The sequence below is a fragment of the Sycon ciliatum genome, chromosome 7, assembly GCF_964019385.1.
Source record: "Sycon ciliatum chromosome 7, ocSycCili1.1, whole genome shotgun sequence".
NCBI classification, from domain to species: Eukaryota; Metazoa; Porifera; class Calcarea; order Leucosolenida; family Sycettidae; genus Sycon; species Sycon ciliatum.
The window spans coordinates 17,189,941-17,260,288 of NC_088649.1; the positions used below are offsets into that span (position 1 = coordinate 17,189,941).

A 70,348-nucleotide genomic window follows, 5' to 3' on the forward strand; every position below is an offset into this window, starting at 1 on the left:
GTGTGAGCTTGATTTATACTTCATTGGACTTAGTGAAATACACTGGGTATGTGGTCAAGATTTGAGCAAAATTCATCAATTATTATGGAAGTTACGGCTGTGTTCATGCGGTCGGGCCGCGAACCCAGACTGCCACCTTTCAATGTATTTTATTGAACAATTCAAGATTAGACTTTGTTCTAAGCTCGTTCCACCGCACTCTCCCTGTACTGTCACATCCCTGCTGGATCAGAACCTACTGAAGCTGCCAATCCCTACCGAAGCTGCCAATCCCTACCGAAGTTGAACCCCTATGTAACAGGGGGAGCCAAGTGGAGAATGTCCTTTGAAGCCACAACGTTTCAAGCAATGGCTATCATGGTCGGCGCCTAAAAAAACTGCTTACACAATCTTCAGATCTGCTGATCATTTAACTGCATACTTTAAAGGGGAAGTTAAGGCAAAAATTAAAATTTCACCAGTTGTAGTCTTCGGGGTGCTGAGTCGAATGGTCTTGGTCCGAGGAAGCTGAGACGCTCCCTTCCTACTTGAATCCCAATCGAACTCGCGCACTTCCACCGGAACTGGGTGACTGCGCCCTACGAGATGGGGATTTGTATGCAAAATGTCACTAAAAGCGCCATTTCGTTCTTATAAAAGCACGGATGACCGCGATTGGCCCATATGTTGTAGTCTTTTGGACGCTGAGTCGACTGGTTTTGGTCCGAAAAGGCTGCGATGCAGCGTTCCTCCTTTATTCCCAATCGAACATGGTTGAACAAGTGGTCACGTGCTCCTGGGTGCCCAAATCACCTGGTCACCACGCCAGCAGGTGACAACTTTCACACCAAGGTTCAACTCGAGTTCAACTCGAGTGACAGGACTGCACCCAAAAAAGGTCAAACAGGCTAGTAAGTTGTACCCTGCAGGCACGGTGACCAGGTGACTGGCGTACGCAGGAGCACGTGACCGCTTGTTCAACCATGTTCGATTGGGAATAAAGGCGGAACGCTGCATCGCAGCCTTTTCGGACCAAAACCAGTCGACTCAGCGTCCAAAAGACTACAACATATGGGCCAATCGCGGTCATCCGTGCTTTTATAAGAACGAAATGGCGCTTTTAGTGACATTTTGCATACAAATCCCCATCTCGTAGGGCGCAGTCACCCAGTTTCGGTGGAAGTGCGCGAGTTCGATTGGGATTCAAGTAGGAAGGGAGCGTCTCAGCTTCCTCGGACCAGGACCATTCGACTCAGCACCCCGAAGACTACAACTGGTGAAATTTTAATTTTTGCCTTAACTTCCCCTTTAAACCTCACCTCATGACTAATGATACTTTTTGCAACGGCGGGTGAGAAACTAATAATTGTAATGCTAGAACTGTGTAGTGAGACAAACAATCATGATGTGCACCTACGAAAACAATCTTAACGCAACTACATATTTCTTCTGCTTACAAAGATCAGGCTTATGCAAACGAATACAAACAGCCGCGGTCAGGTACTTTCAACTGACTAGCATACCTGATCAGGAGAATGACACGGAGGACGACACTGAGGACGAGTTGGAAGATGAGACGGAGGACGAGATTGCGGTTGTTGGAGACGCGGAATCGGATGGTGACTGTGATCTTAAGAAGTCTGCCATTTTTCTTCATTTGTTGTGTCACCCTCAGTGTCTACCAGGTGTGTGATGATTTTAGTTTTTCTGTTTTTTTTGTCGTGCACAGTATGCTAGTTCGTTGAAAGTACTTGAGGCCGTTTGTATTCGTTTGCATAAGCCTGATCTTTGTAAGCAGAAGAAACATGTAGTTGCGTTAAGATTGTTTTCGTAGGTGCACATGATGATTGTTTGTCTCACTACACAGTTCTAGCGTTACAATGACACTTTTCGCATTATTTTGCAAAGTTGACTATATTAAAAATTATGCTGAGAGTGTTGACTTGAGAGTGTCATTCATGCATTAATAATAGGGACACAGCTCTTCGTTTGCAACAGGGCGAAGAACGGCAAAATGTTCTGGCATGCAGAAGATATCAGTCCATATGGATTGAAGCACAGCTTAAGTGGGCTTTTTGAACATGTTGTATTTGGCGTAGATTGGCAGTATCCGTCACTGCCTTGTCAGTCCCTGTGACTCCATGAGCCACGGGCCACTTAAATACACGCTAAGCCAATCAGGATTGCATTCATAGTGTTGAGTGGACAGATGCTAACGACTTCACAAAGTAGAGTGAGTTGAAGTGACAGGAGATGACAACAGCCAATCATTGCTAGCGTGGCGTAGCCCTTGATGGAAAAACTCTCAAATTCGTCACACAATCAGCAGAATTTGATACTTTTTCTGTCACGTTTCATGTACATACTTCAGTAGACATTTACATTGTATATTCGGTGCAAGGATGAAGAAGACGAGGAGCAGAATCTCAGACACTGCTCGCCATATGCTTTGTATGGTTACGCCAATTATTGCACTGCCGTTCGGCCATCATCTGCCATTTCTTAGAGCATTATCCACTAAGGCTTAATGTGAGGCCAGACTCGAAATGCTTGAGGTGTCTTTCGGCTCTTTTCAGTCTTTTCGTAAATCCATCATCATACTCCATATCATAAAATTCCCCGCAAGTCAAGAATTACACTCTTCCTTTTTCCTTCCAAGGCCGGCCTGGTCCCATACATGTAGCTCAACGGTTTAAATCATTGCTCATGACAAGCGAGGTCTCAGGTTCTAGTCTGGGTGGGGTTATTCTTTCCTATGTTCAGGCAGTTCACTTACCCCGACCGATCCTTTGAATTCCTGTTCCCCTTTTAAAGTTTTTGTTCATAGAGGCACATTTCTTTATTTATTTACTGTCTGCACTTCATGGCACATAATGAAAATAGCCAATACAAGGAAGTGAGGGTGAAACCAACCACGGACTGAAACCAACCACGGACTGAAACCAACCACGGACTGAAACCAACCACGGACTGAAACCAACCACGGACACACATACACATGGAAAGGCATACATATGTACCCATGGCTGTCCGTTTGTGATGCAGCACAGTGCCGCAACAGCAGCAACTATAACCAGGCCCTCTGGCATAAACGTGTGCTTGACAGGTGCACAGTAGGCACAAGGCTGTTCATAACTAACTTCATACCCTTCATGAATGCAGTACAAGAGAAGCACTCTTTGATTTGATCAGCATTTTAAGGACAGGCACAGAATAGTACCGTGTGTCCTGTGGAATCAGCCAAAACAGATGTTTCAACAAGATGAAAGAAAGGGCCACGGAATGATCAGTTTTTGTCATCACCATACTAGACAATCGTAAGCCTGTGGTATCACAGATGTGTCGCTGCGAACTGTACTTTTTACACACACGCACACACACACACACACACACACACACACACACACATACACACATACATGTACACACACACACACACACACCAAGCATCAAGCGCTGTGGAATAGGTTTCAGGCTGACACCAGGACAAATGCAGTACAATACGGATTCGTGCAGTCCCTTCGGGCAAAGTGGCAAAATGCTGCTTTTCAGTACTGACCCTGCTGACCAGTGCCCCACAAGACGAAGTGAATACAATAGTGGTCATACTGGTTTTAAAAGTTTAAAAAGAAAAGTAAACAAAGGTTTAAATTGCAACACCAGCTACTCTTCCTGCCCACCACTATCTGCTTCACTCCTAGCATACCTGTCTTACTATCGGTATCTTTACACCAAGAGGAGGATGAATGTTGTGTTGTCCCTCGCCTCGTTCGTGAAACTCGGAGTCACAATGCAGTCTTCAGCCTCTTCTTCTGCTAAAAGCACCCGAGCTGAGCACCCTTTTGAACAGTCTGGAGCCTTTCTGCTTCATCTTTGTTCTCACTCCTTTTCCTTCTTGTGTTAAACGTTATCGATATCCTATAATTAGGCAAATATACGTAATGTGTTTGTTCAACGACTCTACATATACATGTACATGTACATCCCTGATGAGGTCCTGCTGGGTAAAAATTAGGAAAATCGCCACGAGTGGTGTAGCCGAGGACTTCGTGTGCTGCGAGTTGTAGGTGTAGGGAAGAGATGACAAGGCTACAATGGTTCTCCGAATTTCTGGACAAACCTCTAATTACTAAATATAGCAAACAAATCTCGCAGGACACATTCTACTCATGTGTGAGATCTGTAGGAACTGATTCAAATATTTCTTCACACATCTGGAGTGTCAAACGCACTGAAACTCTTTGTCTTACAATGTACGATAAGGAGCATTGTAGCTCCATACAATGCAGGAGGTTTACAGCACGAGTAGATCTACTGGGAGTAATGTAGTCTATTAGTATTACTGCAATGCTGGCAACTGAAATCCGACCCCTGAGCGGGGTTCACACTCTAGCGGTCTCTATTTCGTAGTCTTACAATCCTGTGTTGGGTCTTTGCGATGTGAGCGCACCGCTCAGTGGTCGGATTTCAGTTGTCTACTTCGAGTACCTACCTAGTTGATACAGCGCCCACATGATGGAATACGCTGTGGTCTCGTGGCCCGCCGACAGCATGAGTATCGCCTCGTCGCAGATCTCCTCCTCGGTGAACGCCTGCGTGCCGTCCTCCGTAATCTCCAGCATCATGTCGAGCGCGTCCGCCGGCACGTCACCACCTTCGCACGTCTCCGCTCTGCGATGTCGTATGGCGGGCAGGATTATCTCGTTGCGCAGGTAATCCTGCGTACAGCGCAGCTTGTAGTTCCTGCGGACGTCAAGATACGCCAGAAAGTCGAATGGTCCCACTTTGGCTATTCGCTCGGAGAACACCGTAAAGAGGAAGTCGATGCTGCTGTGAATCCGTTGGCGACGCTCAATGTCCGTCGGGTCAGTTGCGGCAAGGGATACATTGGCGCCGAAGCCGAAATTGGCGAAGGCGTCCACCACCATCGCGCCTATATCGTTGCTCGTAATGAGCTCAAGATCAAAGCACGTCGGGCTATCATCGCTTCTTCCAGGGTTGGGTAGCGTTCCAAAGTAGGTCTTTGTCACGTCACCCATGATGTTCACGAACCTGGAGAGTGCCTTGCGGGACAGGATGCTTGCTGTGAGGAGTTTGCGATGGCGCTTCAGCTCCTCGCCGCGCAAGGCCGTCAGGGATTTTCTACCGAGGACGCTGGTAGAGGCGGCTTGCAGGCTAGCGAACCTGGCCGTTTTGCTGGACGTCGTGGCAGTGGCGATCAACTGCGGATCGTTGATACTGTACACGGGTTTGGTCAGCCATCTGGGACCGAGAGCATAAATCGCCATTACCGGCTCCGGAGCTTCTCGAGCTAGGTCGTGCAGGTTGAATCGAAACTGCTCAACGCCACGATTCTTATTCTTGATGATGTATCCGACATGACCCGTCCACCAACTGTACCATGTTTTCAGTATTTTGGGAGTCTTCCCTCGACTTTCGGAAGTAGGTTTGCCTGAAGACGTTTCTTTCCGAGATATCAGCCATGCTAACAGCAACAGTGGGACACAGGTCAGCAGGAACAACTGTATAGCCTCCATCGTCTTTGTTGCACCAGTTGAACAAACGACCCTGAACTAACTGGGCTCGTAGACTCTATGTGTTTTGAGCGCACAGATCTGCGACGGTAGCAGCAGCACTCTGGTCAAAACGTAGACTCTACCACCTAGCACCTCCTGAAAACCGGGTGGGTCTGCGCGCGACGATCAAGTGCGATTCGTTCCGCTTTGTGTGTAGATCTACAGAAGCACAGTGCTGGCAAATTTTAAAAATCCGACCTCTGAGCGGTGCGTTCACATTCCAGTGGTCTGTATTTCGTAGTTTTACAATCCCGTGTTGGGTCTTTGCGATGTGAGCGCACCACTCAGGGGTCGGATTTCAGTTACCAGCAGTGTACATGTACATGTACATGTAGTTTTTAAAGTGGGAGACACCAGTGCACGCGCAAAGCACGTGATAAACCAATTCCAATGTGAAGAGATAATTATCCTCAGGTCTTCACTAGTTATTCAATTATGGTACATATTGGCGCCATGGCGTGGCCTCTATTACTTGCGCGGAATTCGAGTCGAATGGTCTTGGGTCTCTTGGTCCGACGTCTCTACGACAAAGCGTTCTTGAGATATTTCAATTTTAGCCACGTCACGCCCGTACAGCAGTAATTTTCTAATGCCCCCCCCCCCCCCCCCCAATCCCCCTGTATAGATTAAGAGGGCTGTAAAGCATTTAGGCGCTGCATCTCCCGCTAGGGTTTACCGGGTGTTAGCGGCCGTCGTGAGTTCCCTTCGGGAACGGACACGATAATTTACTTTTACTTAAAGCATGCGATATCAAAGTTTCCAATTATCATATCATATCACTATTATCACTACTAGTGTCAGAAACACGGTGCCGCTGCGGACATCTCTGCCTCTTCGGCTAATCGTCAGCCAGAGGCACGCCTGGACATAAGGGCTCGTGGTTTCGGCAGCAAGACGCCTGTTTTATGTAAGGGTCGCTGACCTTGGGCCGTCCTTGCTGTCTCGTCCCGAAATCCTTAGCCACCTGAGAACACAGGAGAGAATGAAGAAGGCGGCGTATGGTGCCAGAGTCAGCCAGGTGGATTGAGCATCATTCACCCCGCTGCCCGCAGGTGTTTTCGACCTCGGGTGTGACGGGCAAGGAAACCACTATATTTCTGAAGTCGCTAGCTCCTTTGGTTGCAGACAAAAACAAAGACTTGGTATTATTATTCCGTGATGGGTGAGTTACGAACCCGGGTTTCGTTTTGCCGGCTGTGATGGGCAGTCACGTGCTTTTGGGGCTGCAGGGCCTCTTACATTCGCCGCAAGGTCGGAAGCCCCTTTGCAGCATATTTCCGCCGGCTGTGCTGACACGGACAGAGGCGTGACTTCGCCTTTGCAGGCCAGTAGGCAATCTTGTTAGGTAACGATTTCTTGTGAAGCTTTTGTTTTCAATCTTACATTTCAATTGAGTGTTCTATTTATTTCCAAATTTGGGTTGTCTTTTGCTTTGACCCTTACTTCATGGTTTCACGCGATTGGCCCAATTGGTGTAGTGAACTTGTGAATGAACCCTTTCTCAAGCAAAGATGCTGAGAGTCTCGTGTATGGCCAGTTACAGGCAAAGGGAATTGTGTGTCACCCATACTGGTCAAAACGGATCTATTCAAACAATACGACAAGGAAAGAAAGAAGAAAACCAAGGGATGAAACTCGACGATGACATCAAACCCATGCTAGTACATAATATTTCACTTCTGCTCTTGTAGCAGTTGAGCACTCTCATTTAAGTATATGCGGATAATGCCGGCAGAAAAATTGGCAGAATTCGGTACTTTTTCTGGTAAGTTTCATGCATGTTTGATATGTGGATCAAGAAATGGAGCAGAATTCGAGGAATTGCCCGCCATAAGGTTTTGTATGGTTCTGCCAATTTCACTACTTTTCGAGCAGAATCTGCCACCTTTTCGAGCATTATCCGCACACCCCTACTCTCATGTGGGGTAGTGCCTTTGCTGTTTGCGTTATATAGAGTTCACTGACTTGTCAGCTTGAGCACTCTGGCAAGGTACTTTCGTGCCTGCTTTAAATCTGGCTTTGGAAATTTATTTTTCATTGCTATCAGGTTCGGCCTCACTTTCTGTGCTGCGCTGATGAGTCCACAAAGAATGAACCAGTTCTGTCCGCCGATTGAGCATGTTGTTCAACAAAACAAGGTTCATCTAGACTAATACGGTATACTACACTGGTATAAGGATGGCAATAAACAGAATCAGCTGAAGCATCATTTCATGAAGGTTTTTTTTACCTTAAACATTTGTCACCTCGCTGCCTGTTCAAATACTACTACTGTACTGTAGTAGTATTTTCAAAGTTTTTTTATGAAAGCGCACATGCCCACATAGAACGGAAGAGAACAACAACAACAACAGCAAGAGAACATCGGGGACTCTGCAGAGGTCTGTACGGTTGTTGAGCGACCTTCCGATACTCGTCAGATCATTGTGTAGGACGGTTGGCAGTTCTGTTCTTGGTCGGCCTCTGTAGCCGGTCGTCAGGTCCCACACACTAAAGTAGGCCTGCATTGCTGCATGCGCTGGGACGTCTCCGTCCAACCGCAGGACATGGCCGAATATCCCCATCTTGCTTTTGCGATTGAGATGGATACCCGTTCGGTGTTGCACCTCGCGTACAGGTCAGCGTTTGAGATGACTTGAGGCCAATGGATTCCAACAACACTTCTCAGTTGCTTCCAGTGGAAAGCGTGGCAGCTACTGAGTCTGTCATCTTCCATGCACCAGCACTGTAGCATAGGAGGGCAAGGATCATAATGTTGTATACTAGTATGCGTATATGGAGAGCTTCTCTGACAAGATTGGGTCTGACCCATAGCACCCAGAGTTTCTTCAGGACTGCTGTTGCAAGGCTTTGTCGTTTTCGGATGTCTTCATTGGTTCCTAGCAGGGATCCCAGCTTTTTTTGTGTTTCTCCATTGTTCAGAGGTACGGTCTGTCTGGCGGTCAATGGTCGTAAGGACGGTTTTTGATACATTGACGTTGAGGCACCAGTACTTGAGGGTGTCTGTGATGACTGGCAGACAATCCTATAACGATAGATGCTGCATGGACGCACTCAGAAAGTCGATATCATCCGCATACTCGGTATCTGTGGGAATAGAGAATCTGATGTCATCTGCTGGTCTGGCAGGAAGCTTCTCTCGTAGCTCTTCGTTCCTCAGCCTCAGGGCTGCCTCGACGTAGATCTACAGTGTGAAGAGGACTGGTGACCTGGTAACCTTGCGGCGTTCCGATGTTGGTCTTGAATGGCGTATGCCTTGCACCGGGCATGCGTGTACACAGGGATATGTCCGCCAGTTGCAGGTATATAAGCCGTAGCTCATCCTCTCCAACGATTACCTGCAGCACTCGCATCAGCCTGTCCTGATCCACCGTGTCAAATGCCTTTCACATGTCTATTCCTGGAATGCTGATATTCCACTTACAAGTAGTATGGTGTTGACACGCTGCACTCGTCCACCTGTAACCCCATACAATGTCTGCTGTGCTCCTGCGCTGTAGGAAGCCACTTAAATAATTTTTTTTAACCTGGTGAGAGGAAATTCTCAACATCATCGCGAATTCTCCCTAGCACAACCAGCGACAACATCTTACGGAGTGTTGCGATCGGACGGAGGTGTGCCGGTGGGCCTGGTGGCTTGCCTGGCTTGGGAATAGGTATAAGAACTCCATCCCCTCGGTTGTTCGGTTGGGGAAGTGACCCTCTCCTCTTACCTCCCACTCCTAGTGAGCTAAGCTAGTCTAATCACCCGAATGCCTTTGCTCTTTCCCGTATTAGTCTTTATCATTATGGTCACTAATAGCCGTCTCATTTCAGTCGGAACATTCAATGTTCGAGGCCTGCCGTCGTCGAGTAAAGATCAGCAGCTCGCCGCCGACTTGAAAAAGATAGTCAGTAGACGTATGCTGTCTTCAAGAAACGAAGTCACCAGCCACAGGAGACCTCTGTCTAAGTGACTTCAGATGAATTCTACCGCCGTCGGAATCTCGGCACTACGGCCTAGGGTTCGCTATATCCCAGCACCTCGTTAAGAGAGTTTTTCGATACTGGAGCATGTCGGATAGAGTCGCCGTTTTGCAAATAATTGTTCTGTCGGAAAAAGGAGCTCGGAGCGGCAGTGGGCATCTCATTAGTATCACCAACGTCTATGCTCCTACGTTTACCCTAGTCGCAAAGGACGCGGACTACCTGGATTCGTTCTACAAGACCCTGAGCGACGCTGTTTCCGCTGTGCGACCATTTGCCTTGTTTAATTTAACTCGGACGGTGAGCCAATTAAATTATGGTGAAAAAGGAGGACAACATGTTACGAGTTCTGACTAAGGAGAATTGTTGGAGCTAGGTGTCAGGTCACCGAATGTCTCAGTACTCCTTGTCAGTTTTGTGCCATTTTGTCGCACTCGCTGACTGTATAAGATCTGGTTACGTTGGCGGACAGTTAGTCATAACTCGTAACATTTAGTCCTCCTTTTTTACACCATAATTTGCCTTGTTGTTCGTGACAGGTGACTTCAATGCAAGGCTTAGCAATGAAGCACCATGTGGCAGTTACGGCTGTACTGGTCGTTATGGTCGTGGCAAGCGATTCCAGTGATGAGCTGACGTCATTCTATCAACTGTAGATCTACCAGCTGTATGCCGCAAATACTGCGTTTCAACACTCGGCCAGGCACTTTGCGACATGGACTGGACACCGACGAGATGTGGTATGTATCTGGAAACATTCTTCCTATCTTCAAACAAATGTATGTGCGTATTGCTTTTATTTATATCGCAAGTCATACGGGCAATCATGCCCAATGTTATGATGACGATGGAAAGGGAGAAAAGATTAAGAACAAGATTAGTTATCCTGGATTATGGGAGTGAAGAAAACAGTGAGTCTAGGAATCTCAAAATAATTGATTACAATTATCATTGTGTAAGTTCCAGCAGAAGTCTATGCTCAGGGATGCAAGGTCACACCCAGCGACGCTGCTACATACATGTAGTGACCATCGGCTGGTGGTTGCTAGGTGCCGTATCGGTGATGTAAACAGAGTGTGGAACCACAGAGCGTCCTGGGATCGACCACGTGGAATTGCTGTGGAGAACTTGGTGACCAATGCACAGTCCACACATACATGTACATGAACAGACTCAGAGACACACACACACGCAAGGGACTGTTCACATGGCATTCATGACCAATTACATGACTGCACATGTACATGAGTGTACATAATTGTTAGATTGACAGCATGACACAAGGAGGAGGACACTGTGTTCGAAAACGGTGACCTTACTACCACCTTCCGCGGTTGGCAGAGCTCCGGTCCCTGCGGACCATTTGAACCATATGGGTATCGCACCCGGCTCTGACCCTCGTTATGCTAGGGGGTTAGGAGACTACTCCTGATGTCGTCTTGTTGTCTTCGCTCTTTTTTAACTTGTATAAAACTTATTTTTCTTTTTCTTTTCAACTTCTGCCCATGGCATCCTTCTCTCAGCTCGTCAACTGTAAACAGTTTTTTGTCATAACCATGACAACCGCGGAAGGTTGTAGTAAGGTCACTGTTTTCGAACACAGTGTCCTCCACCTTGTTTCATGCTGTCAATCTAACAATTGCGTGAACTACAACAAGGTTTATCTAATACTGGTTTACCAGTTTTGGATTACATGTATATCATGAGTGTACATGTATAGCCCTTGGCGGATTATGCCGGCAAAATATTTGGCATAATCTTGGGATTTCGTAAAAAAACTATGCTCCGGCATAACATACGGATTCCAACGTGTAAGGTCGGCATAATCTTTCGGTTTAGACAAAAATGATGCTTAGGGCATAATACAGCTTTGTCAAAAATTATGCTCCGACATAATATACGGATTCCAACGTGTAAGGTCGGCATAATCTTTCGGTTTAGACAACAAATATGCTGAGGGCATAATACAGCTTTGTAAGAAAGCCCTGGGGCCGCGTGTGTGTATGCGTGGTTTCTCAATCCTCTATGTACAGCGTGAATACATAGTGGAACGGAGCATAATTCAGCATATCTGTTGGCATAATTGTGGCATAATCAAAAGCATAATTTGACGATTGACCGAGCATAGTCCGCCAATGGCTATACATGTACTTCGAAGTACATGTACCTGTAACAGTCATACTGCGGTTCAAATTCTGCATATTCGTGTACATGTACATTGTACATGGAGTGGTACTACATGTGCAAGTACATTACACACAGTGTTAATTAATCACACACTTTTCTCCTTTTCTTTTGGGTTACATTTTTTTCCTTTTCTGGTTTTCTGGGTTTGCATTAAATGTGTATTGCATTTTCATCCATTGTGTTTCTTTTGCCCGTAAAAGAGGCTTCGCATTATGGTTGCTTGCCAAAATCAAAAAATAACATGTATTAGACGAGAGAGGGATCTGACTCACAGAGATAATAACGAATAATATTTACTTCAGGATGAGACACTAGTAAAGCAACTGAACTACACGAGAGGAATAACTGCAAGCTGTAACTGACTGAAACAACGAAAGAACACGACTGTAGTCTCCAGACTCCAGTCCAAAAACAACAAGACACCGACTCAACTAATTATGCACAGAAACTACAAGCCGCGAAGTCCGTTTCACGGTTTCACGCGCGCGCGCGGGAAACGGCACATGCGACATGCATAACAACACAACACGATGCACTACTACTACTACTACATGCATCTTGAATAGCATGAAAGAACAGCCAGGAATAATAATATTATTATGATTAGACTGGTCCACACAGGAACAATAAATGTATCACCTCTACGCGTGCACGCAGCATACTAATTATAGCAATAAAAACTGCTTTATGGCAGTTTTCTAAAAAAGGTTATTGTGTTCTAGCCCATGGACCCCGTCTAAAAAGTAAGAAATTAACGAAATGTGATAGCCGAAAATTAAAATTTCACACAAAACCTCACAATAATCACAACACTTGAAATGCTGCTTTCCACACTAAACTTGTACTGCACCAACAATTGGCAACATGCAGTCATGCATGCATAGGAAAGAGGATCACGAGGGGAAAAGGTCTTCTACATGTAGCCTTTCATTCTGTGTGTGATTATTGTGAGGTTTTGTGTGAAATTTTAATTTTCGGCTATCACATTTCGTTAATTTCTTACTTTTTAGACGGGGTCCATGGACTAGAACACAATAACCTTTTTTAGAAAACTGCCATAAAGCAGTTTTTATTGCTATAATTTCTTTTGTTTTTTTCTGTCACCAATCAATGGAATGCCCTATATGCTATATCAAGAGTGCATAAACAAGAGTATGCAACTGAGGTTATGGGTCAGTGCGCGGCGCGCTGCCTTCATTACGTAACTTGCCTTCATCACGCTCTGAAAGCATGCATTCAAACTCCCAATTTCTCATACGAGCCCAACTGTTTTTGCTCGATTCGTTCCAGTACCTACGCTAATAACGGATACAATTACACTAGATACTCTAGATACTAGATACTCGGTACTCTAGATACTAGATACTCGGTACTCTAGATACTAGATACTCGGTACTCTAGATACTAGATACTCGGTACTCTAGATACTAGATACTCTAACAATTTTATCAAACATTATGATAATTACCACATCAAATGCTGCGGAGACCTATCCAGAATCGGCAATATGCTGGCCCTGGCCTGGAGATCTGCAACTATAATCAGCTTCTACTTTGCAACACTAACGGATTAGTCCCCTTTGTCGATTGATGGATCAATCGGTAGATTCGGCTCTGTTTTTCTTTCCTTTCTTTCTTGTTTTGAATTGTACGTTGAACTCATTGGATTTCTTTGTATTCTGTATCTCGTTATCGTTATATTTCCCTCTAGCCCTCTCGCTTAGGATGAGCTTTCTTTTTTATGGCAGCTTAAGCGAAGGCTATATACCTGCTTTATGCAGGTTGATGCCAACGCGAACAAGCAAAATAATAATAATAAACCTACGCGATCTCTAAATTCTGGCGCGTGAACTCCAGTTCCGTACGAAAGTTCATTTCAAACCAGAGGAAAAGTGCGGTGTTTGATTTTCCGCAGTGCGCGGACTGCAGCTGAATGATGTAATGAAGGCAGCGCGCCGCGCATCTGGCCCATAGAAAAGAGATCACAGTTGCATACTCTTGTTTATGGACTCTTGGCTATATCAATATGTAAATGATGGCCTTCACATCATATCAATACCGTATTATACGCATTGATGTGCAAGCCTTTTCTTGTAGAAAATGGCACTAGACTAGTGTACATACATGTAATTATGTTCTTCTGCGAGGAAACATGTGAGTAGTGGTGGACCGTGGTGATACTTTTTTATTATTATTATACGGAGGTCATTCTGTGCATGTTGCTGTGGCAGAATTTCATGACTCTGTCATAAAATTGTCTTGCCTTTCAGATATTTCAGATTTATTTGAGAAATGTAACCAGGTACTAGGTGCGTGTCGCAGATGTTTTTGTTGATTCTGTGTTTATAATGGTTTATAATCATGGGTTATCGTGATAAGGTCATCCTGCATCATATTGCACTGAAATCGTAATCCTGTTGATGTCGATACAACTTTTGGAAGTAGTTCAATGACTTCAAACTGTTAGTCCACGATTTTCTAAAACAACACAGCAAAGGAGGAACAATAAACATGTATTAAAATGTAAACAAATACATTGCGGAGTCCGACACCTCGTTCCAACAACTACACTGATCCTGAGGATAAAAGGGGCAAGGCTATGGTTGGAGGTACTGAGAGATAAACAAGGCACTCCATAATAATAAAATCTTACACATCTTTTGGTGAGTATGAATGATATCCAGTCAAACCTCTTTAGGACGAACACCAAGGGACCGATGGTATTTATTCTGTGAGTTTGTCTTAACCAATTTTATAACCAGTGAATACAATTATTTCTCCAATAGACATACATGTACGAATGGATTTCTTCTACAGCGAAAGATTCTAAGCCACAACAACTCATTGACTAGTCTCGTTTGAAACAAATGAGTCACTAGAGAGATTCTGCAAAAAACGAAAATGCGTACAAACTTTCGTTCGATGTCATGAACTTCAGAAATGCGAAACTTCGCACGAAGTTTCGCAACTTTGGACGCGAAACTTGCAGGGAACGCGAAAGGAACTGTCGTAGACCCGGGTGCTCGAATGAGACACAGGGTACCAAAACAGAAACACCCTGAAATTGTACCTAAACTTGTTCCGATTTCGTTTAGTTTTCACAAATACCATCAACATACGGCCCGCTAACGGTATGCCAAATTTCAGCGCTGCCCGGTAAACGCTTTTTGAAATACTCGCGACCCACTTTTTGCTGGGTCCTTGATTCGAGGATATGGGTCTCCTGCACGGTGCTGCCAAAGACCTGCTGAATCTGCGGCTCCACTGACCATCTTGCTCTCAAAAATGAAGTAGTAAGTTACTACTCCCTGCCCTCAACTGCCACACCAAGCGTAGACGATGGTAGACCCGTGTGCTTGAATCGGAGACGATCTGACGAGTTCGCTGTTTCTGATTCGAGCACCCAATTTTCAAATAAAAAATCCGAAAGAAATACGACAATTTTACTGCGTCCTGTAGCTTGTGTTGTAGCGCACCCAGGTTCTGAATTCCTGCTGGGTGGGTCAAGCCAGACTCTCTTCCTTGTTCCATCGCCTCTCCAAAAGTATATTCTGACATTATTCAGAGTAACAGATGAGAATTTTCACACCTGTCAAATCGTTTCTGATTCGAGCACCCGGGTCTACACACTTTCGTGAGATCGGGTCATGGCGTACGTGCACTTGGCCCGCGCAAACTACGAAAATGTGCAGAACGCAAAGTTTATGCAAAAATTCGTACACTTTCGCAAGGACTGTCGCGAAACTTCGTTCGAATTTTCGTTTTGCAGAACCTCTCTACTGAACGTTTCTTTAGCAACATGACGGCAACTGAAACAGCAACAGAGAAAGTACGATATATGTACAGAACATTCTTGCAGGTACTAGGGAGGTTCCGGAGTACGATTTTTCGTGCCAAAATCCGTGGAGGCTCTACGGATTTTTTATAGTCGTTTTCGAGCAGTGAAAAGTTCCGGGGTACGGAACTTATGTGTTTGCCGTCATTGCCTAGGTTACGATCGCAAACACGTCACGTTCCCGCGCTATGCCTTTTTATTTTGAAAATTTGTACCGAAATCAAAACTTCCCGCGAAAAATCGATGTTTCTCGTACCAAATTTGTACGCGAAAAATCTTTCTGCACCCGATGACGCAAAATCTCCATACGAAGCATGGTTCGTATGAAAGCCAGTCCACACGGATTCTCGTGCCGAAAAATCGTATGGAGCACGCCTGGAAAAAATCCGTAGCGCCCATACGGATTTTGGCACGGAAAATCGTACCCCGGAACCTCTCTACTACAAACAGATTGCAGATCGTAATTCTTGCTTTGGCGGCACGAAACTTTATTTTGGGCAGTGCAATCTCGGCGGTACTCACAAATAATAAATCAAACAGCCCAGACTCGAGTAAACAAATCCAATCTTACAAGTACGAGATCTTCACGAGACGAGACTGCACCCATTGGCTTGTTTCGGATGAAGCAAACAAGTTTACTGAACCTCTCCACAATGGAGATTTTCCCTGATATGCGAATTTATTTTGCAAACTCGGTCAATGGGTCCTTGAACCTTTCCAGATTGGGAACTGCCAACGATAGTATGCCACTGACCAATGCCTTACTTGTAACGTACCAATGATTATGTACATGTACAATAATAAATATTATTAATGTGAGTATTTCGACAACACATCTAACATAAGCCTTACCGCCAAGAAGGTGAACTGGCGTTCTTCGCACACTGTAGACAAGGGCAAGACCATAGGTCTGTGGGAAACACCCTAGTAAAATAAAAGTTAATAATAATAATAAGAAGATAAAAATGGATCTAAATCCGAATAAAATCAGCACACGTTTCCGTAAATGAAAGGGTGAGCATAAGCAAATGAATCGAAGGAAACCGGTCAACTCAGAGATCACCGGTCATCGAGTATTCCGTAAAAGGAGGCCTCGGCAGCGGAAAAGCTAAATTTAGAAAAGAGATCCTGTCAGCTTTTCCATTATTTATTGCATTCCGCCCAAAATCAGCACACTTTCCGTAAATGAAAGAGTCAACACAAGCAAATGAATCAAAGGGAACTGGTCAACTCACCTGTCATTGAGTAATATTCCGCGAAAAGGAGGTCTCAGCAGCGCCGAAAAGAAATAAGCCAGGCCAGGAGACGAAATATCCGAAACAGCTCATACAAGAAGCAGTTCCAAAGGAGGAAGTTCCTCGCGCATGCACATCCCAACACGGACTGCAACACAATGTCTGCCGTGCACGTGCACAGCACGCGGCTACCACCCGTTGGTAGACCTAATACCGAGCACCTTACGTAGAGACTTACGTAGCCTAAGTGAAATACCGAGCACCTTACGTAGAAACTTACCTAGCATAGCGGTGTCGTTTTTCTTGCCATGTGAACACAATAATAGAAAAGCTGACAGGATCGCTTTTCTAAATAAACTAACACCAAAGAAGGGCACGTTGATTCGTGCATGCATTGGAATTACCATGAACGTACTGACACCCAAAGGCTAGCAGCAGTGATTTGCCATAACACCATACTTAGACTACTGAAAGAGGTTCACCTTCTATTATCATATAAAATGTATTGAAGTTGATTGTTCCAACTAGGAACACACGCTTCTTGCTGAACTTGACACTTGCGTTATCTTTATGGAACGAAAAGAAACTTGTCAGGAGTAATACTAATTGCTTTCGTGGAGTGTGTCTGGTGAACTGTTCGTGCTGTGGTCTGCAAGCGTCGTGTGGTCTCGTCGGGTCAAATGAAAAACCTATTACTAGACACTTGAATGACTCACGACTGCCATCCGGAGCACACGAGGAGCACGTCGCACCTTCCTCTCGGCAAACCTGCAAGAAAGCACCACTCCCTGCTCATTACACAGTGTTTCGGGGAATTCACCCCTCATCAGTTGAGCTTGAGTAGGCTGAGGAAGATTGTGCCTGAAGAGCACCACTTATACAGTGCTCTCCAGGCCAAACCATCACCAGGGATGCAAACTTACAGAGACGCTTTGTTTCCAGCGCGACAAACACCTCGTGAAGCCCCAGGTAGCAGCGTGAGTCAGAGTCGCCCATGGAGTTGTGCTAAACAGACGCTTCAAATTCGCTCTATTGACACTGCAAAATCGCTCTGTTGACGCTGCAAAATTGCTTATCATCTCCCTCCCTCCCCCCCCCCCCTCTCTCTCTCTCTCTCTCTCTCTCTCTCTCCCCGTAGCTCTCTCCCTTTTGAAATTCGCTTCCATAGAATTGGGCACCATTGCCCGTTTGGCCTTGCGCAGCAAAATAAAAATCAACAACAACAACAGACGTTGAGAGCCAATATATCTATTCACAACGCTGTCACCTCCAGCAACGAGGTGTTTGTCGCGCTGGAAACAAAGCGTCTCTGTAAGTTTGTATCCCTGGTGATGGTTTGGCCTGGAGAGCAGTATATAAGTGGTGCTTTTCAGGCACGATCTTCCTCAGCCTACTACTCAAGCTCAACTGATGAGGGGTGAATTTCCCGAAACACTGAGTATTGAGCAGGGAGTGGTGCTTTCTTGCAGGTTTGCCGAGAGGAAGGTGCGACATGCTCCTCGTGTGCTCCGGATGGCAGTCGTGAGTCAATCAATTGTCTAGTTCGACAAGGAGCGTGTGTTTCTAGTTGGAACAATCAACTTCATGACTATTACCGCCGAAGTCGCAACTTCTAAGTTCAAAAATGTAGACTAATAAAATGGCTTTTTATTTTATTTTTTTTCAAAAAGCCATGTGGTGCAAGCAATGGGAACATGCAGCAGCCATGGTGGTGGGGGGCCGGCTATCATTACCTCCTATGACGCCTCACAGGACTGGAGCCTGAAGGCAAGTAGCCATGGCAATGGCGTGTCGAATCTTCTGCCCACATAGTCATTGGTCAGGGAATGCGAGGTGCAGAGGACGTCTGTGAGCTTTTGGAAGGCTTGGATACAGGATGTCCAGGTGAGAAATCGCACACTGCCGCACACTGAGTGGGCTGTGTCACTGGCACCATCACAAGACTTGTGTGATGGTGCTGATGATGGTATTATTCACACATGCATGCTGTTAATAGCTGCTGAAACTGTCCCCCGCTGAATACAATGTATCTAGCGGGGGACAGGATAATCATCTTTTTGTTTCTCTCTTCTTCCTCTTTATTTTCACTTTTATCTGTCCATATAAGATATGTCCCCATTCCATTGTTTACGTAGATTCACTGATGAATGTAACAAGAAAACAGTTCTGAACAAGTCCTCTTTCCTTTTCGTTGTGTGCCTGGCAATCATCGTTTCACATGTTATTCATGCATGTCGACCGACATTATAGGAACTGCTTTGCAAACAAGGCCGGCCTAGGCAGCTCGCGGTAGAGTGCTCAATGCACGGATGTGCAGAGCAGTATACACACACAACAGAGGCGAATGGCTGTGTTAGCTGTATCTTTTTAAAGTTTCACGCATTTCAGTGAACATCAGACAGCAGCATTTGCTATCGAATCCTCGTTGGACCTTTCCTAACCTGAGCCTTTCAAGTTGGAAGGGTGTTGGTTCGCGCTTCGTACATGCACATGTGTTGGAGCTACATGTACTGTACATGTACATGTATAATGTAAGTGTAAAGTAAAAAAATAAAAATAAAGTAACTTTAATATCGTGTCCGTTCCCGAAGGGAACTTGTAGCGACCTGACTCACTGAGTATTACGTCATTCTACAAACGCATGCACAAGAAATAAAGTCATTCTCTTTGGTCTCAACTTCTTTGTTGTCCGGTTGGCCAACGTAGCAGTCGTCTAGGGCCCGACGTAAAACCCTAAAAAACTCACGACGGCCGCTAACACCCGATAAACCCTAGCGGCAGATGCAGCGCCTAACGGTGGGGGTGAGTGGATAAGTCTCACAACCACTGACACAAGTGCCGCGAACGACCCCATTAGCTGCATCCATGTACCCCTTGTGCCTGGCCACAAGTTCCCAGTTGACTGTGGGTAGCAGCACGGCTGGAAAAACCGCTCCCAGGCAGGACTTCAACCAGGTAAGTGTCAGGGCGACGGTGAATGTCTCGATATCCCGGTCAGTGTTGTGCCTTGTTGTCGCACTATCTGATTGTACAATCATCTCGTTACCTTGGTGTACTGTTCGTCAAAACTCGTAACTTATTGGTCCTTTCTAAATATTATAATCATCAATTCCGTTTCTCAGCAATCAGAGGGAGGACAACATGCATGTAGGATAGAAAGGCAATACTGTTAGCACAGGGGAAAGAATGAGGGGAGAGGAAGAGAGATTCTCAAACATCGCTACTTGTCAACTGATATGGCCCAATGTTTGTGTGTGTGTGTGTGTGTGTGTGTGTGTGTGTGTGTGTGTGTGTGTGTGTGTGTGTGTGTGTGTGTGTGTGTGTGTGTGTGTGTGTGTGAGCGTAAGTCCAGAATTTCGCTGCGCATGCGGGAAGACCTGCCGTGAACCCAAGCTTACTGCCGGTTTCGGCTGAATTACTTCTGAATTAGTCCTTTCGCTATCATTGCCTTCGGCACTGGGCAAGTCCAAGGTCAAAAAGTGTGTATGCATCGGTCTGTCCGTCCTTCGGTCTGTTTGTCTATCTGTCTGTCTTTACCTGTGAGGCAATGTCCCTATAATCTATGTTTGTTTGCCTCTACCCCACACAGCCAGTACTATGTAAGCAAAAGAAAGTGTTGAACTTGTGCATATAATCTCTAAGCTATTTTACTACCATCCCGTTGGTGTTCGTCTTCGTGCAGTGCAATAACCCCTTGTCAGGCTTGTGTCTTGTGTCTTGTGTCTCACTTTTGACCAACATGACTGTGATCACGTGCATGATGAGCTAGGTAAAAAAGCATAGCGTAGGGCTCTGAGCTTTCAGGCTCTGTCGAATAATATATTTTTCACCTTATCATGTCCCTTCCTCCCTCACTCATAACAGCCACCTTCACTTCCTTTCCCCCAGGAGACTCCCTTTGATAGTCACCGATTTTCCTCTGGAAAATCCTTGAAAATAGAATACCTATATTTTCCTCTTTCTCTCTCCCCTTGTGTGTGGTATTTCTTTGCACACTTGATCACTTAGTTGTGACGATTGCCACGCTTGTGAGGGCCTTGATCGTCATGTTTCATTGGTTCTGGCTGGCAAGGCAACATCTCTAAACTGCATTGCAGCTCCCAGGCCTAGTGTCGCTCTCTATAAGTGATTTCTCCTTTTCGTTCTAGGCACCGGCGGATTATGCCGGCTGAAAAATTGACAGAATTCGGTACTTTTTCTGGTAAGTTTCATGCATGTTTGGTATGTGGATAAAGAAATGGAGCAGAATTCGAGGAATTGCCCGCCATAAGGTTTGTATGGTTCTGCCAATTTCACTGCTTTTCGAGCAGAATCTGCCACCTTTTTTTGTCCGCCAATGCCTACAATGGAGTTCGTTCCCGCACACCCGTACAATGTATTGAAGTAGAAAGGAAGAGACGGGAAAGAGTGGGGTACTAAGTTGGACAGCCTCTGGGCTATCTATCCCCCAGCAACGCTGAATTGCGCACTTTCAGAGTACTCCAGCCTTCCAGGTCTGGTCACAGTGCACTGTTCAGATCATTAGTAGTACATTACAACTCTGCCCCATTGTTTCCTACGTGTACTACAGCGCTGGCAACTGAAATCCGACCCCCTCCTGGGCCCTAGCGGTACGCTAGCCGCGTTAGCGATCCGTACGAGACGCTAGGGGGGTCGGATTTCAGCTGCCAGCACTGTAGTTCGTCTGGCGCACTGCAAAAGGTTTTCTGAACTTTACTTTCCAGCACGCACCAAGCACTGTCGGCCGCGCGCAACACTGACAACGCAGTGCCCATGGTGCCCTGAGGTCCCGCTTTGCGGCTGTGTGACAGTCAGCAGGTCTACTCGTGTCAGGACATAATCAATAGACCTACAACTAACACAAGACATTAGTGACCATACACTACTACTACTACTAGACAACCCGGCCTACAACTTACAAGTACAAGACTGGCTAATCAAGTCAAGAGCGACGAGTAGACTTCTACGATCGTAGATCTACGAGTACGAGTGCAACGCTCGCTGCCTTCAACAACACGAATGAACGAACGTGGTGAATTTTTGAAGTACAATTTTAGGCGTAGTTCGTGATCCAGAACGAAGTCCGATTGCTTGGTTGGGTTTCGTGTTTCTTGTCGCTGTGGTGGTTCTGCGGTAGTTTGTTGTCATTCTCTGAACGTAGGCCCCTGTTGGTGACGAGGCACGATGCTTGATGTCGCTCAGGTGCTGCTGTATTGCGGCGTGCCGCTCCTGTTTGCTGTGTGGTATCTGAAGCGGCAGCGGCAAAGTGCGTCCCAGACCGGAACGGGAAAACTTCCCAAGCTGCTGGAACTGGGCTACAGCAATTGGACGGGGCATATCGGTTACGTGGTTGGGAAGATCAATGCCGGCCCAGGCCTGTATATGTTCAACCTGCTCGAGTTGATCCAGAAAGCTCCAGAGCCCGTTGTAGCCCTATCCTTGTTCGGTCCCTTATGGGTAGCGAATCCCGTCTATGCTGTCAATGATCCAGTCCTCATCAATGTAGTGACATCAAGCAGCAAAACGACCCGCTTCGCATCCTTCGAGTCCAGCTCGCAGAGCGTCATGGGCAAGAAGTCCATGAGCGCTCTGCGCGGCGAGGAGCTGAAGCGACATCGCAAGCTGCTCGCTTCCAGCATTCTCAGCAGAAAGGCGCTGGGAAGGTTGGTGGAACTGATGGGTAACGTCACGGACGCATTCCTGCAAACTCTCCCGCAGCCCAAGGCTGGCGAATCGTCGTTCGCACTTGATCTAGTTGATGGTGATCCTATAGGACTCATGCTCCTGGATGTATTCTCCTTGTTTGGATTTGGAACACAATCAACGACAACACCAGAGGGTCTGGCTCAACGAGAGAAGGTGAAGATTGCAATGAACTTCATCTTCGACGTGTTTGCGGATCGAATGTCCGCTGCTGGCCTGGCCAAGTACATCTCATACCTCAACATCAGCAAGAGCCGGCAATTGGCAAACCACAACAAGTTCATTCGTCAGGAGATCATCATCCCGGCTATCCGCCGCCGTCAATCGGACATCAACGAGGGCGTGGAAGTGCCCAATGATGCACTGACAGTCATGTTGGAGGCTGGTGATGACGACTCGCCAGCTTTCACCGAAGAGGAGATCTGTGACGAAGCCCTACTCATTATGGTGGCATCGTATGAAACAACGGCAAACACAATCCTGTGGCTGTTCTATCACCTTGGTAAGAACATGCGGGGTTACTTGGTTGCAAAACTGGTTAAGGCATTGACCTTCAAAATGATCATTTTGCTGGTTTGATTGTTGTTATTAGAGAGGTTGAGATGCATGTTATTTCTGACGTGACGTGAAAGTAACTTAGTTCAGCTCACGTTATTTAGCTCGCGCTTCGAAAAACAAAGCGAGTGACCTGCAGCTCGCGTGGGAATTTGGAGTTTTATGCCAAATTTGACGTGAAATTGCACGTCACGTCGGAAATAACGTGCATCTTAACCTCTGTATTGTCGCCGTCGACTTCGTCGCTGTTGTTATTTATAATTGGGTAATCCAAGCGACTATTGTCGCCATACAGAGTGGCCAAGGAATTCAGTGATTGATGTACATGTACGAGCAGATATGGGGTAGCATATTCCAGGAATCTGCACCTGGCAGAGATAAAAACAGGAAGATTCCAGACTGTCCAAGAGAGTGCTCAATACCGAGAGGCAGAGCTAGTTCAAACAAGAGGACGGAAAAAGTGTTTTAACTCTGAGTTAAAACACTTTTCCGTCCTCTTATTGTTTGAAAAAAGTGATACATCAAACTGATACTCAAAATGGCACTACATGGTAGTTGGCGGGGGGGGGGGGGAATCAACTGCCTCTGTGGGGGGGGAGTCAACTGCCTCTGTGGGGGGTCAACTGCCTCTGTGGGGGGGGGGGGGGGGTCAACTGCCTCTGTGGGGGGGGGGGATCAACTGCCTCTGTGGGGGGGTCAACTGCCTCTGTGGGGGTCAACTGCCTCTGTGGGGGGGGGGGTCAACTGCCTCTGTGGGGGGGGTCAACTGCCTCTGTGGGGGGGGGGGTCAACTGCCTCTGTGGGGGGAGGGGAGTCAACTGCCTCTGGGGGGGGGGGGGGAGAGGGGGATCAACTGCCTCTGTGGGGGGGGGGGTCAACTGCCTCTGTGGGGGGGGGGTCAACTGCCTCTGTGGGGGGGGGGGGGTCAACTGCCTCTGTGGGGGGGGGGGGTCAACTGCCTCTGTGGGGGGGGGGGGTCAACTGCCTCTGTGGGGGGGGATCAACTGCCACTGTGGGGGGGGGGGTCAACTGCCTCTGTGGGGGGGTCAACTGCCTCTGTGGGGGGAATCAACTGCCTCTGTGGGGGGGTCAACTGCCTCTGTGGGGGGGGGGGGTCAACTGCCTCTGTGGGGGGGGGGGTCAACTGCCTCTGTGGGGGGTCAACTGCCTCTGTGGGGGGGGGGGGGGTCAACTGCCTCTGTGGGGGGAGGGGAGGGGAGTCAACTACCTCTGTGGGGGGGGGGGGGAGGGGGTCAACTGCCTCTGTGGGGGGAGGGAGGGGGGTCAACTGCCTCTGTGATACTCTGCGTGTGCTGTGGATGGTGTTTAACGTCGAGCTCTGACTTGGAAGAGAGAACATGGCATATCAAGAGCTTTATTATGCATACTCCAAATCAAAGTGATCTGTTGTCTATCTCCGCGTCTCCCATTCCCTCATTCTTCTCCCATCCCCCTTATTTGCTTCTCTTGCTGTCCTTCCCAGCCATGCATCCGGAGTGTCAGCAGCGTTGCTACGAGGAAGTGTGTCAGGTGATGTCATCGCACCCACCCGGAACCCAGCCAAGCATCACCGATATCGACCAGATGACCTACCTGAACGCCACTCTGCAGGAGTCCAACAGGCTCAGGCCCATTGCACAGGCCATCACCCGCGAGACCGTGGAAGACCTCGCGGTTGGCGGTGAGCTTACGAAATCCACTTACGCGTACCTAAATCTTATGGTTGTGTACAGTGTATGTGCTAGAGCACACGAAGAACATCAGTTTCCCTTCATTGATCTTGCAAATACAGTAAAACCTGTCAAGTCGACCGCTCAAGGGACCTTCAAAGTGTGGTCTCTGTTACCAGGTGGTCTCCTTGTCCAGGGTCATTTGACTGGAAATCACATGTAGAGTAAAAAGCAAGACTAGGTAAACAACAGTGTGCACCTCCGCATCTCTTCTGCACAATCTGTAGATACCCCTGCCTGCGACGGGCAGGGGTATTCTGTGTGTCTGAGTGTTCATTCTGAAGACGACCAATACGTTCTTTTTTCTTTTTCTATTTTTCTCTTTAATTTGCATTTGTGCCCTCAGTCCGTGGTTGGTTTCACTCACACCTCCTTGTATTGGCTATTTGCATTATGTGCCATGAAGTGCAGACAGAAAATAAAATAATATAAATAAATATGGTTGAAATGTTGGTCATTATCAAGTCTTGCTTCTGTTGTGTGATTCCGTTACTTACTGTTGTCTGTCTGTTTGTCTGTCTGTCTGTCTGCCCATCTGTCTGTCTGTCTGTCTGTCTGTCTGTCTGTCTGTCTGTCTGCCCATCTGTCTGTCTGTCTGTCTGTCTGTCTGTCTGTCTGTCTGTCTGCCCATCTGTCTGTCCGACCATCTGTCTATCTGTCTCCTCAACCCTGCAGACTACGTCATACCGAAGGGGAACACGGTCATGTGTTACTTTCAAGGATCGGCCCTCAGCGAGGAAGTCTTCACTGACGCCAAGAAGTTCATTCCCCAAAGGTGGCTAAACGATCCTAATGGCGGGGCCAAGAAACCCGGTACTCATTCGCTGCCGTTCGGCAACGGGCCGTTCCGCTGCTTCGGCAAAGCGATGGCAGTGCAAGCGATACACACACTGTTCTCACAGTGGATCCAGCGCTACCGCTTTGAGATGATCACGGAGGACGTGAAACCACGCATCCGCTTAGCCTACTACCCATCAGAGCTCACCATCAGAATGTTTCCACGGCAACAAGAAGGCCAATGATCAAGCAGTCCCGTGAACTCAGTCAGTTCTGCACTTTTGATGTTTTGGAGAAAGTTTTTACTTCTTGTTCCTAGCTCAGGAACTTTAGGTATGGACTATATGGATGTGAAGACCCACATATAGCACTTCGTGAAGTCTCGCTTGGACTTGTACTGCCACGAGTCTCCTCTCGGTTTGGTTATTCCTCTCTTTCTTATTTAGCCGCTGACCGCTGGAACTCAGTTCCGGCATCGGTCCGCCTTGCTGCTTCACCAAGTCAATTTCGTATTGCAATCCTAGATTGGCTAGGGTACCCCGTAAGGAGACCATACATGTAGGTCTGTGTGGACTGCCCTAGAGAAATACGAATAAATACTATAGTATACTACTTGACTAAGTCTCTACTGTATTCTGTCGTATTGACATTGTGTTCCATTTCAAATTTTCAATAGAAACGTATCATGGATTTGGATTTTGATTATTATTTTGTCTGTCTCACAAGCATATTGACAGACTAGTACACTCACACATGTACACACAGGGTCATACACAGACAGAAGAACGAGCAGTTGCGGTTTCGCAACTCTGAGCTCCACGAACTGAATCGATCGACAGCGAAAATTGGTACTGACCCAGCCCTGAGAGTACTGCTATAATTATACTATGAATGTGGCAAGCCCAGCGTAACAATTACCATGCCTGTGATACGTAGCGCCGTAAAGAGTGCGTGAGAAAGCGTTAGTTATCTGTGCATTGGTACGTGATGTTCTCGTGGGATCGGATAAAGAGAAATCAAAGTTTATCTGCAAGCAGAAATAGTAGTGATGGTTATAAAGAGTTTATCACGCAGACTGGGAACAATGGGAATATAGATATGCTGAGCAATGTGTGCAGGTACATACTGAAGAGACAACTAGAGGTTAGGATTGTTACTTTGAAATCTCGTCTGGGGTTGAATTGCCGGAGGCTGAGTGGGATATTATTGAAGAGGTCAAGGGAAGAATAAAGTGAGGGAATCTCTTAGCCGGGTTGTGCGTGCTGTGGGTAGCTCGAAGCTGTTGTTGCTGTTGTTGTTGTTGTTGTTGTTGTTGTTGTTGCTGTTGTTGTTGTTGCTGTTGCTGTTGCTGTTGCTGTTGCTGCTGTTGCTGCTGCTGTTGTTGTTGTTGTTGTTGTTGTTGTTGTTGTTGTTGTTGTTGTTGTTGTTGTTGTTGTTGTTGTTGTTGTTGTTGTTGTTGTTGTTGTTGTTGTTGTTGTTGTTGTTGTTGTTGTTGTTGTTGTTGTTGTTGTTGTTGTTGTTGTTGTTGTTGTTGTTGTTGTTGTTGTTGTTGTTGTTGTTGTTGTTGTTGTTGTTGTTGTTGTTGTTGTTGTTGTTGTTGTTGTTGTTGTTGTTGTTGTTGTTGTTGTTGTTGTTGTTGTTGTTATTGTTGTTGTTTCAAATCTTTATTCTCACGTTGTTGTTGTTGTTGTTGTTGTTGTTGTTGTTGTTGTTGTTGTTGTTGTTGTTGTTGCCTAGATTCTGGGTGCACGAGCTCTATTCAGCCTGAAACCTCGAAATTGAGTTGCCAGCTGTAGAGGATGTTATCTATAATGTTGTCCACTGGCGGCGACTGAATCTGCATGGTGTCATGAAGGCAGCATGACGCACATCTGGTTCCGAAGAAAACACTTTCTTTTTAAAGTTTAACGTCAGCCCTATAGCTGATCGCTGCAATGGCCAACCCGACAACAACGTAGTTGAGGCCAGAGAGAAAGGTTTATTTTCTTTGTGCATGCTTTTATACATGTATGAGGAGTGAACGACGTAATGGCCAGGTAATGGCTACAAACGAGATCAATTATTATGCATTCACTTGGATCTTGCTTCTGGTAAGTGGTGACTCAACATCCGATTCCAATTTTTTAAAAAATGATAATTATTATAACTTGATGCTAGAAAAGTACTTGTAAACATATCCGGAAAATTTATCCGCGTAACACTTAACAATGCAGCTCAACTGGATTGGAAAGATTAGTCAGTAAAGGGATAATGACAACACCGCTGCCTGAAAATCAATGTCGGCACGGGAATAGGGATTACTGTGAGTGGAAATCAATGGAAAATAAATGAATCGGAAAAAGTAAATCACTGTCTCTGTTCACCAGGGGGGGGGGGGGGGGGGAGGGGGGAGGGGGGAGGGGGGGGGGGAAGCACCGAATGTATCTGTCTGTGAGGGGGTATCCCTAAAATCAATACCTAATGCTCCTTCGGCAAGAGCAAGATAAGGACGAGATGTAATAGGGGGAAATTTTCTATAAAAGCAAAAAAATGAACAAGTATTTGAACAGGCAAGAAGTTTTAGGATGGCAATAAACAGAATCAGCTGAAGCGTCATGTTACGAAGGTTTAATTGAGATGTCACGAACAAATTCTAGAGAAAGTGGTGATTGGACAAAGAAATAACTATGACGGAAATGTAATGTGAAGAACAATAATAAGAGCAGTAATAGGAACGATGAAAAATATAAAAATGCATCGAACTAGCTTTCGCACAACGCTCATCAGGAAGCATTGTTGTACTAATTTAACAAATTGCAACACAGATTACTATAAAGGATCAATAGTGATATAAAATAGCACGTAAACAATGCCAAAAAAATATCACAAGGTATTCTTGCAAGATTCAAGTGACCACATTCATGGCAATTCTCCATCACTGGTCTTCTTGCTGCCGTGGAAACATACGGATGGTGAGCTGGGACGGATAGTAGGCTATGCGGAAGCGCGGTTTTATGTCCTCCGTGATCATCTCAAAGCGGTAGCGCTGGATCCACGATGAGAACAGCGTGCGTATGGCCTGCACTGCCATCGCTTTGCCAAAGCAGCGGAACGGCCCGTTGCCGAACGGCAGCGAATGAGCGCCGGGTTTCTTGGCCCCGCCATTGGGATGATCGAGCCACCTTTGGGGAACGAATTTCTTGGCGTCAGTGAAGACTTCCTCGCTGACGGCCGATCCTTGAAAGTAACACATGACCGTGTTCCCCTTCGGTATGACGTAGTCTGCAGGGTTGAGGAGACAGATAGATAGACAGACAAGCAGATGAACGGATGGATGGACAGACGGACATACGGATGGATGGACAGGTGGACATACATACATACATACATACATACATACATACATACATACAGACAGACAGACAGACAGACAGAAAGAAAGACAGACAGACAGACAGACAGACAGACAGACAGACAGACAGACAGACAGACAGACAGACAGACAGACAGACATACAGACACTGACAGACAGACAGACGAGGTTTACGGGGCTGCTCGCAAGTTGTGCATGAAGTGTTGTCTGATGACTGCCCCTCGGTGTAAAACTCACACCTACATGTTCAAGAAAATATCTACTTCTTGAAGTAGTTCTGTTTTGTTCACAGTTTCCTCTTTAGGGCCTGGTCAGGCTGCGGCGAAGTCGAAATAATCCTCTGATTGTAATCCAAATCTCCATAGTAACGTGACGCCAGAGCGGCAAAAGCGAGAGTTGACGCTCCAAACAAAAAGCAAGAACGGACCACGCTTTTCCGCGCCAAACAGGAGTTTGACGCTGATACGCCATTGACGCTGATATTCAGTGTAATTATTCACTGATTTTTTTCATCTCGATCTCGAAGAGCTAGTTGGCCACGGACAATAACAAAACTCATAAGGATGGTTGCAAGGATTGCACTGAAGGTGTTGACGATCCCCAAGGTGAAGGAATTTGACGTCGTTCGTGGAGATTACCACTTGACGCTCGAAATCAAGTTTGAATTTTCATTCCCCCCACATGTGTAGTGTGACCGCGATTCAAATTCTTGACGCTTTACTTTTTTCGTCAGGCACCGAAAATTTGCCGCAGTCTGACCAGGCCCTTACCAAATAGATGTGTAGACATTGAAAGTGCTGATACATTTGGGTTAACTGAGGTCTTCGTTCGTCATGGATTTACCTGCTCGCGAGGGAGGCCTCACATTCCCAGAGCTGCGAAGATTCTGTGAAGTATGTAACTATCATATTACTAGTATGCTTCGTTCCACTCATCTCGCAGATCCAACGACTGTTTTGACTCTAGACCGAAAAGAACCAAATGAGAGCAGACTTTGCTGGGGTGCCCCGTTATTCGAGAGTGATGTTGAAGCGGTAACAATGCTTCTGCCGGATTTCGAAGGTAATCCGAGGCGTGAATTCCTGCCGGTTTGCCGAGCAGGACGCAAAGAAGCTGTACGTGCTCTTGTCAAGTTTTTCTTTCATTTCAAGTACTACGAAAAGTCTCTGCATCCCGAGCGTTCTACTCTCTGTTTAGTGCAATCAAGTATTGGTAAGAACAGACCGCCAGTGTACGGCTTGTACAGCATCCTGAACATTCTCAACAGGTGTGGCCTGGTCCTCCTTCGTGTTACCAGGATCTCACTCAATTTGAACGTACGTATCGTATCCCAGCGAAAACAAATATCCATACAAAATGTGTCCATTTCATCCCAGCATAACGCGTTCTGCACTGAACCTGTCATTGGCGTCCAGGCACAGAAGGTTCGTAAAGAGGAAGTGTAGTATCCCTGCCTGGCTAATATAGAAGTATTACGGAACTAATGCGGAACTTTACCTGATGTATATTTAGTGTTTCTCCATATGTAAGCGTACGGCATCTGTTGCATAAAAGCTGCTGCGCATTTCTGTTTTCTTTACATTTTATAGCAACGACAAAGCCGAGAAGAAGAAGTATTCAACCTCCAGGTGTGCACCGGAGAGAAAGTTCTATTTATTTGCCGCTTCTTCTTTTACTTATAATATATCCCAGGTGTGTACCTGAGAGAAGAAGAATGAAAGCTAACTCGTGTTGATTGCACCGCGCCTCCACTAGGCTACCATTACAGGAGTTCGCGAATTGCGGCAGGTTGTGGAAAATGGGTTTCTGGAACTGCAGAGGATATGGGTTGGGGACGAGGTCTTCCGGTGTGCTCTTATCCGGCAGGTTTGCCATAAAATAGTGGCAGTCTTGATTGCTCATGTTGGAGACTCTCCAGGGCAGCTTGAACTTCCTGATCAGCACTTTCAAAGACATCACACCGAACTGCCACATGTCCACGAAGGGACCCAGATTCAGTTCGGCACCCCTCGGTAGGTGGGCCACCTCGAGACAATGGAACTGCAGCATGTCAGCGAACAGGCGCGCTATCTAGACACTCGCAAACAGCCAGTTTGACTGAGACCTGGTTTGACAGATTTGACGACAAGGATCTCTGTCTTAGCTCGCTTGACCAGTAGCGTGTCTACACTATGCAACTCTTGAATGCTCGATGCACTGCACTATCGGCCTGCATGCATTCCCCCGATACACTTCCCATATAGACTCATTCTCTTAATGGTACGGTACTCTTGGTGGTACGGGACAGGTACGGGATAGCGCCAGACGGATGGCACAAACGAACAAACACCAAATTATAGCTGTGTGGACCCGTAACGTCTTCCGCATAGCTACGGGAATAATAGCAAGTGCTTACGGCCGTGGCCGGGGCCAATTTTCTATGATTTTTTCGGAGTTTTGCATATCTCGTTTTTTAAATTCATTATTTTGACTGATTATGAGTGTAATTTGGAAAAACCCGATACTGTAAAACTTTTCCAGCAACAGAGTTCACTTGTGAAGCCTACGAAATAAAGGGGAAGTATACCCTAAAATCAAATTTTCACCAGTTGTTGTCCCCGGGGTGCTGAGTCGAATGGTCTTGGTCCGAGGAAGCTGAGATGCTCCCTTCCTCCTTTATTCCCCATCGAACTCGCCACTTCCACCGAAACTGGGTGACTGCGCCCTGGTAGATGGGGATTTGTATGAGGATTTGTATGCAAAATGTCACTGAAAGCGCCATCACGTTCTTATAAAAGCACAGACGACCGCGATTGGCCCATATGTTGTAGTCTTTTGGATGCTGAGTCGACTGGTTTCGGTCCGAAAAGGCTGCGATGCAGCGTTCGGCCGTTTCCCAATCGAACACGGTTGAGTAAGCGGTCACATGCTCATGCGCACACCAGTTGCCTGGTCACCGTGCCTGCAGGCAAAAACTTTCACACCAAGGTTCAACTCAAAGGTTCAAAGGTTCAACTTGAGTGACAGGAACGCAACCAAACAGGCTGCAAGTTGTAGCCTGCGGGCACGGTGACTAGGTGACTGGCGTACGTATGAACTTACTCAACCGTAGCGTCCTTTCAGATGACAATGCCGGTACAACAGACTTCGACAACCATAATTGCAACACCCATGATGGAAAACTGCTAGATTTGCGCATGCATATTATTGTTATGGCTTTCTTGCGAACCGTGAAATTTTTTCTTTTTTTCTTGCAATTCGTTATTTTGCCGACGGGCTGTCGCCAAGGTAGGTCACCCGCTGAATTTCGCCGCCACCTTAAAACACATCTAGGGTTCCCTGGCAGTAGGCATTTCCGCCTGTTGGGAGTCCCGAAATCAAATATATAGGATTCAATTTAAAAGAAAAGGGAAAAAATATAAAAAGGATTCTCATTGGCTTAAGGGGAAGTCGCAAACGGGAAAACTCTGAAGAAAAAGTTGACTGTCACCACCAGGACTCGAACCGGGGACCCTCGCTTGTAGCCAGCGATGCTCTAACCACTGAGCTATGGTGTAGTCGGCATCCCAGCAGAGACCGTAAAAAAAGAACTCAATACTACATGTAAGTATACCTTCCCCTTCCTTACGTTATTTCATAACTTAGAACCTTCCAAGTTGGAGGCTGTTGGTTTGCGCATTCTAGACGTGATGCAGCAAATCCCTTAGTCACACACCAAGTTTCCCTAAATTTTCACTCACTCCCCTTTATTTGCTGGGTTTCGCAAATTCCGGCTATTTTCTCGTTTGGCGCTTTTCTTGACCATTTTTGCCTATTTTGCGGCAGAAACCGGAGTTTAACATCAGATCGCCCCTACATGTGTAATTCTGTGAATGATTCGGTGGCCGCATGCGCCCTTGTCACACCACAAATTTACCTTTTTTTGAACACTCATGGTTCAGTGCCAATTCAGGTAGTTTTTCGATCAATGTCAAAAATCCCCGGTACAGTATTCCGATGTAGTTAACCTAGTATCCCGGTAGTATACCGGGAAAGCCGGTATGGTTGGCAAGTAAGGGTATCTTGCTCATATCGGTTAGTGTTGGGCACACACAACTGATAACTTGTTAACCTTTGGTCCTCTCTTAAAAAAATTAATATGCAATATTGATAACGCTCACCGCCAAGCACCAGGTCTTCCACGGTCTCGCGAGTGATGCCGTGTGCAATTGGCGTGAGCCTGTTGGACTCCTGCAGAGTGGCGTTCAGGTAGGTCATTTGGTCGATATCGGTGATGCTTGGCTGGGTTCCGGGTGGGTGCGATGACATCACCTGGCACACTTCCTCGTAGCAACGCTGCTGACACTCCGGATGCATGGCTGGGAAGGACAGCAAAAGAAGGAAATAAGGGGGGGGGTGGGTGGGAGAAGAGTGAGGGAGTGAGAGACGAAGAGATAGACAAAAGGTCTTCTTTTTATTTTGCTATAAAAATAGAAAAGCTAGTAACTTGCCGTGTTCTCTCTTCCAAGTCAGAGGTGAAGTCAGCCTAGCCCACAAAATGTGCAAAGTAAGACATAAGCAGCTGATTCTACCTAATCCTCTTCGATTCCCCTCCATCCTCCCTGAGAAACGAACATGTACAAATGGCGATATTTGACTGAAATACGAAGGTTTGTAGCTTGGTTGTCCAGGCGCACCAGTGCGGAAACTCGCCAACTTTCAAGTGCATTTTTCTGCACTGTGCAGTGTTTCCCATAAGGTCGGTTTTCGCATCTGACGGCTCGTATTATAGTATCTATGTATTTTTCTTTTTTTCTGGAAGTGTTCACACATGCAAACTATGCATCGATATTTTTAGAGAAACGAACACGTGCTCGACCTAGGCACCGGCGGATAATGCTGGCAGAAAAATTGGCAGAATTCGGTACTTTTTCTGGTACGTTTCATGTAGGCCTCGACCAAATATGCTAGCGCATATTTCGGCATATTTTGTGAGACAGTTCATATATGGCATATTGAGCGACAAAGGGAATATTGGAATGAAGCCAGCATATAATTCAAATATTCTGAAGAAAATGAGGACAAAACATTCATAATTATTATGGACAAAATGCGTTCAGAAATGCCTTTTATGGATGAATTTGGAATTTCACTGACATGTACTATAGTAGGCAAGGGTCAAGCATATGCATAGGGACACGCCCCAGCCATACTTTTCCGCATGTGTTTTGATTTGCACCATAAGCATGATAGCCGTGAAGCCAATGAATAATCCAAGGTTGTAATTTTACTGAAATGATCTACACTTTCTGCTTATGTCGAGCATATTTTGGCGTATCTTTTTGCATATCTTGCTAAGCCTTTGGCATATTATGGACGTTTTCCCTGATATGCGACGAGCATAATATGCTCTTTTTTTAGCATATTAATTTTGGTCTAGGCCTAGTTTCATGCATGTTTGGTATGTGGATAAGGAAATGGAGCAGAATTCGAGGAATTGCCCGCCATAAGGTTTGTATGGTTCTGCCAATTTCACTGCTTTTCGAGCAGAATCTGCCACCTTTTCGAGCAGAATCCGCCGGCGCCTAGCTCAACCCTTCCCCCTGAACGATTAGTCTTCCTTTCTAAATAGATACCTACATTTACGGATGGCCCCGAGACAACAAAACTTCATTGGGTTTCGCGAGTAAAAATGACAATGACGACGAAGACGACGAAGAGTGCAAAAACAACAATCGAATCGGTATACTGTATAGTGATTATTTAGGTCAATGCCCTACACAATTATGCAACCCAGTAACCCCACATGTTCTTACCAAGGTGATAGAACAGCCACAGGATTGTGTTTGCCGTTGTTTCATACGATGCAACCATAATGAGTATAGCTTCGTCGCAGATCTCCTCTTCGGTGAAAGCTGGCGAGTCGTCATCACCAGCCTCCAACATGACTGTCAGGGCATCATTGGGCACTTCCACGCCCTCATTGATGTCCGATTGACGGCGGCGGATAGCCGGGATGATGATCTCCTGACGAATGAACTTGTGGTGGTTTGCCAATTGCCGGCTCTTGCTGAAGTTGAGGTATGAGAGGTACTTGGCCAGTCCAGCAGCAGACATTCGATCCGCAAACATGTCGAAGATGAAGTTCATTGCAATCTTCACCTTCTCTCGTTGAGCCAGACCCTCTGGTGTTGTCGTTGATTGTGTTCCAAATCCAAACAAGGAGAATACATCCAGGAGCATGAGTCCTATAGGATCGCCGTCAGCTAGATCAAGTGCGAACGACGATTCGCCAGCCTTGGGCTGCGGGAGATTTTGCAGGAATGCGTCTGTGACGTTACCCATCAGTTCCACCAACCTTCCCAGCGCCTTTCTGCTGAGAATGCTGGAAGCGAGCAGCTTGCGATGTCGCTTTAGCTCGTCGCCGCGCAGAGCGCTCATGGACTTCTTGCCCATGACGCTCTGCGAGCTGTACTCGAAGGATGCGAAGCGGGTCGTTTTGCTGCTTGATGTCACTACATTGATGAGGACTGGATCCATGACAGCATAGATGGGAGTCATTAGCCATCTGGGACCGAAGAGGGATAGGGCTACAACCGGCTCCGGAGCCTTCTGCATCAGCTCGTGCAGGTTGAAAATATGTTCGCCTGGGCCGGCATTGTTCTGCCCAACGACGTAGCCGATGTGCCCCGTCCAATTGCTGTAGCCCAGTTCGAGCAGCTTGGGAAGTTTTCCCGTTCCGGTCTGGGATGCACCCTGCCGCTGCCGCTGCAGATACCACACAGCAAACAGGAGCGGCACGCCGCAATACAGCAGCAACTGAGCGACATCAAGCATCGTGCCTCGTCACCAATGCTATGAGCATACGTTCAGAGAATGACAACAAACAATCTACCGTCGACGTACTCGTGCCGCCACAGCTAGCGACAAGACACAATAATTACATGGAACACAACCAAGAAATCTGACCTCGCTCTGGTTCAAATAAGTCTTTCCAAGTTATGCAATCCTTTTTATCCACGATCGATGGTGGTACTGGATTTTAGTCTAGCTAGTAACTTTAGGTGCTTGTGCATCTAATGAAAAAAGATGAGCTACTCGTACATCTGGACAGCCGGGCATCAGCTGACCTGTCAAACTGCACGGATAAGCCCTGTCACCTGTGGCTGTGACCATTGATTAATTTTGACTGTCTCGCCCAGCACTCCGTTTGGTACCGTATCTGTGCACCGTATGTGCCGGATACGGTATAACAGACATGCCGTAGCTAGCTGTGCACGGTACATGATTATTTGCCAGATACTACTGTACGCTATGGATATGCCGTATATGTGCACCGTATGTGCAGGATACGGTATGGATTGCACAGATACGGCATACGTAGCCTAGCGCCTTGTTGTTGTTGTTGTTGTTGAATTTTTTTTAAAACTTCAATCCTGTGTATTTTGTTGAAGGCTGCTTTGCACTCGTCAGTTTGTGGTCAGTGGTTGACTGACGTGGCCAGGCCACGGACCGCAGGGCTACATTGACTGGACAATCACATCATGTACTTGTACTGGTAATGCAGGGAATCGGCGGCAAAGGCCGCAGACCATCACTGCAGTCTGCATCAGTGTTGCAGCTACTGTACAATGAACAGTACAACATACTATCAAGAGACTGAGTACATAACCCCCATGTACTCTTGATAGTATGTTGAGCGCGGGGTGCTGTCCTGAAACACAAGGCCACGAAATGCAAGCCTGCATGATTTTGCGTGTTGTCATGATATGCGCTCTACGGAGTACGGTGACTCGGCTTCGTGTGCGCTGGAAAGTTCCGAAACCCTTTCGCAGTCAGTCCTGCAAAGCAACTACATGTACACTGTGTTGTGCAATCATGCAGGAAACAATGGGACAGAGTTGTAATTATCTGAACAGTGCACTGTGACCAGATCCGGAGCGCTCCGAAAGTACGCAATTCAGCTACAAAACATTGAGCCTGCACTGAAGTAAAGCATTCCCGGCCATAACGATAAGTGTACTTAGCGCTACCGTGGGAAGACAAAGACATAGCCAAAGGCTATCTCCAACCTAAACCCGGTACCCCACTATTTCCCATCTCTTCCTTTCAACACTGTGCTGCTCATTGAGTCAATGAAATCTTCCTGGGTGTGAGTCAAGTACATGTACAGTTAGTTTGCGCCCTAAACTAAAGTGCATTGTGATTAGGGACCGGCGGATTCTGCTCGAAAAGGTGGCAGATTCTGCTCGAAAAGCAGTGAAATTGGCAGAACCATACAAACCTTATGGCGGGCAATTCCTCGAATTCTGCTCAACTTTTTTATCCACATACCAAACATGCAAGAAACTTACCAGAGAAAGTACCGAATTCTGCCAATTTTTCTGCCGGCAGAATCCGCTGGACCCTAATAATTGTGATTTATAATTATAGTTTTATTTATTTATACTTTGTCCACATCTCATGGGCCCAGTGTTTGCAGGTCCAGCCTCTAGAGTGCACACGCTCTGGGCGTACTTGACTCATGCCCTGGCCCTGGGTTTGGATTTCAGTGATAAGCAGTAGTAGTAGTAGTAGTAGTAGTACTAGTAGTAGTAGTAGTAGTAGTAGTAGTAGTAGTAGTAGTAGTAGTAGTAGTAGTAGTAGTAGTAGTAGTAGTAGTAGTAGTAGTAGTAGTAGTATTTATTATTTGACTAGGGGAGTCCCAACAGGCATGGCCTTGTTACAGGGAACCCTAGGTGAATCTTTGTGAGGTGAGCAAAAGTACCAGCAGATTGTGCCTGACGACAGTTTGGAGGAAGAGTGTTCCACCGACCTGCCGCCAGAAAAGAAACTGAGCGCAGTCCATACCCAATATGTACAGTAGGTAATACTAAGGCAGCTGTATCCTGGCCACGAGTACGAGCATTTGTGTGCGGGCCAACTGAACGCAGGAGAAACAGTGACTGAAGGAGGGGGCTAGTAATTGATGACAAGCAGCGATAGACCAAAACGTATAGTTTCAAATTAACTCGTTGCTCAAACGAATACAGATGACACCGTTGTAAAACTAATGCAGTTGGGGTCATTCTATCTAAACCAAATGCCTTCTTCATCGCAATATGGCTGACCGTTACAAGCCTGTTATATAGGGTAGTTTTCAAACAGTGCACATACGCATTACTTGCATATTCTAGAGTAGACTGTATAATTGACAAGAAGAAAGTTCTCCGAGCTGTAGCTGATAAATTGCGACGGCCATGAGCAAAACAGGCTAGTTTAGCGAAGACCACTGAACACACCTTTTCTACTTATTATTATTATTATTTTTTTTCTTATTTTGTTAGGGATTTCCCAACAGGCAATGTTGCCTTTTTACTGGGAACCCTAAATGAGACTTTGTGTGAGCGCGAAACAAAGCAGGCGACTCGGCCAGGCGACAAGATGGAGGCAGCGCATTCCATCTGTCGGCACCAAGATACGCAATGGAATGGAAACCATACCGGGAGTGGCAGGCAGGCAAGACAAGAGCAGCTGTAGCTTGGCCCCGGGTTGTGGCAGCAGAATGTGGGCCAGTGCAGCGGGGAGTGAATAGGAGGCTGAGAAGTGGGCTAGATAAACCATGCAGACAGCGAAAGACAAAGACGCATCGCTTGAAATTTAAGCGTTGCTCTAGTGTGTAGATCTTGGTGTAAGCGTACATTGTCTCAGTGGGAGTTCTGCACTTGTGGGCGGAACGTTAGATGCTCATCGATTAGTATACCGAGGTATACACAAGCACAACTCTAGTACAGTTTGCGGGAATGAAAAGGGAAAAATATATATATTCTTTTATTCCACGATGGCGTGACGCCAATAAGGATGATTAATAAGTGCGATAGAACTGGTACTAGCCAGAAACAGCTAGATGGAAATTAACCGGGAGGCAAGAAGCAATGGATCATGAAAAACAAGCGGGGCAATAATGTTAGCAGGGGTGATCGAGATAGTTAAGTACACGTTCGAGATATCAGAAACCAGGGGGATGCGCGGAGCAGGAGCAGGTACTGCTCAAAAGAAGACTGGATGCATTGTTTCGGAAAGAATTTCTACGAGGTTGGGTTGTGATGTCGATAGGGAGTGAGTTGTAGAGGGTGAGGGCACTGTTGATGGGGGAGTCTCGGTGCCTGTTCGTGTGTGCGTGTCCGATGGACTTGTCTGTCGAAGGGTGTATGGTTGGTGTTGACGTTGTGGTGCAAGATGTGGTTGTTGCAGGTGTGGTGGGGAGGTTTGGTGGTGGATGTCCCATGCTAGTAGGGCTTGTTTAACAAGGAGTCGTGAGCTAAGGGTGGGGAGCTTTGCGTGATGGAGGAGGGAGCTGTGGTGAACTGGTGCAAAGAGGGGAATCCGAAGGCAGATGCGTATAGCACGGCGTTGAATTCTCTCCAGTGTGTCCCGCTGTTGCTGTGTGGTGTTCGAGAGGGCAAGGCTGCCATATTCGAGAACGGGTCGGATGTAGGTTGTGTATATTAACAATAGGCTGGAAGCGTTCATTGTGCCACGTGTCTTGTGGAGTTGGTGTAGTAGTGTTTTGGCTTTGTTGGTGGTTTCTATGATGTGTTGGGCCCATCGCATATCGTCTTGGAGTGTAACACCAAGGTGCCTATGTTGGTGGACCTGCTGCAGCCGAGTCAAGTGGAGCGTGATGTGGATGGTGTGTTGGGGTTGGAAGGAAAGGACGACGGTTTTCGTGGTGTTGACGAGGAGATGCCAATCCTTCAACCATCGTCCTGCTGCGTCCACGGCACGTTGGAGGAATGCAGCTGACAAATCCCTCGTGTAATGCGTCGCGATGAGTGCCGTGTCATCGCCGAACTGGCTGCATTTAGTGTGAGAGTTTGTACATGCTGGGGGGAGGTCGATCGTGTACACCAGGAAAAGAAGAGGCCCCAGGACAGAGCCCTGGGGTACTCCAGCTGGAATGGATTTCCATGATGACAAAGCGGAGCCAACCTTGACGCGTTGTCGGCGGCGAGTCAGGTAGCTTGTGAGCCAGGTAAGGGCAATGCCACGGAGGTGCTCGAGTTTGGCCAGGAGGCCAGCATGCCAGACTCGGTCAAAAGCCTTTGATAAGTCAAAGAAGCATGCTGACACTGCCTGACCGGAATCTCGGCTGGCGGAAATCTCATGCACTAGGCGGGAGAGCTGTAGTTCAGTACTATCCTTAGATCGAAATCCAGATTGGTCGGCCGGTAGGTGGGGCTCAATGTGGGTGTAGAGGCGTTGGTGAACAATCCTCTCCTGAACCTTGCTGACAACGCTTAGGAGCGAGATTGGTCTATAATTGGTGACCTCTGCACGAGAGGCTTTCTTGTGTAGAGGACTGATAGTGGCGTCGCGCCAGTCCTGTGGCTGCTCGCCTCGCGAGAAAGACTCGTTGAAAAGTGTTGCGAGGGAGCACGATATTTCGTCTGCAGTGATCTTGAGCAATTTCGTCGGGATGCCATCGTACCCAGCCGACTTCCGGAAATCAAGAGCGGAAAGGAGTTTTCTGACCTCCTCCTGAGTGGTGATGATTTCCTTCAGTTCGCTTCCGACGATGCGCGACACGCCAATCTCTGGCACGGCTTCAGTTGGTCCGGAGACGGACTTCTGGCTTTCCGAAATGAAAAAATTGTTAAACGCTTCCGCCTTTTCTCCATCTGATCTAGCCACTGTTTCGTTCGCTGAAATAGGTGGAAGCTCCTTTTTCGGGGACGACCGCAGTGATTTCATTAACTTGTACAGGTTTCGCTGTGAGACACCAGTTACGTCGCCTTGCGCGGTAGTGGATACGAAGGCGGATTTAGCTTCTCTCAGTAGTGTTGTGGTCCTATTGCGTTGAGTAACGAATGTGAGCCAGTTCTCGGCGCTGCGAGTTCTGAGATACTGACGGTAGAGCTGATGCTTGAGTTTAATGCTGCAAAGAAGCTGTTGAGTCATCCATGGTCGCCGACCTGGGCATGTCTGGTGTGTACGTCGTGGTGCGAAGTTAGTACAGTACAAGTGTGCTGTGTTGATAAGCGAGTCATGCCAATGCGACCAGAGGTCTGTCATTGATAACTGCGGGATTTCCTCAGCTGGTGGCAAAAGCTGCATTGAGCTCAGGGCTTCTTTCAGTGCGACGACGCGATCAGGGTCCCAGTTCCAGCGCCAAGCTTCGACGTTTTGCTGGGGTGTTGGTGCTTGTGGTGGGCATGCAAGGGACACATGTCCTCCGACGAGTACATGATCTGACGCTCCAACAGGGGGATACGATGTGACAGATAGGTCTTCTTCTGGTACGTTGGAGATGACAACGTCGAGGCAGGACTTCAAGTTGCCTCTGGAAATACAGGTCGGAAAAGACACGTGCTGGTTTAATCCTGCAGTGTCTAGTAGGTAGCTCAGCAGGTCGCCAGCTCTATCAGTGATATCAGTGGGAAGCCATGAGGTGTGCTTTGCGTTCATATCTCCTACCAATAGAAACGGAGAGTTCATGTTGCAGAGACCTAGACAGGGCTCCAGTTGTTGGCAGAATGTGTACGGATCTGTGTTTGGAGGACGGTAGGAGCATCCGACTGTAAGTGATACATTCGGTAGGTCAAGTTCGAGCCAGAGTGATTCGAAGTTGCTCATCGTGATGTTTGTTTTGTGTTTGTGTGGGATGGATGAGTGAACATCCTCCTCGTAAGCCGAGGCGCCGACCTTGCCCATGGTTGTGTCCTGAACTTGTATCTGCTGTGCGTCAACGAAACAAGGCCCACCGACTTCTTTCACGCTCTCCAAACGATGTCCGCCTGCGAGAGCAACACCGCACTCTCCGCGCAGCCGCGCGCAAGCTAGATCGGAGGCTAAGGGATCAGTATTTTCAAGCTCGCCTACAGTCGGCCGGAAAGGATGGACGGAAGCTCTGGAATACGATAAACGTGGTGACTGGACGAGCGAAAAGTTCAAGCCCACCACAAGTACCTGTTGGAATCCTCTCCCGAACTTTTGGCGAAGTTGTACATGACCCTGGACGACCAGACGCGCTGTGCGCCAACGCACCAGCCGAACGTGAAGCACCAGCATTCACGGAATTTGCGCCTGTTTCGACGGAGGACATTACGGCCCTTCTCCAGTCCGTTGACGCGTCAAAAGCAACTGGACATGATGACTTGCCGGGTATTGTCCTTAGAAACTCGGCATCAATACTGGCTCCCTCGCTCAGCATCATTTTCAATACTTCGTTATGTCAGGGGTGTGTTCCCCGTCAGTTTAAAATTGCTAATGTGTCGCCGCTATTCAAAGGTGGCGGCCTTGACCCTTGTCAGCCTACTGCGTATCGACCTATTTCTCTACTACCAGTCGTTTCTCGCCTCCTCGAGAAGATCGTCAAAGCTCAGCTTACATCCTTTCTGACCGATCACAGTATTCTCCCTGACTCGCAGTTCGCGTACAGGAAGAACCACAGTACGGAGGACGCTCTTGTGCTAGCTGTCAATCGCTGGCTGAAAGCGAAGTATGAGCGCAAACTCACAGGTGTGATATTCGTGGATATGTCGAAGGCTTTCGACTGTGTCAAACACACCATCTTGGCACAGGAGCTATCCGACATTGGGGTCGGCGGTACTGTCCAGATATGGTTCACTAGTTACCTGAGTGAGCGGCTTCAACGCGTAGTCGTGGGCGGAAATTGCTCGGAACACGTCGCATGCAGTCGAGGGGTGCCGCAAGGATCCGTCCTCGGCCCCCTCCTGTTCACACTATACATCCGTAACCTTCGATGCTGCTTGCCCCAGCAGGTCACAAACCAGGAATTTGCAGACGACATTGCAATTGAAGCCTCGGGCAGTTGCGAACAAGTGTGCTCTTCTCTAAGCACAGCCATCACTGGCCTGTCGCAGTGGTTGGAGGACCGCGGGCTAATGCTGAACCAAAAGAAAACGCAAGCTCTGTTGATTACCCCAAGAGGCCCAGCCCCTGACACAGATAACATTCGAATTCGCTGTGGGAATGCAGCCCTTGCAGTTGTGGAACAAGCGCGGTACCTGGGCGTAATGGTAGATGGGCAGCTCTCCTGGGAGCCTCACGTCAATCACACAATCCAGCAGGTGCGGAAGTCAGTAGGTGCGCTGTGGCGGAGCCGCCGAAGCCTCACCCTGGCGTCAAAGATCCTGTTTTACAGGTCGATGATCCAGGGTAGGTTGTCGTACGCTTCCAACGCCTTTTATCCGTCACTTCAAATTGGCAACATGGAGCCCCTCACACGTCTAACGAAGTGCGCTATCCGCGGCTTCTTCGGTCTGCCACCGTGGTCGCGCACGAGCCCGATCTTTGAACAGCTCCGCCTCACCACCCTGGAGGACATGTTTAACATTAAGCTCCTCATCTTTGTCCGTCGTTGTCTGTTCTCCCGAGCTAGCTCCCTCTTCACCAGCTTCTTCGTGAGAGTTACTGGTGACCGCACTCGGGGAGCAGCACATCACCTCGTTCGAGTACCATTTTGGCCCGGTCCTGCGGGTCGAGCGACCATGCAGTTCATCGGCGCAGTCGTGTGGAACCAGCTCCCGCCTGATCTCCGTTCCGAGCCCAGCCACCTTCAGTTCTGTGCCCTGCTAAAAGCGCATCATGGCTCCGTTTAAATGCTTTTCGGCTAGTGTGTTTCTGTGGTATAGCGGACTGAAGAATAGTAAACGTGTTTTGCAATATATGTATGAAGCTATTTTGTATATAGTATGTTCCCATTCCGTTTTTGCTTTGGTGTAGCCCTGAGGTTGATTGCTTATTTATTTCTACCCTTCCTCTCTCCATACTTCTGTCCCCCCCCCTCTCTCTCATTCCTTCTGTCGTCCACATGTATCAAAGGAGGCGAAATCGCCTGTTTGTGGTGCGACGTTAAATAAACTTCTACAACAACAACAACATACACGGCGACTCCTCCGCCTCTACAGTGCTGCCGACCATGCCTATAAAGGGAGTAGTCGGGGAGTTCGTATAGAGAGTCTGGCTCTAGGGGGTTTGCCCAAGTTTCACATATGGCGATGAGACTGGGTCTCTTTTCTATGGCTACCTGCGCAATCTCGTCCATTTTGTTGAACAAGCTGCGAGCGTTGAAGCTCAGGAAATTGAACTTGCTTGTCCCGCAGAAAGAGCGCTCGTATGAAACATGATCTGATTGCGTAGCATTGTGGGGGAGAAAAGATTGTGCGTGAGGATTAAGCATGAGTATTGAAAGAAATGAAAGGACTAGCAAAGTAGTATAGTGACTTACTACTGGCATTGCGAGTTGATTCCTGTTGGCTTGTTCTTTTTCTTCGATTCGATGGAGAGGCCGCTAGCACCGTGATGCACTTCCTGGGGGCTGCTTTCTCTTCTTGCGATTCCGTGATCTCATGCCATTATCCTCAGGTCTGTCGGGGGTGACACTCGGGCGCAAACGCTTGGAGTTGCCCAAGTTGACTTCGCCTTCGCATGAATCGAAATTGCAGTCTTGAGCCGGTGGTCGGTGTTGATGGTGGACATTTGTGGTCTGGTTTGATGCTACTGCTTGGCCCAGCGGTTCATGATCTGAGTTGTTTGGCGTAGCACCAAAGTCTTCTGGCTCGGAGGAGCTTGACTGATGGTCATCGTCTGATTCGCTATCAGATTCCTTGCCTTGTTGGTTACCTTGTCGGTTGGCAACTATGTCTGAGAGAAGTACCTCCGCTCGCTCAGATTCGGTGGAGAGAAGGCTGGTGTTGTTTTTGGTTTTATGTTCGGAGGATGAGTCTACAGCTCTGTTGTTGGACGAAGTCTTGGTGGTTGATTTGCTTATTTGAGTATTTTCCGGGCAGTCCTTGGCGATGTGCCCTGGCTTGTTGCATAGCCTGCATGTGGGTGTTTGATCAGCATGGTACACGCGGAAATTGCTCTTCCCGTCCCGTGATTTCACGTACGATGGTACGGTCTTGTTTGTGCCAAGTTTGAAGGTGGCAAACCTCACTCCTGTCGCAATGAAAACGCCATCCCGGATTTTGAGTCTGCCATGTCGTATGGCACCCTGCACCGTACCGTACTGGGAAAGTGCAGCTTCTACGGCTCCATCACTCACCCACACAGGAATGTCGTGAATATGGAGCTGGACGTTGGGGGTACCCGCCAAACATTCCGGGGAAATATGCCGTTCATTGAGCACGAAGCCGTTCTTGGACACCAAAATGGCTAATGAGGATTCCGTAAAGGTTATTCTGCACTGCCCGGAGGAGCTCACCTGTACAGACAGGATCGCCTCAGCCTCGATTCCATGCTTTTCCAGGCACTGCACGTAGGTGGCCACCTCGATATCTTTGACTGCGGGAAATACCACTGTCCGGGCCATCAGTTCTCTGGCGCTCAGTCTTCTCCTCGGATCCTGTACTCGTTCTGAGGGTGAAGACATCCTGTCAGGTACATGTATCAGGCACATGTACATGTACACAGGCACAGGTGTCGTACACGGTGAATGCACGCTCAGTACGCAATCACATTCAGATTACATGTCATGTACCAATTTTTAAATGATTTACTTCACTGTATCATGAATTTGTATCAAGTTCAAAAATAATACATGACACGTAATAATTTTAACTATTGCAAGTTGTAGTTCGAAAGCACCCTTGAAAGTCAAGTGCATGTACATTACGTAGGTATCGATTCTAGTGAAAAGCAGTGGCAGGGTCACTCTGCGTCAGAACCCTCCCTGGGCCTGCTGCGAACAGTAGCGGAACACTGGGCTCTGCTCTGGACCTTGGCTCTGGAGGAGGACGGCTGCAGTCATACATGTACATGTAAGATCCACCGAGCCAAACTTCACTATCAATAATATCATTCATTATGGCACGCAGTCGTCAGCCGTAGGAGGGGAACGTGAGCGCAAAGACAAGCACGAGCTGAAAGTCTCAGCGGTGAAGGACGGGGGGGGGGACCTTCTTGTCCAATGGTCTTGCCAGTATCGTCATCGCCATGCATGTATATCCGCCAACGTCTTTCACAGCTGAGACTTTCAGCTCCTGCTTGTCTTGGTTGCGCTCACCTTCCCCTCCGTGTTATACATGTACTTCGATGTACATGTACATATAACTTAGAACCTTCCAAGTTGGAAGGCTGTTGGAGTGCGCATCCAAGACGTGCTAGAGCTGTTAGCCAGTTAGGTTGTAGAACGTCAGTACCGTCGGTCAGTGTCGTGCAATGTTATCGCATGAGCTGATTGTTTAGTAACTGGTGGTGTTAGTGGACGTTATAGCGTAACTTGCGCATTGAAGTTTCTTGGGTTCTTTTTCTCTACCTGTTTCGGCGTTGAAAACTTCCTGCGCTAGTGACTGTGTTAACCAAACTATGAAATAACGTGTGCAATACCTACAGTCTGACAGTGACAACAGTTCACCGTAGACATGGTAGGAGGTGGCACCTGGACTAGAAATTTCCTTTAAAATTATCAATAAAATCGTTTCTCGCAGAATGTAACAGAAAACCATGGCAGTGTCGATAACTTTGGTTCTTTGCTTACCAAATTGCAGGATAGGTGTCCAGCGATTTTGGACAACCGTGGAATTGACTCCTCGTCTGTCCAAAGCCGCGGTTAGGTAACTGCATCAAGTTGCTCTTACAATTTTCATACATGGCAGCGGGCTGCGACATGGCGGGCTGCGACATGGCGGGCTGCGACATGGCGGGCTGCGACATGGCAGAGGGCTGCGACATGGCAGCGGGCTGCGACATGGCAGAGGACTTAACACCCAGACGTTCTTTTGACGCACTATAACTTGATAATAATGCGCAAGCTGCAACCCTATAAGAAAAGGGTTTTTTTTCCTCTGCGTAGAGCAATAATGAATGATATTGGAGGTTCGTTCTTTCTTGCTTTGACTTTGTAAGCCGTGGATTGGTCAAATTGAATTTTCCTTCTTCTAGAGTTGTTGCAGAAATGGAAGACACGGAGGAGTCGACGTCTGACTGTAGTATAGATTCTAGTAAACTACCGCCTATGCCACCATTGATGAAGTCAAAGAGGAATATGGTCGTCCGAAGTCCTAGACAGTATGGCCCATCGTCTGTTCTGCCATCGACTGAGATAAACACTGCCGAAGAAAACGTGGAGGAGGCGTCACGTAGGAGACCCGCTTCATTGGAAGACGGGGAATTCAAGCGTCTTATGCCCCCCGAGTATACCAGACGCCTTATTCTTGCCTCTCCTCCACCATTGATCAAATTGATGAAGAACACAGAAATTTCAGCCAGTACTTCTGACATTCCACCAGGCTTCAAAACGACATTTCTAAACGCCCGCAAAAGGGACAGGAATGCAGCAACGTCTGGTACAACGCCTGGAATGGAAGTCGCGGAGAACTCCTCGTCAACCTTCAGCGGATACGAGAAGCGAGTATCGCCTGGGAAGCCGGTGCTCAAGGTTGGAAAGAAGGTCTTTTCGGCAGGCACAACGTCGGATGTTGAAGATTCTGCTGATAGGAAAAACGAAACATCTGAGCAACTCCATGCTTATGCCATACCCGTTGACCGTAGTCATCCTATCGGGCTGGATTCTGTCTCTTCTAAGGTTGTGGTTCAAATTCTGGATCAGGACCAGTGTTCTAAGGGTGAGTCATCACACGCGTGTCCGTTGTGCCTAAAAGAGTTCAAGACAGCTTCTCACCTCCGTGAGCACGAACGTATTCATACTGGAGAGCGACCATTCAAGTGTACTGTATGCAGCAAGACGTTCACTCAATCAAGCACCTTGTGTGTTCATAAACGTACTCATACCGGAGAGAGGCCGCACACATGTGGGACATGTGGCAAGTCGTTCAAGTCGTATTGCCATTTACGCCAGCATGAACGTGTCCATTCTGGAGAAAGACCTTTTAAATGCAAGACATGTGAAAGGTCATTCACACGGCTATCGTATCTACGTGACCATGAACATACACATACAGGAGAATGTCCGTATATGTGCGGAGAGTGCGCAAAAGGTTTCTGGCATTCTTCAAGCCTTCGCAGACACGAGCGTAATCATCACATGCATGAAAATTAATTTAACGACCCTCAAAATCTTTAGTAACTGTTTCACTATGCGCGCAATGCATTTCTTCTCTTCGTGTGTGTGTGTGTGTGTGTGTGTGTGTGTGCGTGCGTGTGTGTGTGCGTGTGTGTGTGTGCGTGTGTGTGTTTGTGTGTGTGCGTGTATTCGTAGCACTCCATGATGCACCACCTTGGTCGTATTCAAGCACGCGATAGACCATGATAGTCCAGGATTGCATTCTGACGTGCATTATGCAGTTCTGCATGTATATTTTGTGTTCTGGTCCATAGTCTCGTCTTACTGTACAACGCACTAGTGCTGCAAGTAATTAAAGCAGTTGTGAATAATCCTGGCATTTCGTTTGGTCTGAAAATGGATTACTTTGATCTGATCGTAGATATTGTGCGAAGGGATTGTTGATTATAAACTTGTATCATTCGGTGGTACTATACCGGCATGCAGTCTCCCATCTCTTATGCAACATCAGAAATTAATCCTGCATGTTGTTTAGAACCTTTTGTGATGGCAGTGTACACTACTCACACTTGAGAGGAATCAAAAGCGTTTCTGCTGTTGCTGCTGCTGATTCCTCTCAAGTGTGTGTGCTAGGCTCTGCGCCTTGGTGTATTGAGCAATGTCGCGATCAACCACAACTCCCTCCGAGTTAGCATTGTACACTATGTGCGGTTCATCGACCGTCCGTAGAGGGCTCAATTTGCCGAAGGCAAGGAGCGTTATACAGTAGATTGTTTTGTTGTGTTTGTGTGTACAGTAAAACCTGGTTTAAGCGGCCACCCCACGGTGCAAGCAAAAGCGGTCGTTAACGCCAGGTGGTCTTTAGAACCAGGTCCAACAGTTTCAGTGTAGACATGTCCGTGCATGGAAGAAACGGTTGTTAAGAGCAGGTGGTCGCTAAAACCAGAGGGCGCTTTCACCAGGTCTTACAATTGTCCAATCGTATAAATGTTTGTTGTGAAACTTGCTAATTGCTTGTTCTTGGATGGTGAGTGACTTGGGCAGTCGTAAGCGTGCTGGGTATTAGTAAGAAATGAACAACAGAAACAACATTGGGACATTGTAAGGTACTTGTAAGACGAAATAAAAATTATCGCACTCGCTGACTGAATAATAACTATATGGTCTGGTTACGTTGGCGGACAGTTAGTCATAACTCGTAACATTTTTGTCCTTCTCCCTTTTCTACAAAATATTTTCGCGTTAAATTAACCCTCAAATATTTGGGGGACCTTCTGAGGATTATATAGTTGTAAAGTAAAACTCTGACTTACGACTACGTGTGCATTGTGTTCGTGCTGTTTCAGGTTGATTTCATCGAAAGAGCAGCAATGTTTGTGCTAGTCTCGCTGACGTAACCCTTGACGTGGTCTCTGAACTGTGCTTTTCATCCTTTCTCTTTGTTTACCTTTTCTGTCCAGTATTCAGTTTGTCTCACAAACGCGCTATGACGTAATCACAGTCAGTCTATACCGGTCACTCGCTATGTGGCACGTCGTCGATATTCTGGAGATGTGGCAAAATCAGTTGTCCTTATTTACACTTCTTTTCCTCGATGTTCATCACTATGAGTGGGTAGTGGACCTCACACCAGCAAAGGGAATGCAGAATGTGCCCCGAGCCTACAATAGTGTAGCGAACTAATTATAGTAGTGGGTAATGCTTTGATGGTTAATGATCATAATGGAGTATACTGATATTATCTCAGTGGCTTACAAACCAAAGTACTTTGCGCCTTGCACCGCTATGGCGTTATACTCGGCCTACTATAAAATGTTGAACTCGCATGGTGAGTCAATTTCACGAGTTATGACTAACTGTCCACCAACGTAAACAGATCTTATACAGTCAGCGAGTGCGACAAAATGGCACAAAACTGACAAGGAGTACTGAGACATTCGGCGACCTGACACCTAGCTCCAACACCTCTCCAAGGCGCAAACCAACAACCTTCCAACTTGGAAGGCTCAGGTTAGGAAAGGTCCAAGAGGGGAAGGAAAGGGCAACGAAGAAGAGTACGCGCTACTTGTACGTCCCAGGGCAGCAAAGAATGCCGATAGTTACTGGATGATGACGGCACTAGTAGGACTATTGGACATACATGTACATGTACCGGTATTACTACAACTCGAATAAACATAGAAAGGGGAAGCTCAGCGAAGACGAATTGTGGCGAACCGAAACGCCAACATCCTACTGAACTCCACTATCATGTACATGTAAATTTGATGGACTAGTTACCTGGTATGTATTTTTTTACCACCCCCGAACGTTCTTTTTTGTTAAACGTAAAAATGTTTGGCACCTATGAAATCAGGGGATGGCCCACGCCTGGTAAAAAAACAACAATGAGGAGCTTCAGTGAGAAAAAGACAGTGATAAAGGACCATCAGTGAAAAGGTATAATAAGCCCTGCCACCAGACCTGTTCCACCACCCACCCGCCCAGCCCCACATGCAAAGCTTCAAGACAAAGGTGTACCGTCACCTTCTTGCTCAGGACTGGCTCTCTGCTACTGGTGCGGTGCAATTTGAATCTGCTCGCCAACGCTTTCCTTGTTCTTATTAGTGTTCAGCTGCTTACCTTATAACCCTGCTGCCATTATCACCAATATTCTGATTCTCATGCACATGTCCCAGAACCTGCTATCCTTCACAGTCCCCATCACCAAGAGCACTGCTGTGCTCTTCTATCTCCCAGCTCTCTCTCTCTCTCTCTCTCTCTCTCTCTCTCTCTCTCTCTCTCTCTCTCTCTCTCTCTCTCTCTCTCTCTCTCTCTCTCTCTCTCTCTCGCTCGCTCTCTCTCTCTCTCTCTCTCTCTCTCTCTCTCTCTCTCTCTCTCTCTCTCTCTCTCCTTCTTCTCTTCTTCTCCCCCCCCCCCATCTCCCGATAATTATTAGCCCCCCGTTTTCTTTCGACGCGTTAGCTGTGCAGTGAAGCCGAGACCCTAGGTCGGTGGAGCACATCAGACCCCGTCACCACGTCCACGATTCATGCCTGCGATGCTGCACCGCTGCTTTGCATGTCATGATTGGAAGCTGTGGCCTAAGTAAAAAATATATAAAAAAGTAAGAAGTTCCCTGGTACATGTATGTACAATAACAAGTACGGTAGTTACACACGACGTACATTGTACGTTTCGCCGTATAGGTCATGACGGCTCATCAGGTGTGCAAAGTTGACCTCGGATGGCGAGCCAATAATTAATTATGGTAAAAAAAGGAGCAGGACAAAATGTAACCAGTTATGAATGAAACACGTGGAGAGGGTGAGGATTAATGAACGTTATTCGTCTTCGACAAATCATCTCGTCAATTATGGAAAAAAGAAAAGGACCAAGGAACTACAAGTTACGCTACAATGTCCGCTACCACCCCCAGTTACTGGACAATCAGCTCATGCCATTCCCCTACTACAGTGTATGCCATTCATTTAATTACTTGTAAGAATATTCGAATCGTGCAAGTTGGAAGTCTATTGGGGTGCGCATCCAAGACATGCTAAAGCTGATTGGCGGGAAGAGTTAGAAAGTCAGAATCATTGTCGTGCAATGTTATGCTTTACAAACCACATTACGTTGCCCGTTATACGGCCAGTGGTGTTAATCCCCTACAATACAATAATGTACATGTACATTTATGTCGAACCTCTTTGTTGCGAAATGCTTTTGCACTTTTAAATAGTGACAAACAAAGCCATGTTTCAATTGTTACCCTCTTAATCTTATGTGAATCCGCCCTATTTCGACATGGGAACGTCGACTCCGAAACATGGCAGATTCACGGATTTGGTTACAATCATGTACTTGAGTCTGTTAAAGCCTCTTGAGTACGAATTGAACGCGCCTTTGTTTGTCACTTTTAAGCAGGGAGTAGTACAATACCATAATTGTACTACTCCCTGCTTTTAAGTGTGAAAGAATGTCGCCATCAATTTCTGTCCAGATATAGCGTGAAAAGCAGCGTTCACGCCTGTCTATCTTCTTGCATCGATGTTAGCATGTTTGTGGTCCACACTGCATACGGCTGTATTGTGAAAATGGGTCACCGTGCACATTGTAGGAGGATAACATTTAAAAACAATTGTTTTGTTTTTCTTTTTCTTTAGTTGTTGCGTCAGGCCAGTGATCTCATGTTTTGTGATTGACCATATAAGAGGCTTTTAAAAAAAGGAGGAGAACAACATTTTTTTTTAAATTTACTGGTCTAGCACGTTCCGTATGATGAATCCAATGATCTTTCGCACGGTGTATTAAGTTAAAGATACAGCCAAGAAAGTGCTAATGTTTACAACTTTGGCTCTTTGGTAACCAAAATGAGGGATTGGCGTCAAATGATGCCGAGCAGCCGTGGACGTGACTTGTAGTCTGTCCACAGTGTGCACTTGAGGTGGAAATCCAACGTTCAATTGTCACACCTGGCGGGCTGCGACATAGCAAACAATAATGTCACCTAGCATTTCTTTTGACACACTCGCACACGATAACAAGGCCAAGGAGGGCAAGAGGCGATCCATTCAGCAAATTTAGTTTGCTCCAATGCCTGAATTTGTCACAAGTAGTATTGGTGGTTGGCTAATTTCTTCCTCAACATTGTGAGTAGTTCATTGCTGCAACTAATTTTCCATCACCGGAGTTGTGCCAATTCAGTGAGGAATGGAAGATTTTGAGGATTTGAAGCCTGAGTGCAGTTTAGATTCCAAACTGCGAGTGATTACATCAAAGAGGAATATACTGAACGAAAGTTGTGTACCATACGCCTGTAGGGAGTAGTTCGAGTTGCTGCTGATTGCTCTGCTCTCCCTCCCCGTGCAGTTCAGTAACCCGCACGTAGTATCACAGATACATCGTATTCTCTCTCTCCCCCCGTTTACCCGCAGTTATTAGTATTCTATTCTCTTACTATGTGCTTCCATAGCTTTTACTATGTTCTTCCATAGCCACTTCTAGGCTAAATAGCCACTTCTAGGCTAAGCCTTCGCCGTCATTTTATTGGGTCGTCATCCCGTTTGAATGTGCGAAGTGAAATAAAAACCAACCAACCAACCAACCAAAGTTCGAAAAAGCATGATTCATCGTCTCTTCCACCAGTCCGTGAGTCAAACATTCGCGAAAAAGACATGGAGAAAGAGTCGTCTACGAGATCCGCTACGATGGAAGAAAGTGTAGACACGATTGTCCTGCACGCGGAGTATACTCACCTGACTCCCGCTCCTGCTCCGCCATTGATGAAATGGACGAGGAACACAATAATCTCCGCCAGTACCTTAGACCATCAACCAGCTTTCAAAACGATATGTAGAAACATACGCAAAGACGAAAGACTTGAAGCCACGGCTGGTACACCGATGGGAAAGGGAAACGGGCAGGACTCGCCTTCTGCTTTCACGTTCAGCGGACATAATAATCCAGTATCGCGTGAAAATCCTTTGCATAACATAAGTATGAAGATATCGTCTCCTGGTACAACGCCAGACATTGACGGCTCTGGAGACAGTAAGCGTGCCACGATGGAGCACCCCTACGCGTATGACACACGAGGTAAACGCAGTCATCCCCTCCGACCAACCTCTGTCCCTTCTCGGATGACGACTTTGGAACAGGATCAGGAACAGCCTACCAATTATAAAACGTCACACAGTTGTCAGCATTGCCCCAAACAGTTCAAGTACGCGTCTCTACTTCGTCGGCATACGCGCGTTCATACTGGAGAGCGACCATTCAAGTGTGACGTATGCAGCAAGTCTTTCCCTCAGTCAGTTCATTTACGGCAACATAAACGTATCCATATCAGAGAGAGACTGCACACTTGCACGATATGTGGCATGTCTTTCACGCAATCCGCCGTTCTACATAAGCATGAACGAATCCACACGGGACAACGACTCTTTACATGCAAGACATGTGGCGCGCATTTCGCGCGTCCAGACACTCTACGTGTGCACGAACGTAAACACACAGGAGAACGTCCCTATACATGCGAACAGTGCACCCAGTCCTACAGACATTTATCAAGTCTTCGGGACCACCAGCGCACGTGTCATTGACAATGAATAAGGTTTTCTTTATTTTTTTTATTCAAGCCTCTTAATTGTATGAGCAAAAATACCATTTTGATCAATAGTAGAAATGCAACTAAAACCTAAAACAATTTAAAATGTCGGCGTGGAGAAAGCAATTTTATTAGTGCAATTAGGAGTATAATCGATGCAGACATGGCCAGACAACAACGAGTTCATGGAATTTTTAAGGATTTTTATGTTATTCAAAATCGATTTTCGTGTTCCGCTCATCAGTGAATAGTATCGGAACTGAAGGTACTGTGTACAACAAAGAACATTTTCTCTCTGTTCTTTGTAAACAAAAGAAGCATGTAGTCGCGCTAAAGTTGTTCTCGTAGCTGGTTATCAGATGTAAATGTTGTGTCATGTTGCACTGTATCACCTCTTGCTTTGTGGCTGCACTCAGTTATATACGTTAGCACTATGTTTGACACCTATTATGTAATGCTGTAGCACTTCCTTTGTTGTTCACACTTTTAATTAATTATGCTGTTATAAAATGTTCTATTTTTGTACACAGTACCTTCAGTGCCGATACTATTCACTGATGAGCGGAACACGAAAATCGATTTTGAATAACATAAAAATCCTTAAAAATTCCATGAACTCGTTGTTGTCTGGCCATGTCTGCATCGATTATACTCCTAATTGCACTAATAAAATTTAAAATGTATTAAAAGAATAACGTTTAACGTTCGATTTGTACCGTACATGTGATTGATGTGAATGAACGCCCAGTGCGCAATCACATTCAGATTATGTCATGGACCAATGTTTTAAGTTCATGTACAATGTACAGAGTGGTAGGATGTAAGGTCCTCCGACACAGCACACACACGCACAGCAAGGTCAAGTCATTAATAAAAATAATTTAATTTCACGGTTCGCGTGAGACTCGGTTTCTCTATATAGAGGCCGAGTTTTCCGCATCCGTAGGAACGCCATCACCCTTCAAGGATCAAGTTGCAAGGCGCAGATGCATTATACATGTAGTTATTATTATTGAAGATCCATTAATGTGCACATGTACTTCATTGCATGAAAAAACCTTACACACACTACATGTATCCTCAAATCAAGTGGTCTCTTCCCTTCAAATTACAATGATTATCTCAATCAAATTTGCGGCCCGGAGAAAATTTGATTGAGATAATTGTAATTTGCAGCGAAGAGACCACTTGATATGAAGATACTTCAAGATAGTGTATGTAGGGTTTTTCATGAAGTGGCTGCAGTGGAGCTTGCGCGAAATGTACTTCATTGTATCAAGTTAAGATGCAAATACATGTACATATTTAAAATAATAATTTTAATTTAACTTGCATGTTGTACAATCATGTAGTTCGGAAGAGCCCTTGAAAGTAAAGTGCATGTGCGTGACGTAGGCAGTCATTGCCGTTAGTGGAAAGCAGTGGCACTGTGATTCGGCGTTAGAACCCTAGCCCTGCTACATGTACGAGTCGCCGAACACTGGGCTCTGCTCTGGACCTCTGGATGGAGGAGAGCGACTGCATTCATAAGATCCGATTCCATTGAGCCAAACTTCACTATAAATTCATTATTGCTTACACCTGCTTCTTAATCCATACTAATGTCACAATATCCTCTCCATTCTATCTCCCTTCCGTGCCTGTTTTTCTCCCCTCCCCATTCTCTTTCTGCCCTCTCCTCTCCTAAGTCGTCTCCTTGTGCGAAGGCACCATTGCCTGTTTGGTTGAATAACTATAAATAGAATCACAACAACAACAAAAACATTGCACACAGTCATCAGCCAAATACACATCATGTGATATGCTCATATCAATGATAATAATAATACACCGTCTCTCACTCTTTGTCAATCTCTACATCTCCCTCCATGCTTGTATTTCTCTATCTCAGCTGTCTCTCTCTCTCTCTCTCTCTCTCTCTCTCTCTCTCTCTCTCTTTCTCTCTCTCTGGCTCTCTTTCTCTCTCTCTCTCTCTCTCTCTCTCTCTTTCTCTCTCTCTCTGGCTCTCTCTCTCTCTCTCTCTCTCTCTCTCTCTCTCTCTCTTTCTCTCTCTCTCTGGCTCTCTCTCTCTCTCTCTCTCTCTCTCTCTCTCTCTCTCTCTCTCTCTCTCTCTCTCTCTCTCTCTCTCTCTCTCTCTCTCCCTCCCTCTCTATTTGAAAACCTACAACACTACTTGACAAGTACTACTCCTGATACCCTTTCTATGGGGTTTGCCGACGGCGAAAACTCACAATGTGTAGTGTCACAGTTGTACCTGCGTTTCCAGCCCGTTTCTAGCGAGCAACGGAGTAATAATAATAAAAGTATTGCCATTATTAGCAATTTATTTCATTCCCTGGCAGAAACTGACTGCCCATATGAACTCGCCGGCATGATCATGGCAGATTTCCGGATTGCGCGCATGCTATCCTTAGTTGCACGTAGCACAAAACGCACCTGAGACACCTGTCCCCGGGGAAAATTGCGGAAAAAAATCGCAAAAAACGTGGGGAAAAACGCAGCATAATATGGCATAATTTGCGGTGAATTTGCGGTAAATATGCGGTGAATAATATTGATGTGCGGCAATTTTCAGTGAGTATGTAGTGAAATCAATCAGTTACAAGTCTCTGGTGTAAGCACTCGTCATATTTGAGTAAAAAGCCGCCACGATGAGACGTTAACAGCTGACCGAACAGTGCACTGTGTGTACGTGTAGTGCAACAAAAAAGTTCAAAAAACGCGGGAAAATCGCGGAAAACGCGGTCTTTTAAAAAATCGCAAAAAACGCGGAAACAAACGCGGCCGCGGAATCGCAATTTTCCCCTGGGACAGAGACACGCCATGCGAGCTTTCGCCCTCGGACTCGGAGACCCCATATTACACATTATGCTAGAGTTGCACACTCTTGGAGTATTATGATTAGGGCTGAAACAATTATACCAAATACTCGAGTACTCGCTCGGTTTTTTTCAAAAATAATCGTACTCGGAATAAATCAGAGTACTCGTTCATACTTGGTACATGCATTTACCACAGAAATCTGCAGTTTCAGAGCAGCAGTCAGCAGATATTGATGAGCAGACTGTGTGGTGAACATTTTGTTCACGAGTAGAGAGAGCCCAAATGACCCATCAACCAATATACCCGAGAAAAATGACTACTACTCTGTTCGATCAGGGTTGCATCATGTGATTTTAAGCCCCTTGGTGTGCAATTTTTAGGAGATGAAGATTACTCGAATACTCGAATATTCGATCGGAGAAAATCAGAGTACTCGAACTCGGAATCTCAGTGCCAACTTTCAGCACTCTTGCTAGTACAGTATAGTCATGTAGCACAACTTAATTTAAAATCTCCGCCACTCCGGACAGCTAGCTGTTTCGATCTTGCGAGCTCCTGTAGCAGCGGTCAGGCGTCAACCACTCTTCCTAACATCTGTCCATGGAGGTGTGCAAGGTTGGCTGTGCAGGAAACACGGATTGGCCAGCGCCAGCGGCGAAAGAGCCACTACTGAACTGTCATTGTCAGAGGTAAGCCATTGCGCTAGTACATCCTTCTTATGACGATCAGCTTCCAAAGCTGTCCGCAACGTTGACTCACAATCTACTCCTGCCTAGCGCCTCCGACTCGCCATCCAGACCACGTGAACACAAGACCACACGTTATTATGTTACTACACAGCAAACCTTGAACTGCATGCTGCTTCCCGAACTCGCGGCCTACTTGGGCTTCGTAGAGTCGAGGTATGCAGAGCGAGATCTTCGCCCAGAACAAGTCAAGAAGCAGCCAAGCTGCAAGCTGCAACCGTACCAACGAGCACGAAAACCATGTACACGACATTGTATTGTTACTTGCCAGAAAAGTACAAGCCGGAACAGGTACAAACGACAGGAGCGGACTGGGTACTTCTCGTTTTCACGCTTGGAGGAGGTTTGGTGCTATTTTTCCTTTCCTCTCTTCGCTACTTCCTTGCCTGCTTCGTGGCAACGACGTGCAAGCATGCAGTTTGACGTTGCGCAACTACTGCTCTGCTGCGGAGTGCCTCTACTGTTGGCCGTGTGGTATCTGCGCAGGACGCGTGTGGCCACGAACGTCTCAGGAAAAATTCCCAACTCGCTGGAGGTGGGCTACAGCCACTGGACGGGTCATATAGGCTACATTGTCAGCCACAACAACGTCGACGCAGGTCAGTACGCCATGAATCTGTACGAGCTGGTCGGCCAGGCTCCGGAACCGGTCATGGCTCTCCACCTGTACGGGCCCAAGTGGCTAGCAAAGCCGGTGTACACCGTCACGGATCCCGAGCTGATCGCCGCTGCCACCATGAGCAGCAAAACGACGCGCTTCCAGTCCTTGGAGAGGAGCGTCGGAACCGTCATGGGAAAGAAGGCGCTGGCAGCGCTGCGTGGCGAGGAGCTGAAGCGACATCGCAAGCTGCTCGCCTCCAGCGTGATGAGCCGAAAGGCGCTGGACCGGTTTGTGGAGCTGACCGGTGACGTCACGGAGGCATTCCTGCAGACTCTGCAGACGCAGCCCCAGGCCGGACAGTCATCCATCGAGTTAGACCTCCTGGACGATTGCCCAGTTGGCATCATGATGGTGGACGTGTTTTCGCAGTATTCCTTCGGTCTGGGCCTGTCTGCCTCGCTGTCTGACAAAACCCCAGAGGATGTGGAGCGGAGGCAACATCTTCATGCTGGTATGAACATACTATTCGACGCATTCGCCGCCCGAGTCTCCACCGCTGGTCCCCTTATGTTCCTCTCGTACATAAACTACTGGCAGAATCGTAAAATCGCCGACGTTCACCAATTCTTCCGCGACGAACTTGTGCTGCCGGCCATTCGCGAGCGACAGCACGATATACAGGAAGGGCTTGATGTGCCGAATGATGCTCTGACGTTGATGCTGACAGAGGGAGATGACGAAGTGGCCGCATTCACGGAAGACGAGATTGTTGACGAGGCGATGCTCATGATGGTCGTTTCCTATGAAACAACGGCGAACACGATCTTATGGGTGTTCTACCACCTCGGTAAGCTCACGAACTTAGAAGTTGCGACTTCGCCGGTATTGGTCATGAAGTTGGTTGTTCCAACGAGGAACACACGCTTCTTGCCGAACTTGACACTTGACTGACTCACAACTGCCATCTGGAGCACACGAGAAGCACGTCGACCCCCCCCCCTCCCCTCCCCCTGAAACACTGTGTATTGAGCAGGACACACACACACACACACACACACACACACACACACATACACACACACACACACACACACACACACACACACACACAGGGAGCCATGTTTGACGCGAAAAGCAACATGTGTCTAGCAAATGTGATCTCTCAATCATGGCCTATTTTCGCTTCCTGTCGTGCTTCCCACTGCAGCCCTGAACCCAGAATGTCAGCAGCGTTGCTATGAGGAAGTGCGTGGTGTGATGTCATCATATCCTCAGGGAACTGTTCCCTCGCTCTCAGACCTGGATCAGATGACCTATCTACACGGTGTGATGGACGAGACCAATCGACTCACGCCCATCACCCGTACCGTCAGTCGTGAGGTAGTTGAAGATCTGCCACTACGAGGTGAGTTCCAACGCCACCTGATCTTGCACCATCCGCATTTCCCCTGCACACCTGCATTCGAACCCGGGGTCTACCCCATAATCCCACACTACCCGGTTCCCCTTCAACCCCTGTTCATGCCCTCAGGGGGGGGGGGGGGTGCCCCTCTGCTCTTGGCCATGCCCAGTGTTCTCCCTCCACTCCTGTATATGCCTCAGTTTTCCCCTTTACCCCTGTTCATGCTCGGGGTTTCTCCTCTACTCCTGTTCATTCTTGGGGCTCCCCCTACACTGTTCAGCGCCTGGGGGTTCCCCACCCCTGTTCCTGCCTGGGGTTTCCCCTCCACCCCTGTAATGTGCGGTGTTTTCCCCTCTACCGTTGGTCATGCCTGGTGTTTCCCCTCTCCTTCTATTGAACATACAGGTAGGTTATGTCATCCCCATGGATCACACTGGGGTTTCCCCTCTAGCCATACACATTCAGGGTGTATCCCCCTCTAACACTGTTCACGTGCGGTCTTTTCCCCTCTGCTTCTATTCAACATAGGATATGTCGTCCCCAAGGATCACACCTTGCTGTGCTTTTCCAAGGACCCAGCTAAGTGCGAGGAGGTGTTCGACAACGCGGGGCAGTTCTTACCGGACCGATGGCTCAACGACCCCAAGGGCGGAGCCAAAAAGCCCGGGACGCACTCGCTGGCGTTTGGCAACGGCCCGTTCCGTTGCTTTGGTAAGCCGCTGGCCGTGCAGGCGTTGCGATCTGTGTTTGCCGTCTGGGTACAGCGCTATCGCTTCGAGCTGGTGACCGAGGACGTGAAGCCGCGCTTTCGCATAGCCTACCATCCCACCGAGATGGTGTTGAGGATGTTCCCGCGCGAAGCGGCACACTGAACGACGAATGCACGCTATTCATTCAGGTTCGGCGAAACCGGTCCGGTTGGTCAGGCCCTGGCCGGACCAACCCTGTGGTCACCAACACGCGAGGTGGTCATGCCCCTCCCCTATCATGCAAAGTGTGTGACGGGCCATGGTATGTCCGGATTAATTCAAAAACTGCTTCCGCCGTTACGGTCATTTCAACTGTGCACTACCCAGAGACTGCTCAGAGACTGCTCAGAGAGTGCAGCGAAAATGTATGGATCTAGTGGATGGCTACGGCGGAATCTGTGGCATACTGGGGACACATGGTGTACCTCTTCTCTCAATAGCACGGGTTATAGCAGTTTGCACGCACGCGCGTGCGCACACACACACACACGCACACACACACACACACACACACACACACACACACACACACACACACACATTTTCTGGCCGGTGAATAGCTACTTCAAAGTATTTTTTCTTTTTTTCCCCCACACGCACATCACACGCACATCACACCACATCCTCGAGCATGCACTGGCTGTTGGTAACCAACCAGGAGAAGGAAAGAAGACCTAGGAGAATGAGAAATAGAAGGAAGACTTGTGTTACCGTGATGTCGGCAATTAAACCCGCAACCTCTCCGTTGGAAATCGACTGCACATGCCACTGCACCACACACACACAAACACACACACACACACACGCACACACATCGTGCACACCATTGGACCATTGGACGCCCATCGCCGGAGGCGATGACAGCGATGCTACGGCAGAAGTCATAGCAGCTTGTTCTGGGATTGCACCATTCAACAGCTTGCAAGGCTGAAGAATCGTGCACACACTTTTTCTCAGTAAAATAGATGTTCACTGGTAACAACAGGATAGGGCTGTAGCACTCCGTCCGGCCACGGCCAGACCTTCAAGATTTCGGTGAAAATGTTGACCATAAAATTCACGCAAAACAGGTGTTTTGTCAATTTCTGTTCAAGTATACCATGCATTTGACCAGGGACCACCGGAAATCCCGTTGCTACGGCCCTGCAAGGGTCATAATTTTCGACAAGGAAAATACCCACTTTGCACGTGAGGATTTGGAACGAATTCAATTTGATTCGTTGGCTGCAGCGAGATGCTGAGAGCAGCACACGGCAGGCTTCTTCTATAAGCAAGTGATAGAAAGATGAAAAGGATATATTGTAAAACCGGAAAGTCTAAAGACCGAAAAAAGGTTAACGTTTTTGTAATCGTGGCATGATTACCTGCAGACAGTTTAACGATGGCTACCTGGCCACCCATCTGTATGCGCATATTTACACAGACATGTAACGATAACGGGTTTTTTTCAAATAACGAAAAATAATTGGTCGTTAAAACGTTAGACTTTGTGGCTCGTTAGACTTTCCGGTTTTACAGTAGTTCGTAGTTTGTACATGTACACACATGTCCAATACTTTCCCGACTGAACAGAAAAGCCAGGCCATTGTGAAATTGAAAAAGCTATAAAACAAATGTTTCGAAATTTGAGAAGATAGCAAGTGTCATCCTTCACAAAACATGTGCAAAGGAAGAACCCATTTTCGAACTAACAATTTCAGAAATTTATACAAATAAAAGATATATCTTTACTTGAAAGAAGGCGCCATTATTCGCACCAGCTAACGGAGCTAAAGCTCCGACTCCGAAAGAAGGCTGAACAAGGTTCACAGCATCATTACTTTCTCCGACCAGCGAAGGAAAGAAGGCAACTCTTCCAAAGGTCAAAGCTACATATACTAGTAGTCTAGACGATTGGAACCGTTTAGAGACCTCAAGTGAAATGCCAACATTGAAACAAAGTACGCAGCCGAACGTGTTAGCCACACGTCTTATAATTTTATGAAGAGGCTTCAATCGTTTCACAGATAAACGGTTATCGTGTATTGCCGCGTGAGCACTCTTGAGGTCAATGAAGACTTTGCTTGGCACCTGTTCATCAAAGCAGTCGGGTATTTGCAGACGGTCTTACTTGTGTCCTCTTACACAATGTCATGCAGATCCGCCTGTACTGGAAGCATCGGGTGCGCTCACGGTTCTCACTCGTCGCGCAGCAGAATGCCCTCGTCGGGCGCGGACTCGCGCATGATCACCGTCTCCTCACCGTCATGATCCTGGTGTTCATCTTGGTAGCGTTCCATCTGCAGCTGCTCGCCCTCGTCCGCTTCCAGCTCGTCCACGCTGTCCTCCAGCATGATCTCACCCTCAGATCCGTCATCACCCTGTTCCAGCAGCGAGCTGCTCACATCCCCACCACCGTGCGTGCTCTTCATCACCGTGTGACCCGCCTGCAGTAGCCGCTCCATGGAGAGCTCCGCCGCGTCCATGTAGTCAAGGTTACCCAGTGGCCCGGCCAGCTCGTCGTAGAACTCGGCGGCCAGCTGCGACGTCAGCGCGTGGAACTCCTGTGGCATCGCCGCGACGACGTCGGCCCTGTACAGACGTCCATCGTCGTCCACCAGGGACTGCAGCGTTGCCATGACGTGCGCCGCGTCATCCACCATCACCAGCTCTGACGCCGGTATGCCGTCTGCGCAGCCGTCGTGACCCGCGGGGCGGCAGTCGAACCGCTCCTCCATCTCCTTGCACTTCGAGTCGTCGAAGAACTTCAGCGGCCGCCACCACAAGTTGACGCCGAGGTTGCGCGGTCCGTCCGAGCGCACCTGATGCACCCAGAGCGTCGGTATGTATAGGCAGTCTCCAGGGCGTACCGTGACGTTCCACCAGCGCACGCCGGTCATGTTGTACTGGAGCGTGTCCACTCGATCCACGTCCATCAGATAGCTGCCGTCCTGCTTGCGGTCCATGCCGATGTGCTCGGCGTCGCGCCTGTCGATCATCACGAAGTGCTTGGTGCCGTCCAGCAGGCAGTGAAGGTTGTCCACGGTATCCGTGTGCAGCACCGACGATGTACCGCCGCTACTTAACCACATGCGTATGGACGTGATGCGCTCCGCGAACCCGCCGCACAGCAGCATGGCCGGTATGCGCCAATGCATGCGCAGGTCCACTGGCACGTCGTCCGCGAGGTACACCTCGCTCCGGTTGTACGCGCCGAGGAAGTCGCCCATCGTCATGGCAATGGCAGGACCCTCTCGCCGCTCTTTCTTCATCTCCTCCACGGTGACGGTCACATGACCAAACTCGCGCGTCAGCCACGTGTCGTTGTTGAGATTGCTCACCGAATCCATGTCCAAGACTTGCCGAAAGACGACCGGCTCGTCGTTCTGCACCACGTCACGGTAGAACATCTCCGCGTCCACGAAGCTATCGAACTCGGCCAGGTCGGGCTCGGGTGCCTGGTGACTGCCGAGTGGCTGCATATAGCCGTCGGGTACTAGCGCGGACTTGTGGGCCTCGCCCCCGCCACACTTGCCCCCAGTGCGTCTGTCGGCCGAGCACGCTTCGTCGCCGTCCCCGCCACCTGAAGGGAATTCTCCACCGCCGGAACTCATGAGCTGCTCGTCGCTGCCATCACCGGTCTCCTCGGCACTGGCACCGTTACCGTTGACAATGGCAACCAGGGCAGTGACAGTGCATAGGAGGACAAGCTGCAGGCAGCCAGTGTTGCCATGCCTAGACCACGTCAGTAGCATCTTAACTGCTGATCTCAGGGTTTCAAGAATCAGTAATGCAAGGTGAAACTTGATGATTGCCCACAAACCCACCACCACCACACAGGGGGGGGGGGGGGGGGGGATCGGGGGAGAGGGTGGGGGGTCGATGATGTAGATGGGTTTACTATCCTTTGTCCACTGTGAAAATCCGTCTTGATCCACAATCCGGAAGAAACACAGCGTTTTACACGATTCTCAACAGAGCTACTGCCAGTAGTACTGGTACTTGGTAGCTCGCTGACCCGCACTTCACACCGACAGCGACTGGCTAGTGAAGTGCAGACAGGGCGTTGCACACACACACACACACACACACACACACACAAGCTGACTGCACTGACTGTAGATTGTGCTCCAACTCGATAAAATTAATTTCGACCAGCGGCAGCACTGCCCGATGATAAATCCAAGCACGTTGGCCTGGACTCCGCACAGACAAACCTTGTGTCAGAGCATAGTGAACGGACTTGGAACGATGTGGACCACTGCCCTGGTCGCGCTACTGTATGTCCTCCACAGATTCAGGCAGTCGATCAGTCGCACTTTTACTTGTAGGGAGCACCAGTGTGATAAAAGAAGATAACGGAGTACTTGGAGCAATTATTATTATTAATTTCAGCTCCAGGCTACTTTACTCCCTTGTATCAAAGTAGAAGAAAGCACACACTGACACACATCAGTCATCCTGTAGCAGCTCCGGAGTCTGAGTCCAATGACACGTGGCAGCCATGCAGACTCCAGCGGCACCAGGTCCAAACTGCAGCTTGTCGGGTAGATCTACGAGTCCTGGGCAACCGGGCCCTGGCTTCGCTCGTAGATCTACCGTTCAGACTTCAACTGGCACGTCAACTCATTCGAGTCGCAGTCTGGATCATGGAAGGACAAAGTGTAAAATTATTTAGTGCGATTCTCTACTCAGAAAAAATCGCAGACTGTATCATCTGTTATCACTCCCTTAGTATTGACTCCCATAGATTTTTGCCATACCTAAGCAGTCAAATATTCCTGCATACTTCACTCCTAATTAGGGCTATTTTGACCGCTTATTTGACTCTTTTTTAGCGATTGAACACACGCTTTGGCTAGTCGTGATAAATCTAATATTGACTTCGTACTTGGTCAGTATAGGAAATAAAAGACCTCGTAAAAGACCTCGGCTTCGCCTTGGTCTTTTACTCGGCTTTTATTTCCTTTATTGACCTCGTACTCAGTCAATATTAGATACGTATTATTATGGCCAGGGCGAGGCTTCGAGGGGTTTGCAGTGGTTTGAGTCAGCACAAACCATGCAAAACAGCAAACACCTGCTCGCTCCTCGATACTGACAGGTCACGTGAGGCAACTCTGTCCAGCCTTTTCAAGTGTTAGTCGATCCTGCAGAGGCCGCGCGGCGCGCTGGGGACCGGGCGGTCGGGCGGAAAAGCAGATCCGGATAGCTAGGAGGGCGCGCGCGGGCGACGAAGCATGCATGGCAGGGAAATGGGAAAAATAAAAATTAATAAACAGGTACATTTTGTAAAGTAGGTTGAAAGTCCAAAACCTGGCAAAGAAGTGTTTCTCCACTTTTGGACCCCGTGAAGTAAGTACTGTAAGTAGTTAGTTTGCTGGAAATCTTGCAGGGATCCAAGAGATGTTGGTAGATCCAGGCCAGGCGCGATTGTGAGTACTATTCGCTATGTAGCCAGGACTGACTTTTGTTTGCTACTGCTGGGTGGTATATGGTCGTCCTTGAATCCCTCAATATCAGGAGTACAAGACATTGTCACTCATTGCTTGTAGAAATATTTTTGTTTCGGGTTCAGTATAGTAGGTCCTCGTTCAATGCAGTGTAGTTAGTGGCTAAGTGTGTGATCCGGTTTGCGGCACCACCGTCGCGCCCCCTTTGAATTGATTGTCACAAGGATTTGCTAATTGCTGCTCACGTGGTGTTTGAAGTGGTGCTGCAGCTCGTACTCCACGCTGCTACGGCTGGCTGGCTCTGCGGCCGACATTATTTTGAGCAAATCGCGAAGGACCATACTCCATAGTCTGTAGATAGTTATGGCCAGTGCAGGGGAACCCCCGTCCAGTCACGAAAGCCACTTCGGAGGCAGTGCCAGCTACTCGGCGAGCGGTGAGAAAGCATCGCTGCTGTCGGGCGAGAAATCCGGCGGTGGCGGCGGTGCCAGGCGACTGCTGTTCCAGGACAACGATGATGAGGATGAGACTGACCTGGTGGTGTCGGGACGAGTGGCTGCCGAGACTTCACTCTCGCTGAGCAAGAGGAGGTCGTTCGCGAGCCGCCATCGCGGACCGCTTGGCGTCGTCATGGCGCTACTGGTGGCGGCGCTCGTTGGCGTGGTGATCTACTTCGTCGTGAACACAGCCCAGAAACCGGCGGAGCTCGGGCCCACGGCCGGGCCGATCGTCCCGACAACGGGCCCGGTGGCGTCGTGCGCGGATGGCCCCGGAGTGTCGCTCGGTCGCCGCGTCGACTGCTACCCGGAGGCCAACGCCACGGCAACGGAGGGAGACTGCCTGGCGCGGGGGTGCTGCTGGGACGGATCGTCACCGGCCCGCGGCGGAGGCATTCTAGGTGAGCCCGCTTGCTACTACCCGGCGTATTATGGGTATCGCGTTTCCACGGTGACCAACATTCCCGGAATTCCGAACGCGTTTCAGATGGTGTTGAACAACAACCGCACCCGCTATCCGTCTCCGTATCCGGAAGCCATCGACGAGCTACGCGTTGAGGTCTACCAGGAAACCGACAATCGCCTGAGGATCAAGGTGAGGTGTGCGTGAGTGTGTGTGTGGGGTGTGGGGGGGGGGGGGGGGGGGCGTGTGTGGGTGTGGGGGGGGGGGGGGGGTATTGCAGGTAGATGGAGGGAAATTGTTTGCACGTGACTGTATGGCTGACAGTACAGTCCTACAGCCTTCTACCAGGTGATGTCAGTAACATCATCACAGAGTGCTGCTGTCTATTCAGGGGCATCGGAACTCGGAAGGTGATTTAGGGTGGCGCGGTCAGCCATCCAAGGCTCAATTTACTTGTTGGGGGGGGGGGGGGGGGCTCCGCAGAAGAGTCCTGGAATTTAGAGCCCAGAATCAGTGCTTTTGATTGATTCACGAGGTATCCCGGGGCAAAGAGTGGTGCGGTCAATACCGTAGTTACCGTAGCGTGTCCGACGCCCCTGCTATAGTTTCGACTGAACCCATGAATTGAATTGTGATACAGACTGTAAACACACTATTCACCGTATTGTGCCAATCAGATCACAAATTCCAGCTGTCAATACAGTGGTTCCATATCTTCGTCATGTGACTAAATTTATGTAGAAAGTGATCACGTCATGTGGACAGTGGAACAAACACGGCTGACATCATGTGAACCATAGATGCAGGGGTTGAGTGGAGTTGGAACCAACATGGCCGACATCACGTGACCCATTGATGCAGGGGTTGAGTGGAGTTGGAACCAACATGGCCGACATCACGTAACCCATAGATGCATGGGTTGAGTAGAGTTGGAACCAACATGGCCGACATCACGTGACCTATAGATGCAGGGGTTGAGTGGAGTTGGAACCGACATGGCCGACATCACGTGACCCATAGATGCAGGGGTTGTGTGGAGTTGGAACCAACATGGCTGCCATTTATGGTCATGTGATAGATGCGAAAGCACTCTATTGTTGTGTGGATTTCTAGATTGTGGACAACAAAGCCGATCGGTACGAGGTGCCTTTGCCGCTCTACAAGCGTGGAACATCGTCACCGGTCACGCGCAAGTACACCGTGTCCACAAGCAGTGCGGGATGGGCGTTCTCCATCAGCGTACGCAGATCCGACACCACCACCGAACTGTGAGTGCTGTTGCTGTTGTTGCTGCTGCTGCTGCTGCTGCTCTTGTTGTTGTTGCTGCTGCTGCTGCTGCTGCTGCTGCTGCTGCTGCTGCTGTTGTTGCTACTGCTGCTGCTGTTGGTTAATCTTTTATTCTCATTATGGCCTGTGGCCAATAAGAGAACCTCCCCTGAACTGTGAGTACTGAAGCTGTAGCTGTAGTCCTGTATGGATGTGGATAAGCTCAGTGTCAGCACAGGGTTGAGAGACGTATACTGACTCGAGTACCGGTACCATATTTAGCTGACTATGAGGCGCACTTAAGAAGAGAATTTATGTATGTATGTTTGAACAGTGGTTCATAGTTTGTTTGTGGAAAAATATATTTTCTACAAAGAAAATACTATGAACTACTGGCCCTCCCGCACATCACATCCACACACATGTGCATATATGCAGGTTCAACACATCCCTGGGAGCACTGATCTACAGCAACCAGTTCCTGCAGATCAGCAGTGCCCTGCCCAGCAAGTACGTGTATGGACTCGGAGAGCACGTCGGGGATCTGCTGCATAGCGTCAACTGGACACGTGTCACGCTGTTCGCACGTGATGCATTTCCCGATGTGAGTTTCACTTCCTTTCATGGTGCGCGTGTGCGTATGTGTGTGTGCACGTGGGCGTACGTGTGTGTGTGGGGGGGGGGGGGGCTACATGTACGAGTGTGAGTGTGTGTGTTTGTTTGTGTGTGTGTGTGTGTGTGTGTGTGTGTGTGTGTGTGTGTGTACGTGTGTGTGTGTACGTGCGCGCGGGGGGGGGGGGGGGAGCACTAGTGTGCTTGTGTGTGTGCTTGTGTGTGAGCAGGGATGAATTTATCCTGTATCGCATCGCAGTTTGCGATGCAAAATCGATCTACTGCTACTCAAAAGTCACCGTGACTAGCAGAAAATTGCGATACATACAGACTATCTGCTCTGTCAAGAAACATGCATGCAACACCGTGTATATGGTGCAGGTACTCTCAACCTGCGTGAACTTGTATGCTTCAGTGGGTTTTTTGCAAATGGGCTTTCAGGCATCCCTGCCAACAAGGACAATGTGATAAACACCCAACCTTCAAAGAAAAACGCTAATCAAAATCAAAGACTGCTACACAATTGTGTTTGTGCATAGCAGAAACTGCTATGCACAAACATGACAGTAAATTCATCCCTGGTGAGTGTGAGAGAAGAGAGAGAGACACACACACACACGTGCCTCAGGAAAGAATTCCTTCTTACTGCTTCCTTACGTTTCCAACGATCACACTATTCAGAGCCGGAAACCGAAAACCCGTGATCAGTCATCTGTCCACTAAGGACTGAGGGTGTAAGCCAAATGCAGTTCTGGCTGTGTGCTGCGTGCTTGTAGGATACATCTTGGAATTTGTACGGCGTCCAACCGATGTATATGTGTGTCGAGCCTGATGGAAGAACGCATGGAGTCCTGTTCAGAAACAGCAATGCTATGGGTAAGGCGATGGTTGGTGTGTGCGTGTGTGTGTGCGTGCGTGTGTGTGTGTGTGTGTGTGTTAGGGGGAGGACGCGGGAGTAACGATACGGTATTAGAGAGGTTTCGCACGGCGGGCAACGTGACAAGGCCGTCTGGGAGGCTGTTCACATGCGTGCCACGCATGAAAATAGCTTTCGACAACAACGCTGATCGAGTTTTGAGCGCATAAAGATGCAAAATTTGCAATGAGTCCGTTCCACGCGTGACGGAAAATCTCGCCGTGCCCGGTTTCTTGCAAAATCAGGTTTACTCCTCAAAACCCACCTCAACCTTCCCCGGTTAGCCGTTAGCACCTTTCATCAATCGCGAGTACGGGGCCGTCAAGCGCCAACGTGATGAGACCGATGTCCACGTTGCCAGCGCTCATCGGCCTCGCTGCCGAACGTCACACGTGACCCTCGAACACATCAAGTAGTCACGTTGTCCGCAGTGCGAAACCTCTCTGCTCTCCCGGCCAAGTACGTCCTGACGTTCACATTCACTGTATTCGTTAGAACCCAATTCAAACCAGTTACTATTACTATTGGTGTCGGGGTCCCAACGCATCCCAACACTCAACAGTATACTATCAGTTATAGTTACATTACATTATATTACTGAAACGGAAAGCCATCTTTGTCTCCAACCAAAGCAACAACTCGCGGAGCAACCAAAGAACAACTAAAACTGAAAAGAAGAACCACAAGGTTCAAAACCAATACACAAACCCGGCCCGTATCGCGTATGCCAGCGACACGTGCATGAAAGCAAGTACAGAATCCAGAAAAGTAGCTTGCATGAAAAGTGCGTAGCGTTCACACCTGTATGCTAACCCGCACTACAACTCGCGTACTATACAAGGGACTACTGTATTTCCCCGTAAGTTAGTACGTACTAACTTTCGAACTTAGCAGCCACATGAGTACTAAACTTTCGGGGGTGGTACTATCTTTCGGGGAGTACTTTTTTATCGGAGGTAAATGACACGCAGTGGGAAGCCTGCGCAACTCT

At 47.8% G+C, this 70,348-nt stretch overlaps 7 protein-coding genes across 7 annotated transcripts in view; 4 read left to right on the plus strand and 3 right to left on the minus strand.

Annotated features, from left to right (window-relative positions):
- The window catches only part of LOC135821112 (cytochrome P450 4c21-like), a 16,256-nt gene extending 10,632 nt beyond the window's left edge, over positions 1 to 5,624 (minus strand). Inside the window, exon 1 of the mRNA XM_065334176.1 lies at positions 4,472 to 5,624. Coding sequence (XP_065190248.1) covers positions 4,472 to 5,516 — 1,045 coding nt within the window. The 5' untranslated portion in view covers positions 5,517 to 5,624. The remainder of the gene's footprint in view (positions 1 to 4,471) is intronic.
- A 16,178-nt stretch (positions 5,625 to 21,802) lies between these two features.
- Positions 21,803 to 26,294, plus strand: LOC135821114 (pentalenene oxygenase-like). The gene is made up of 3 exons (XM_065334179.1): positions 21,803 to 22,982; positions 24,519 to 24,716; positions 25,441 to 26,294. The coding sequence occupies exons 1-3, from the start codon at positions 21,962 to 21,964 to the stop codon at positions 25,785 to 25,787; spliced, it is 1,566 nt and encodes a 521-aa protein (XP_065190251.1). The 5' UTR covers positions 21,803 to 21,961; the 3' UTR covers positions 25,788 to 26,294.
- Positions 26,295 to 27,939: 1,645 nt separating this feature from the next.
- On the minus strand, positions 27,940 to 35,870 carry LOC135821115 (cytochrome P450 3A21-like). The gene is made up of 3 exons (XM_065334180.1): positions 34,669 to 35,870; positions 33,034 to 33,231; positions 27,940 to 28,803 (listed from the first exon to the last, which is right to left on the minus strand). The coding sequence occupies exons 1-3, from the start codon at positions 35,687 to 35,689 to the stop codon at positions 28,457 to 28,459; spliced, it is 1,566 nt and encodes a 521-aa protein (XP_065190252.1). The 5' UTR covers positions 35,690 to 35,870; the 3' UTR covers positions 27,940 to 28,456.
- A 10,742-nt stretch (positions 35,871 to 46,612) lies between these two features.
- On the plus strand, positions 46,613 to 48,301 carry LOC135821116 (zinc finger protein 3-like). Its single transcript, XM_065334181.1, has one exon. The coding sequence runs from the start codon at positions 46,755 to 46,757 to the stop codon at positions 47,856 to 47,858; it is 1,104 nt and encodes a 367-aa protein (XP_065190253.1). The 5' UTR covers positions 46,613 to 46,754; the 3' UTR covers positions 47,859 to 48,301.
- A 9,276-nt stretch (positions 48,302 to 57,577) lies between these two features.
- On the plus strand, positions 57,578 to 61,357 carry LOC135821119 (cytochrome P450 3A24-like). The gene is made up of 3 exons (XM_065334184.1): positions 57,578 to 58,927; positions 59,288 to 59,485; positions 60,011 to 61,357. The coding sequence occupies exons 1-3, from the start codon at positions 57,589 to 57,591 to the stop codon at positions 60,352 to 60,354; spliced, it is 1,881 nt and encodes a 626-aa protein (XP_065190256.1). The 5' UTR covers positions 57,578 to 57,588; the 3' UTR covers positions 60,355 to 61,357.
- Positions 61,358 to 61,796: 439 nt separating this feature from the next.
- Positions 61,797 to 64,774, minus strand: LOC135821120 (uncharacterized). The gene has a single exon (XM_065334185.1). It carries the CDS (start codon positions 63,963 to 63,965, stop codon positions 62,409 to 62,411), a length of 1,557 nt encoding a protein of 518 aa, XP_065190257.1. The 5' UTR covers positions 63,966 to 64,774; the 3' UTR covers positions 61,797 to 62,408.
- A 725-nt stretch (positions 64,775 to 65,499) lies between these two features.
- LOC135821117 (lysosomal alpha-glucosidase-like) overlaps positions 65,500 to 70,348 on the plus strand; it is a 44,884-nt gene continuing 40,035 nt past the window's right edge. Inside the window, exons 1-4 of the mRNA XM_065334182.1 lie at positions 65,500 to 66,755; positions 67,677 to 67,831; positions 68,268 to 68,433; positions 69,218 to 69,317. Of these exons, the coding sequence (XP_065190254.1) occupies positions 66,027 to 66,755; positions 67,677 to 67,831; positions 68,268 to 68,433; positions 69,218 to 69,317 (1,150 nt within the window). The 5' untranslated portion in view covers positions 65,500 to 66,026. The remainder of the gene's footprint in view (positions 66,756 to 67,676; positions 67,832 to 68,267; positions 68,434 to 69,217; positions 69,318 to 70,348) is intronic.

Bases quoted from the DNA above. Each gene is read 5' to 3' on its own strand.
- LOC135821114 (XM_065334179.1), top strand. From the start codon at position 21,962: ATGCTTGATGTCGCTCAGGTGCTGCTGTATTGCGGCGTGCCGCTCCTG. The intron at 22,983-24,518 runs GTAAGAACATGC...TGTCCTTCCCAG, and splicing joins GTGGCTGTTCTATCACCTTG to CCATGCATCCGGAGTGTCAG. The intron at 24,717-25,440 runs GTGAGCTTACGA...TCAACCCTGCAG, and splicing joins GGAAGACCTCGCGGTTGGCG to ACTACGTCATACCGAAGGGG.
- LOC135821115 (XM_065334180.1), bottom strand. From the start codon at position 35,689: ATGCTTGATGTCGCTCAGTTGCTGCTGTATTGCGGCGTGCCGCTCCTG. The intron at 33,232-34,668 runs GTAAGAACATGT...TGTCCTTCCCAG, and splicing joins GTGGCTGTTCTATCACCTTG to CCATGCATCCGGAGTGTCAG. The intron at 28,804-33,033 runs GTGAGCGTTATC...TCAACCCTGCAG, and splicing joins GGAAGACCTGGTGCTTGGCG to ACTACGTCATACCGAAGGGG.
- LOC135821116 (XM_065334181.1), top strand. From the start codon at position 46,755: ATGGAAGACACGGAGGAGTCGACGTCTGACTGTAGTATAGATTCTAGT.
- LOC135821119 (XM_065334184.1), top strand. From the start codon at position 57,589: ATGCTGCTTCCCGAACTCGCGGCCTACTTGGGCTTCGTAGAGTCGAGG. The intron at 58,928-59,287 runs GTAAGCTCACGA...TTCCCACTGCAG, and splicing joins ATGGGTGTTCTACCACCTCG to CCCTGAACCCAGAATGTCAG. The intron at 59,486-60,010 runs GTGAGTTCCAAC...TATTCAACATAG, and splicing joins TGAAGATCTGCCACTACGAG to GATATGTCGTCCCCAAGGAT.
- LOC135821120 (XM_065334185.1), bottom strand. From the start codon at position 63,965: ATGCTACTGACGTGGTCTAGGCATGGCAACACTGGCTGCCTGCAGCTT.